The following is a 72,089-nucleotide window of genomic DNA, read 5'->3' on the forward strand; positions in this document are numbered from 1 at the left end:
AGTTTAGAAACCTTATATATTTTCCAAGATTTACTTAGGTAAAGTCATTTTTTTCGATTTTCTTATCTGACTTCATTAACTTTGCATTGAGCCTGCTGATCTTTTTTCAGTACACAGTGACAAAATTGTGTAAAATAAGTTTTATGTTAAAAGTTTAAGGAATATTTAAAATAATTTCAAGGCGAGATAGATTATCGATAGCTCGCGTTATTTTGTTGCAATCAAAGAGAAATTGAGAAAACATATCACTGTATTACATACATACTTTTATGCATTTATAAATGTTTACTTTCTACATTATTGTTAAAACGCAAATTTGATATATCTTGTCTGTTCAAATGCTTAAATAATTTTGGCATTTATAAATCGAATCTCTGATTCCTGATAATGCACGACTAAACTATTATTTTTTAAGAAAAAAAAAATTACCTCAGTCATTTATTCATGGACTTGTTTAAATACAAAGCCTTGAAAATATATCCCGCTGCTTTTTTATAGCTTAATTCATTGATTTAATTTCATTCCAATAGTTAAAAATTCCTGATGTTATAAAGTTTAAAGATGCAAATTAGAAAAACTGAAAATAACTTAAGTAGGGTTGAAATGCACATATTTTTTATTGATTTGCTACAAATCTTTTTCTTTAATCCCTGTAATTATCAGTCATCTTGAAACAAATGTTAGTCAAAGGAAGAAAAGACTCTATACTTCTACTTATCGGGCCAATGTTATGCTTAAATGGCTACAGGTCACATCTCCGACGGCAATCACCTATATTTCTATGCATAATATGACGTGAGTTTTCTTCCTCTAAATCTTAAGGACAAATACACATTGCATTTTATAGACATAATGATATCTACAGCCTATTTACTCATATTTGGTACGATCACCATATTCTTGGCTACCAATCGAACTTCATACTCTTTTGGAAGCCAATCTTGAAATGCACATGATTTTAACATATATGAATCATCCAAATGTATGTCGATGTTCTATATTCTACGAGCAAATCATTGGAAAATGGTATTGAGCCTCCATAAAAAATTTATGTATTGAAGAGAACTGGACAAATTGTATTTAAATGCCATTTAATATTCATTTTTGTTTACGTTAAAAAAGATATCATAAAATTATTATCTAAGATCATTAATTATCAATAACTGTCGCCGATGATTGCATAAAGAAGAAACATTTCACATTCAAAAGTATTGAAATTATTCATTGGCATAATCTTACGACAACTTTGTTATACATACTGTGTTTATCCATTCATTACATAAAATTATAATTAACAATCAACTCCATTTTTATAAAAATTAAATCAATTTGAGGTAATGTATATCAATTTTCCGTATAATCATCAAGACTTTATGATTTATAGCTTTATTATAAATGCATATAATATTGATAAAGACATATATAATTCTTTTCTATTGAATTAAAAAAATATATCGGAATCACTTTCATTCAGCTCTGATGTTATACACAATACTTCAAAGCATTAAACATATGTTTCACGTTACATAACAACAGCGTGTTGTTAATAGCATGACTTGACTGTTTAGGTCAAATAAATAAAAAAAATAACGTAAGGACAAAAACACAAACATTTGACAATTTACATGTGCCACCGTAATACCAGTATGACTTTTTGTTTAACTGGACTGCTGTTTCTCGTTATTAGAAAGTTGATATGGTATGGTATGGTATGGTATGGTATGGTTGGTATGGTATGGTATGGTATGGTATGGTATGGTATGGTATGGTATGGTATGGTATATTATGGTATGGTATGACAAGTATGGTATACATATATTTCCATAAATTTTGATCAATAAACTCTGAAATCTTTATACATAGGGTTTACCTTTTTGTGTTCTACAACATTGAATGTAAATATTGAACTTCATATTTACAAGAATATGTATGGAGAAAAAGAGACTGAAGATGTGGTTAAAGTGGTTAAATACAACCTTAAACATGGACTTTGGTTGTTGCTTACACAGAAATGTTGAAAACAATTCTTAATATCAATGCAATATGTTTACTCCTACATGTATACTATCATACTCATCATTCATATATTGTTTACAAATGCCATAATTATCATTGCACTTCAAATTTATGCAATTGTTTGAAATATGTTTCCGCTACATCTGTCACCAATTGGCATTACCAGGAAAACATTGCTCGTTAATTGAGGAATCATTTGCAAATGAAAATATCGCACATGTTACATTGCTATGATGTCAAAGTTTGTCATTTTCATTAAGTGAACTTCACGGAACATAAAAACATACTTATACAATGATAATTAGAAAAATGTGGCTGTCCTTGCATATTTATAACAATGCAGATGCAATGGACAATGCAATTACTTTTTGTTTCGCATTGTTGATTATGCTTCAAATGCTTGTACCTGTATCAATGAATATCTGTAAAGGGTAAGTATTAGAATATTATTTAGAATGAATGTTTCAGAAATGTTATTTATCTCAATCAATCGTGTGTCATGAATTTTTATTTATTTATTTTTTAGAATAGATGGACAATATTGCTGTGACGGGTACAGACGGGTTCAAGATAAATGTATAGGTATATATTGTCTTAGATATTTATTGAAAGAAAATTTTAACTTGTATGTGTTAATACATCAAACAGTAGTCACGCAAGTGTAAACATTTGATATTCATATTTATATGCATAGCCTGTGAAATTGGATTATATGGAAAAGATTGTGGCACCAAGTGTCGTTATCCCACGTTTGGACAGGACTGTCAATCTTTGTGTAACTGTACTGTCACTAACTGTGATTATGTTAAAGGATGTGAACAGTATATTGGGGGTATGTACACGTTTATTCATTAATTGTAAAATAAAACATAAAATATTTTTAAATTTCTAACTCATAAATTTTCTCTAGAATATCTCATTATATCTTTGCATTTGCATATTTAATGTGAAAATGATTGATAATATGCATAAAAGTTAGGGTTCTGTTACAGACTATCAGATTCATTCTACACTGCACTTGATTTACAACACTGTCACAGAGGAGCGAATAGGTGATGTTAATAATCAAATAACGTTAACAGAATACAGCTTAGATTTTAACGCATTTTTTTTATAAGCTAACAATCCGGTTTTTTTAATAATCATTATGATTTTTCGTAAATGGTATGTCTCAAAATCAATAGTAAGCACAAAATAGTTAACAAGTATATCCTTTCATTAAGTTCAGGACATTTTGTTGTTGTTTTTTTTCCACCTTGTGAAAGTATATCGAGAAAGTATTTATCTTATTATGAGAGATATATAAATAATGCTATTCAAGGGTATCACGGTAATTTTATTTTGCTCATGATGGGGGATTATATTTTTTTTATTTTTGATATAGTATGTTTTTTAGCAGAATTTATAGCAGAATCATATGACACAGATCGACGAATCATATGCTTTGGAGAAACACGATATTAAAATAAATGATACTACATATAATTATAGTTCAAGCTTTAGTAATGGTGAACAATGTGAATATACATTGTCAAGTTACAGTCGGGCGACAAAGTTGATTCGGAAATACTGTAACATAGTCCGGTGATATTTTCTATCATAAAGATTAGCTAGACGCAAATATCAGGGTTCACAAACTCGTTATGGAAAACAAGCACACGAAAAAGTGTGAATAGGGGTATTATAAACGTAATTTTATAAGACATTAAAAGTTCTAGCTAGATAGTTTGGCAGACATATATTCATTCTGACTACAGTAGCTATATATTAATGTAACAAAAGTATTGTTAAACAATTTTAAGAAACAATTGTATTTTTCAATTCTTACTTTTAACCAACAAATATATTTGTATACATGTTTCTGTAAAAAATTAATCGGATTGAATTGGATAAAGGAATGTCCTACAATCATATAATAATGTATTATAAATAGGCAATTCTTTTTTGATTGATAATAGCTTTAGTTCCGTTTCTTTTTTCTTTTTTTTTCTTTTTCTTTTTTTTTTTGTAAAATGCCTAAATATATGATTTTTCCATAATTTAAATGATACTAAATATAATATAGGACTAATGATGTTATAGATTTTATAAGTTGATAAAATTTAAATCGATCCAACAATTCAAATGATAGCCGGCCTTTTGGTAAAATATCAAAATTGTTAGACAGTTTTATCATAGCTTACTAATACATGTACGTACGAAAGCCGAGAAGGATCATTCGAGATACGAGATTCGAAATACGAGATTCGAAATACGAGATTCGAGATTCGAAATTCGAGATTCAATATCTAATTAACCAATCAAATCAAGGATCTGAAAACACGTATCCTAGCGACATCAAACTGTTCTAAATAAAGATTATTAGCACATGCTCTTATATACAAATAAATGCTATGTTCACTTCTCCCTAGCTAACTAAATAATTGTTTGTATTTATTTTTACACCGAATATTCAAGTAGAATAGTAATAATGCAGTGTGTTTCGCAGATCTATGTGATTTTGTTTGCCCTTGTGCATTTCCACCTGATGCGTTTGAACCCTGGGGTATTTCACCACCAGTAATAGTTTAAACCCCGGCTTTATTCACCCTTTTTGTGTACAAATGCGGTTATGGTAGAGAGTTTCATTTATAAGCGGAGCCAATTTTTTTTTGGTAGGGCGGTCCTAGGCCAATTTTCAATAATTTTACTATGTATATTAAGCTTCAATTTTCCCGAGGAAAGTCCAGACCCCCTGACCCCCTCCTTTATAGACCTCCTCCGCGCATGAAGATTAGTATCTAAAATACGTTTTAATCTAAATATAAATAATCAGTCCAGGTTTCACCAATAAATATAAGCATTGCTTATCGTTTTTTATGTATACAGGCATACACTAGTACTATGATTATAAACTAATCATTGAAATATTATCACATCATACGGAATTATTAATATATATACAATTTTTTTTCCCTTTTCTTGAGTAAACAACCTCTTATGAGTCTTACTTTTGGCATTGTTTTCAATATAGAAGGATACATATTCTGTACAATTAAAGGTAGGGATAATAGGGTGCCAATTTGTTCACATTGCCGATTTCTTGTGCAGAGAACAGTAAAATTTTAAAAATTTGATTGTGCATGAATTTTTCAAAATCTATTGTTGTAGTTTGTTATAATTCATTCATTGATATATCAACAAGAAAGAATAGAAGGTATAGACAGGCATATGTATCACACCCAAGTTGAGTGTCTCTGTAGTTTCCTACCCCCCCCCCCCCTCAACGCATCAAAATTGACAATAATTGCATATAAATCATACAAAAGTTTACTTTGTATGTAAGTAACTCTCTAAAGATGTAAATAAGCACTGCAAAGACGTGTGTACTTAATATACTACTACATTACACTTAGCCAGATAAAATGTAATCAGGGTGATAGCTACAAGGGGCGAGAAGTGCAAATTTACCAATTTGTCGCCATACACACAGAACACCAAATAAAGAAACTGTGTGTGGTGTGGGGAATGCATAGAAGATGGCGGCAAATTATCTCAAATAACCAGTGCGAAAATCAACAAATAGGCTGTTATTTGTTACCTATCCTGCAAATACATTGATAAAAAATGTTATCGTCACATAACATGGCCGATTAAGTTAATGTTTACATATTATGGTCAACGTACATGTAATTCTAATGTACATGGAGGCGGACGTATCAGGCGGGGATCCAGAATGTTTTTTTCCAAAAATGATCGGTTGAATTCCATTAAATGCTTTGAAAATTGTCTTATTAAAAGTATCGAGCGGGTCAAAATGCATGATAGAAGCTATGTACAGTGTAATTGGAAACTTTCATTTTATATCAATATGTAGTAATACCTATTATAACAAATGAGAGTATAGCCCAACTGCCACAAACAATACATGTCTTTTACCGGCACCACCCCCTCCCCATAAAAAAATGAAATAATTGTCGTTTTATTTGCTAAACATGTGTGTGGTTCAAGATTTTTCTAAAGGACATACCCGATTAGAATTGAAAAATGAGTCGTTTAAAACTAATTTTGAGAGAGAGAGAGAGAGAGAGAGAGAGAGAGAGAGAGAGAGAGAGAGAGAGAGAGAGAGAGAGAGAGTCGATGTAAATCACACGTGCGTTAACACCGTTCAAATTAAAGCTTGCTAGTTGGTCTGCCCTATCCTAGCTACCTCCTCTCTTTTCTCCTTTGAGTGGCTTAACTGTCTGTATATGCTTGTATCAAATCAAACAATTTCAAATTCTAAATCAAAATTGAATATGACACTACAAAACTCTCTCTCTCTCTCTCTCTCTCTCTCTCTCTCTCTCTCTCTCTCTCTCTCTCTCTCTCTCTCTCTCTCTCTCTCTCTCATATCGACAATGACATTGATACCCTACAATACACTATTCCTATCTGGATTGTTGTCGTTGAGGTTGTAAATCATTATATCTCCTATTGTTTAAAACGTTATCATAACCTTTATTTTGACATGTCGATTATTTCATTGAATTTCGTTTCATAGCTAAAACCACACTCAATTTTAATTATTTAGATCAACCAGATCTTTTTTCGCGAGCCGATTTTTACACAGTTGGGGCGAATACACTACGGGTTAAAATGGTTCGGGGGGAAAATACATACAGGAAAAACAAAATCACATAGATTCGCAAAGCCAACAGTGTTATCACTCATTTAATTGTTTATATTGTGTGGGGTTAATTCATTAATGTTAATTTAACCATTTTATAACCATTACATAAGAGCTATTAAGACAGTTATTTGTAGGAAAGATCATGTACGAATGATCTTTATTTAAAACAGTTTGATGTTGCTAGGATACAGGTTTCAGATCCATGATTTGATTGGTTAATTTAGATATTGAATCTCGAATTTCGAATCTCGAATCTCGTATTTCGAATCTCGTATTTTGAATCTCGAATCTCGAATGATCCTTCTCGGCTTTCGTATGTACGTGTCTAATTCCGCCGGGATATAAATAACCAAATGGTTATGCGACATGAATTTCTGACCTATACAGGAAGTAATATTTGCGATTTAAAAAGCATTAATTCGCAATTAACATGTATCTGCCTTTGGGTCCAATATGCTGCCATCATTTCAATCAACAACTTTATACTATAAAGAATATTCAATATGTAACTAGGCACTGACAAAAAAGATTGTGAACAAATATGTGAACTATTTTTCAAGTGTTTTTACCTTACATGGTATGTAACATAAGCGTATATTAAAATATTCTTAGTTGTGATTAATTTTATTTACACGACGTGATTATAGATCTAAATGAAAATGTACATAACCATTATTATAGATATATTTCGCACAAAATATATAAATAATGTTTGGTGTCTTATTACTCTTTTACACTTTTTATATGTACTGATATTTTGGTTATCTTAGAATGCTTATTCAAACATTTTTTTTAATGTTTGGTTACAGGTCCTTCCAATCTTTCTGAAGAATCTACAACGCATTCCAATACTTCTAAATGTGATGCAAAGAAAACATCTAATAAAAGTATCAATTATCTACTGTATCCAATATCAGGACTAACAGCAGTATCTTTCATCATATATATGGTTTATCTTAACACACGATCTTTAGAAAAACGTCTAGTGAAAACAAACACAGTATAACAAATTATATTTTATGTAATATTGTTGATCTGGCTGGGATTGATAGCAAAACATAAAACATCGTTGTGTGTATATACTGCCATTTATTTTTGCTAATAAGAAAAATTAGGAAATAAGGGGAGGTCTTCAAACAGTCATAATATCAATTGCCAGACATTGAATATAAGTTATAAAAGGTGAGCAAATGACATCCCCCATATTAAACAAATATATAAATATCAACATGTACCAAATATACATGCAACAAAAATATTGTTGAACAAAAACAGCATTTCGCACAACAACAGCAACATACAAGTGTAATACAGTGCAAAATAAATCCCCAACTATAAAGGTGATGAAGGGGAAGGAAGGTGGGTTGATTGCGGTATTTACAAACTTGTTGCTAGCTGACAGTTAAAATGCGGGACAAAACGCCGCACTCTGATTGGCTAATGTGGACAATTAAAGAAGATCAGCTAAATACTCAAAAATACTCAAAAAATTTAAATTACAATTATATTATGACTAGACTATTATTTTTGGCACTGGCATAAAAATAACATATCACAATTCACATAAATGCTATTATTTACAATAATGCTGTATATAAAACACACATTATTGAATCTAATAAAATAAAATTATTTTCAAATCAACATCTAAATTGGATTAGTGTGAAGTATTCAAAATAGATTAGACTTTGACCCGTGCGTGCAGGGGTTGACATTGCATACGGACATTTACGATATAGATACATTGACACACCGTTTTGTTGACATTTACATAACAAAGCTATAAGCATACATAAATGCTATTTAATTCACTACACTTTGCTTAGTTAGAATGATCTAACAGTGTCTCAGGAAAGATCCCCACCACAGTTAGAATGCTTCCCATATACCCGTAATGCAGCAGAAAATTGCAGAATCGCTCCGAAACGATTTTAGAGAAAATTAATGAAGTTGCGTTTAAGATAACAGTCACAATTATCAAAGAAAACCTTTCATTCTTTCGTTAAACCAGGTCCTTAGACATTTATCATTTTAACAATAAAACATTCTATCTTTACTCTCCTAACAAATATAATGTGAATTTTTTGCATGAAAGCAAATTTAATTTTTTTTGTTTGCCATCACGAAGACAAAAGTAAGTTTATGTACTAAGTCGATATGTATATTTGTTATTTCATAATTTATGTCATAAGAAATCATAACTATATAGTATAGGAACAGAATGTATAGAAAATTTCTAATGAAAATATACACTTATTTGTATTATCGTTTCTGAGTTTATTCATACAAATTTAATATTGTGGAAACCGTTAGCGTGAATGTAAAGCGCACGCGCAAGATTGTAAAATCCAAAAAATCCAGATGAGTTCTAGGATTTTTTAAGGAGTTTTCGTTGATTATTAATTAGCGAAGCTTAGTTGAGAAAAAAAATGGTAATCTTCAAGTACCAATGATGTTTAAATTATATAAAACAAAAGACAGTGCTTTTCCGAAATTCTCGGTATTAAAGCCCAAAAATTCGAGTCTATTATTTTAATATAGTAGTATAGATTTAAAACTGGATTTTTATTCCTACATTCACCAAAGTGAAAAAAAAATATTGATATGTTTATGGTGTAATCTTATTTTCACTATGAATTACTGTATTTTACTTTGATAAACTTTAAAACTATGCTGCTTTGTTTCTTGTGACGATTTAGTTACCAAACTGTTGGCAAGAGTCGTTTTGTTTTTGTTAAACGGTTTACAAACTAATGTGTTTTAAATCATGGATACTGTGAAACTAACGGTAAATAAAACACAATATTTAGCTCAGTAACAAAATGGTGTTATTTATGGAAAATCTTATAAAAACTAATAGCAGTTGAAAATAAAATCGGAAATATAAATTCACGCGAAAAACATCACCTTTGAAACCATTTGAAAAGAATAAAGTCACGTCCAACACAACTCGATATCAAATGTCAAACTTTGAGTTGTTTACGGTCTGGTGAATGTTTTTCCAACTGATATTTTTTTTCATACTTAATACAAACTTTTTTCATACTTAAAACATACTCTTTTGAAAATTGGTACTATTTTAAACTGCAGTATCCTTTAGACCTTGGTGGTATTGTACGTTCTTTAATTTTCCTGAGGTTATACTAGTGGTACATGTGTTACATTAAAAGTTTAAAATTTATCAATTTAAACTTAACTATAACAGTTTATAGTTAAGTTTAAATTGATAAATTTTAAACTTTTAATGTAACACATGTAACTTTTAGTGAAAGTAATAGGGAAAAAAATAGTGTGTTTTAAATGAAGCATGAACGGTTTGGACAAGTATTTGATAACCGTGTGAGGCTGAATGAGAACTTTTTCGCACAAGAGAAAGTATTTTGACTCACATGAACCATGATATAAGAGGATGATAATTAGATTACACATGATGCAGTTACCATCCAACTCATGGTGGCCCATCCTAAACCGGGAAGCATGATTTGAACAAACTTAATTCTCCACTACCTTACGTTGCTTGCACACATTCGATGTTTTTAAAAAAGAATTTTTAAGAATATTCCGTCTTTTTTTATGTAAAAATTGAACCACCGTTTCGAATTCACTATACCTTTAGAGATGTTTTTACATGGTAAGTTTCAGATTTATTCGTGAATTTGTTTTTCATAAAGTTTTTTTTTTAACTAAACATACAGTACCGTCAACGCGGATCCCGTATTTTCCGCGCACCCCCGCGGTCCAAATTGCAACGCGGTTTAAACACCTGTCTCAGGTAAAAACCGCGTGCCCCCGCGGTGCAATCACCCATAATGACAACACCCCCGCGGTTTGAACGATCGATTACAGGTGTTAAAAAGTATCAAAAAGGAACACGAGTTATCTCCCGCGATTAAAAAAAAATATAACATGCATTAAACGTAAATGTAAGTTAACAAATGCATAAAGATAATCATGATCCTTTTATAGAAAATCACATATTTTGAAGGTAAATATTTTTTTTTATATTTGCTGTTTATTTCGTAATACTGGGGTAATACTGGGGTAATATTTGAATTCTTAAGCTGTTATCTTTACAATCCAAGGTGAAATGAGCCATGCCCGCAGGTGGTTGAAAAATCATGCTTTACTAACTTATTGATATATCGATATACGATTAAATTAAATTTTAAAATCTAACAAAAAAATGTAAAATTAATAAGACTTATTTACTTAAATTAAATATTTTACTTTATTCAGGTATGTTTATTTTTATTTTCAATATCATTTTATCTTTTTATCCTATGAAACCGTTATTAAAAATTCATTCAAATTTTAAAAGTGGCTTAATTGCTCATATTACGGAAAATCACGACTTTATAATTGCTGTAACAAGCGTCATTGTTTTGATAAGAATTTTATAATTTGTTCGATAAATTGATTTCAACCAGCTCTGTAGACCGACTAGTTGTAGCCTTATAAAAACACATGCTCACAGTTAAATGTTCAAAGAAAAATCAGTTCTCCTAATTAAAACACAAAGGAAAAAGGTACTCATAATTAAAATTGTATGATTCTTCACATCGCACGGGTTTTATTCAGTTTTAAACTAAGTGTTGCCCTGAAAAGATACACTATATATACACGTATATTTTGTGATTCTCATAAAACAATGGCTAGGCGTTCTGGTGTGCGTGAAGATAGACATTTCTTTACAAGAAATGGAATAAGGTTGTTACATCACAAAACAATATGGGACGTTGTACATGTTATTAAATGCATACATCTCGAGTTACTTTTTAAAAAATTCAAATGCCAACTATTTTCCTTCATTGTGTATATTAATTATAAGTCGCGATCATTTCCTGTGTATAGTGATTAACAAACCTAGGGTAGAAAACGACATGCTCTAGGGGTTTTCACAACTATTCAAGACAAAAGAAAACCTCCAAATTGCGTACGGCTTCGTCTAACCGTACACCTATCTTACAGAGGAGGCTTCTTGGTTGAGTGTCGCCGATCTTGATTTTATCTACGATCTTTATGTGTGAGAGAGAGAGAGAGAGAGGGTAATGCTCTTTAGCCCCCCTCCCTCCAACGACGCCACTACATTCAATTGAAAATTACTTATATTAAAATTTCCTAAGTTTAGTATTCATAAAAGACATTGTGATTGAATCCAATATGCAGTTTCAGTCTGAGTCCACGTGCTTCACCTGTCAATCAAATCAGCCCGCGAGCTGCACCACGTGCTTCTTCTTTGATAAAGGAAAACAGTTTCGTTCTATTAGTCTTCAGGTAAAGGAAAAAAAGAAGTTTGTCTTACAATAAAGAATTTAACACTGTTTATGATGTTTTATTTAATGCTTGACACTGTGTTTGTGAAGTTTAGTTCGTATACAACGTTATTATTTCTCTCTCAGTCTCTTTTTTTCGGGGGAAGAGACATGTTAAACACCTTTTACAGTTTAAGAAGGCAGTAAAATGAAACAATTATTTTTTGTTACTGTTAGATTAATTGTTTGATATACGGGTAGAATTCCTGGTTGTCACTTGTTGCAAGGAATATCCACCTGCCTCATATCCGTGAATTCAGTGCGATGTTTTCACACCTTTGTGTAAAACAATTGAGACAAATACAGTTAACTTTGACAGTCATTAAAACGTTAGAAAGGGGGTAAAAAAACCCGTTATAATTTGCTACTGATACGACATATGTGTAGTAGCTTCATATTCAACACAGATAAAATGATATCAATATCTTTTTATATTTTAAGGGTAAAGTAAAATTTTCATATTTTGCCGTTAATCGTATGGTATACGTACACCGCGTAGCGTGTGCTTGTCACGAACTAGGTTAATTGTCTTGAGTATCAACAGTCTCTCTTTCTCTCTCTCTCTCTCTCTTGAAGGTGTTAGGTTTTTTGCGGATGGGGTGCATCTGAAACACGTTTAACAGTTAAACAGATAACAGTAAAATGAATAACTATTTATTGTTATTGCTGTTAGTAAAATTGTTTGAAAAACAAATGAAATTCGGATTTCCTGATGGCCACTCGTTACACGGATTATCCACCTGTCTCATATACATGTACCAGTGTATTCTGTGCATTCAAGCGTAGAGTGATTTCCCGTCAATGCGATGGTTTCACACCTTTGTGTTAAACAATTGGGACTAAAGTCAAGTACAATTTACATGTACTTTCACAGTCGTTAAAACGTTGAAGAGGTGGAGGGGGCGGTTACGAAAAACGGTATTCGCAGCTGATACTACATGTACATTTGTGTTGTAGCTTCATATTGAACTCATTAAAAAAGTGAAAAATAATATTGTATAGTTCTAACCCTCTCCGTCATGTAGATTACATTATAAAAATGATTAAATATTTTTGAAATAATAATTATATCAACAGTTACATGAAAATTATTACGGGAGCAGATGATTCTTTAATTAAAATATCTCTAAAATAATCGATAAGGAGTTTTGAAAACGTGCATTAAAAATACGTAATCATTTAAATATGTGAAATGAAAACAATAGATCAGGCATGGCTAGCATAGAATGACTCTCAGTGTTAGGTGGCCGTCTTATTGTCTAATAGCATACAGGTAAAAATTTCCGATCACCTTGTTCAACGGTAGGTCACACCGCCGCGGTTAAAACATGGCTGCAGCGAGGACCGCGATGAATTAACCGCGATGGTGTAACGCGGAAAGGATTAAATAACCGCGGGGGGAGCGCGGTCAAATACGGGATCCGCGTTGACGGTACTGTATGATAATAATTCTTTTACATCTTTAATAAACTTATATTTTTCTTATTAGGAGGCTTTGTGCCAAGTTTGAATAAATTGACTGAGAAGTTTCTGACAAAGAAGTTGAAAATATAAATAGGTATACAGACGGAAAGACAGATGGAAAGACAGACAAACAAATGGTGGCCGGACAAAATATGATCAGAAAAGCTCAACTGAGCTTTCAGCTCAGATGAGCTAAAGGTTGAAATTTGGAAATACGGCTTACAATATATTTGTGTAAATGAGGTGGATACAATGTATTGTAGGATTTTCTATCAAACATGGCATTAGCTAGGATACAAAAAATCTATAAACAGAAGTACACATATATTTGATAAATACGTATTAGCTTACGGTTTTACCCAAAGCAGTTCTCATCCTCTACACAACACGTTATGTTATTTAAAGTTTGTTTATATGCGTTTTAATTATGCAGTGTAATTTTTTATTAGGAAAATTGTTAAAATACTTCCTTGACAATTTCCAAAGATGACTAACACAGAAAAAAATTCAATCACAATAATACTACAAGTGATTGCTAGCCAATTTAATGGATTTAAGGATACTTTGCCTAAATTGCATTCATTTTTTATATCAAGTCTCTCTAGAAGAGCCACTATAACTAATTGAGTCAATATCATATTTTGTTCACAAATAGATATGACTACCGATCATGGTAGTAAAAACACACCAATTAATTTATAAACCTTGTAATCCGTCTATGAATATTGTTCCTTTGTTACATTAATGTACGTTTATTTCATTAAGTATTTAGGCATCTTAATAAAAATTATCTTGTAGTCATAACAATGAAATTGCTCAGAGCATATGTTTATCCCTTTTAGATGTGATTTTGCTTTTTTCACCAGTATTTTTCCTCCTTTTATATCTCCTTATAGTTAAAATTTAATACGCTGAATTCAACTCTATGGCTTAATCAGACAACATGAAATGTGTTTGATGATATTATGTAACCATTTTTTTTTTAGATTCAGTTTTTAAATATAACCAATTCATGATATAATTTTTTTAACATTATTAAAATTATTATTTCGTTAAATGTATTAATATCAAATTTAAAATTATGGAGAAGTTCAATAAAATTGCAGTCTTTGCAGAAATATGAAGTTGATAATGATTTCACAATATCATGTAGTATTTATTTATGTTTTATTTTGTTATATAATGCGTTACATGTTTAATGTAATGTAATAATGAAAGTCACGCTGATGGCAAAGAGCAGCATATTTCATGTCTTGTTTTGTTTATTTACTATGCATTCATAGGTGGAGGTGATAGTTGTATGATAAGCAAATTCCAGAAGTAAGAGCTCTTTCATAAGAAAATTAGTAATTGATTTAATAGTTTATGACCAAAACTTTTAAGTATCAGAGTTAAGGACAATTCTTCTATGTCATTTGTTGACCACCGAGCCTCTTTAAAATTGTTTTCTATAATGCACATTCATGGGAAAAGAATACGACCAAAATTCACATACATGACTCCACAATTTTTTGACGCGATTCTATGTTATACTCATTGATAAATCTTGTTTTCAATTAGTGCTAATGGCCTAAATTAATTTATAAATCTCCTCAGCTTGATTCGGGTTCACTTAATCGTAGACAATCTTTACGCCTTAGACAAATAGATCAGGACCACATATAGACGACACATCAACATGTGAAAGAAACACTAGAAGAACTTTATCAACAATCTATGGTAAGACATCCTTTATGTTTGTTAAGTAGGGAATACCGTCCTTTATGTTTCGTAATTACATGGTAGCAAGATTTATTTTCTCTTAAACATTATATTTCATTAAAATATCAATATAGGTCAATTAAACAAAACATACATGCACTATTTGCTTTACGGAAATAACATAATGCAATTTTTGCAAGATGTTGTATCTACAAATTAAACGTTTTGCATAGACTAATCAACGTAATATTTTGTGTATGATTAAATACGTTCAATTTAATGCTTAATTTTACAGATGTGATGTATTCGATAGTATCGATTGAAAGTAATTCCAGAACATGTGTCACCTGACTGGCTGTTGCATAACCGAATATTGTTTTTTTAAATTATTGCATAATCAAGTATCACGGCAAAGTTTGTTTTATTGTTAGTTAGCATCTGCCGTTGAACTATATAAAAGACTTGGTTTCTTTAGCATAAATATCGCAATTCACATCAACAGAAGAACATGGTAAACGTGTGCATTGCTTTTGATACATTGCTTCTAATGTTTGCACCTGTCTCCACGAAAATTTGTCATAGGTGAGTATACATAATGGTCTAAAGACTTTTAAGAGCTATTTCTGATACGTTGATATATATATTAGGGATGTCAACGAGTACTCGAGTTCTCGACTATCGCCCGATCACGCCGATGATCGACTAATTTTTTTTTAATAGATCATTTCTTATAAAGTGAAGAAAGAAATTCAAAACATTTTTTTTCTTTATAACGCGGCAGTTTTGGGACTTCGAAAAAAAAGGTGTTTTTTTCTCGGTAAGTTACACGGGGTCCCTAGTATAGTTTAAAGCAGCTACAAATTGATCTCTGTTGAATTTGTATGTCAAATTATTGTATTCAATAGAAGTACTTATGTAAACATGTCCTTACAGAGATCAATCTGTGGTTCTATTTTCTAATTTTATGTATGTATTAATCAAAAATATAATCATATCAACTGAAGGCGTTTGTTTTTATATAACTATTAACTTTAATGCTGTTTTGGCACGACCCAGCACAGTGAATTAACATGAAACAGGTCATATTTTGTTTGCTTAAGACGATATGGAGCTCAATTATGTGTAAGCGTCAAGGGAAAAGGGAAAAGCTAAGACATTAGCGAGTGGATATCTATAGATAAAAGGTTTAATTTGTTTGAAATCAAATACAGCTGCGGTGCGTATTATCACAAGTTTTTAAATGGGTTTTAAAGTGTTGTTATGGTCAAGTTACGGTGTATGTGTCGGTAGAATAAGGCACACAGTTTCAAGTAATATAAATGAGCGAGTACCGACTATCGCTCGACTAAAGGCTCCGATTAATCGACTAAGCTAACCGAGTCAGGTTGACATTCCCAATATATATATACATACACACACACACTTTATTTGTAGATCATGATATGGAACATTGTCATGCTGTGAATGGGATCGTGTACAAAACAAATGTTTAGGTACATTCATTTCTTTCTAATATCTGCTATAACTGAGAACACTTTAACAATTTAAAAAAAAGATCCATATATTTGCATCAATGTCTTATTTGAACTACTAGAATAGCAAAAGCGGTAGTTTCTGTGTTAACATTATTGTTAACTTAATAACAATACCATGTGTGGTTCTGATTGATTTGGGTTTTTTTCACATACTTGAATATATGTAACAAAGAACAATAGTAAAAGGATCACCGCGATATAAACTTGGTTTGTACGTGATCAAGTCTTCTGAGAAGACCTCTGGCTTCTCAGTGTTTAATCACGTGAATAATCAAGATTATATCCTGATTAGCTTTTCATGTTTATTTCTTTATTTCTTTTTTTTATACATAGCTTGTGACAAGGGATTCTTTGGAGTAAATTGTGACATCAAATGTCGATTACCTTGGTATGGACAGGATTGTCAGTCTTTATGTTGGTGTAAACCTAACTATTGTGATAATGTCAACGAGTGTATGCAGTCTTCATTAGGTACGAATTTTTATAAACCCAATAAGGCATTTGAAAGGACCATCTTATTTAAACTAAACAGATGTGTTTTTCATATCATCTAATTATTTTATATACCATTTTATCATTAAACAAAAGGGATCGATAAACAAATAGTAAAAATGTCCATTTATATCGTTCAGATTATTGTTTAATAATCCAGTAATGATAAAATGGATCAGTGCTTTATAGGGTTGTGAGAAAAATAGTTCAATGTAAAATGATGCGTTCTTTCAGAATTTCAGATTTATTCTACAATTCAGTTCAACTACAAGACTGTTACGGCAGAAGTAATTGAAAAACCAAGCAGTACTGAAAGTAAATTATATTCTAATTCCTTGCATCAAGAATAAAGTTGTGTAATGAGTTTGATTTTTAATCCGTCTGACCTTGTCTGTTTTTATTTGATTATGTTATTGATTTCGAATAATGATTTTTTAACGTGATAAAGGAAATATATCATAGCATAACATAACATTGAATCTAACCTGTCATACACAGAATTTGATAATTTCCTGCCGTGTTTTTTTTCGTAAACTGATGTATAGTGAGTGTTGTTATCACAAAAAACTAACTTCCTATATCTAGGTTTTTTAGGTGTCGCTATTTCTTCAAACGTATTACATGTAGTTATATCGGAAATTTCGTTCTAAACCACGACATTCTCAAACAATAACGGGTTTTTATGCTTCATGTGGGTAAAAAAAATATCTTTCATAACATCGAAAAATACATAAATCGCATGAACTGCTTATGCTTTGTGTTATCGAAACTATGTGATTTCTTTATGCGAAGCAAGCTTTCTTCTTAAATTAATTAGGAACAAAAAAGAGGCAGCCATTTTTATATATGTTAAAGTTATTACAAAAAGCTATTACAATTCATTTTCAGATGTATCATCTTTTTAAGCCGTTAAGCATTTTTGAAATTGTAGCGTTTTATCTGAGCGCGATTTTTACACACAGAATATTATCCGATTCTAGTTTTATTTTTGAGACTAATTTTTTAGAGGGTTTTCATGTGAGATCTTTGATAGTCTTGTAACTTCATTTCCTTGGAATTTTTATATTGTCAACATTTCAACATGGTAATATTTTTTGTTACATGTTCTTATGACGCTTAAACAACATTTTATTGATCTTATCGAAACTTGTTATTTGCCACTTATACATGTACGAGTTTTTGTGCTTTTTCAATGTGAAATCAAAATTTGAAAAGTGTGTTTCGGGCGATTCTCATCCCATCTTCAATTTCTGGATGGCCACTTCCAAGCATTGAATATTACAACGGTAATATATATCTGGTATCAAAGAAGAAGAGGTGATCGGGGGTAACAAGGTTTGAAACCGTTTGATTAAAACGTATCAATCATATTCATAGTTGCTTGTTATACATTGATTTGTAATATTTAGGCAATTTAATATTTAATTTTGTTTATTTACAATTAGTTGATTGTGAAACTTTTATAGATAGAATAAAGCAAAATCGTTTGATATATATCTGTTCACATGTTGTATGTTTTGTTTTGTTTTATTACAGGAACTTGATACTTGATCATCATGCATATACGTTATTTCACTCAACTGAATCATTGATCAAGTAATATTGCATGTATTTTTAAACGCAAGCATTATCGCTTAAGTCAATTGATTCATTCAACTTCAGAATAAATTCACAACAAAAAATTGTTCAGATCAGTGAGTAGATTATGAAAGAAAAAACAATTTATGGATAAAAAAGAAAAAAAATATTATAACTGCTCATACTACAATATTTAAGTGACATAAACACTTTTGTTATTTTTTATGCTTTTTGTTTTAAGTAGTAACTATAAACATGTACTGAGTAAGTAGCAAACATCTGCTCTCAAACTCCGTTTTAGATACACGCAATATTTTTTTACCAAAGCACACATGTATTTTTGGAAAGTTTCATATTTCACAACTGATGATAATATTTGTTGTTAGTAAACCTCTTCATTAAAGGGCTCACTGATGTAGAAAAAATGAAGGAGAATATGTAAATTGTTTCAAGTAGAAAGAATAATTTCATGAACAACAAATGAAATACCTGACGATAGTATTAAGCTTCAAAGAGAGGTGGTTCTTTAACATGTAACATATGAAATAAAAAAGACAATAAGTTCTTGATTGCATTTGTATTTAAAGATGGTATAGAAATTAAATGTCAGATACCACGTACAACAAAATATTGTTGTTTATTTTTTAATGTATTTGATGTATCACAAGACCTGCATGTAATTACTCGTTTTTTTGTATTAATTTCAATACGATGGGGTTAACCGTTTTTATGGGTTTTTTTTTTTGGGGGGGGGGGGGGTTGGGGGGGTTGGGGGGTGTATTAATTAATCAAGTTTCAGGAAAATGATGATTAACACCTATATTTCTGTACCTCCTTAGAAAAGGTTGTTTGATACATATTTAGTTTCAATTCACACAACAAATATATATTGTTTTAACAGAAGCGTTATTTGGGAATACCTGTGCAAAAACGTCACTACAGATACCTCTTGAAGACTCAGATAAAATTGAAATGAATACAAGTACAATGCTGTATCTGTAGTTTAAAAATGTTTATACAAAACATTGTCCAACTCCCCCAAGAACATACCACACAACAAGTAATCTTCTAGCTGGATCTGGGGGAGAAGGAAAGGACTTTTGAAACGCATGTGACCTTATGAAATGTCAGTTTGCTGAACACAGGGATGAATATTACAGGTACCGAAAGGACTTGCATAATTTTTATAATGATTCGATTGCATGTCCAAGCATCATTATTAAATACTTCCTTATTTACTTCTAAAAAATAGCGATTTATTTTTTTCAACATTGTATACAGGGAACAAGGATGCAGAGAGTGCAAATTAAACTGCAATGATCCATTTGATAGTTTTAGAAACGTACATGTACAAGTGTTCCTTACACATTAATCAAAATAGTTTTAGAATAGAGGCAGATACAATGGATAAGTCAGTGATGATTTGCTTTGCATTTGTGATGCTATTCCAACCAGTTGTACTTAAATCTATGCGGTTTTGTAATGAGTAAGTTAAACTCACTTTCTTCTTCTTACTGTTTTAGATGATATGTAGTTTTACCAAATAAGCAATGTACATATATCTTGAAACAATTTATAGAATAGATGGAACATTAGCATGCTGTACAGGATACAAGTTGAACCCTGAACGAAATGAATGTATACGTATGTTAATTTCCATTTTTACCTGCCGTAATTAAAGCATTGTCATATTTGCATAATTAAATAACTACGTTTCATATAGCTACGTTTCTCCTGGGTTTTTTTTTAAATTATTTCGTTTTTAGTTTGTGACAGTGGATTTCGGGGGAATAACTGTGATGCCAAGTGTCCTTATCCTACGTATGGAGAAGATTGTCAGTCTGAGTGTAACTGTAACATAACTTACTGTGATCATGTCAACGGCTGTACAGTGTCTTCAGAAGGTACGACACAGTAGAAATAAGTACAATCTATCTTTGAGTTACAGTTGAAATATATTATAAATAATGTGTTAAGATATATAAATATATTTAGATTGAGAAGATATGAGAAAAACAAGTGATTCTGAACTGTGAATAAGATGAGACAACTTTATCTGCAAGATTCGTAAAGCATTGTTTTATAATTTAAAACATCAGTTGTATATCTTTTAAAGAGAGTTTTTCAAAAGAGTTTATCTACAAGACTGTCACAAAAGACCTTATCAATAAGGTCAACATTAATGAAAGTAAGTAACCTTTAAGTTATTTTCCCTTCCAATTTAATGATTCTTATTGGACCGTTTGTTTAAGAAAATAAGTCATTTTGTAAAAAAAAAAAAAGATATTACCTTTGTCTTTCTTGGCGTTAACCCTTAAAGGAGCAGGCGACAGATTAATTTAATTTATTTTAAATTAACCACTATTATAATACTTTTGCTTCATTTGGTTTTGATATATTTAAAGCCCTTGTGTACGAAAGCCCAAATTAAATTTAATTCGAAATACGAGATTCGAGATACACAAATCATAATTCGAAACTTGAGAGTCAATATTTGAATAAACAAATTCAATCATAATTATGAAAAACTGTTTCCCCGCAACACCAAACTGTTTTGAAAAAAATGTACATTCTCCTACTTTCAAATATACTTAATAAAACGTCACTCTGATAATAGAATAACCTTAAAGTCTCTAAAAAAAAATGAAAATTTCAACATTTCACGACCGATATGTGTTAAAAAATAGCACACATAAAAAATACTGCTTGAAATTAAATTAACAAGTCGAAACCTGAAAGGACTTGTTTTGTTTTAATAGCAACTTTTGTTGCAAATATCATATGATTTGTCTTTATTTAAAAACAATTAAAAAGTGTAAAAAAAAAAAAAAAAAATAAAATAAAGATTAAAGAAAGATCAAGAGCCGTTTGAATGTTTGTGTCTAAATATTTCAAACGACAGGTTTTTTCTCACTTTCAATCTTGTGTTAAATTAGGCCTCGATATTGTTTAAAAATATTATCTATCTGAAAGAACCGTTATTTTAAATTATTTTAGAATAATTATTTAATGTTATAAGTGTATTGTCCTTTCCGTAAACAATCAATAAGAATTCGAAAGCTGTAGGAGAGGTTCAACCAAACCGGAAGTGTTCAATATATTCAGCAAATCATCAGGTCTTAGGTCGCAACTAGAGGTCAAGACTGTTTCATCGTTCTTAACCACTTGAGAGTTGGATGGAAATTAGTCACTCCAACGGCAAGACAAACGAATATGTTTATATTTCATTTTACCGAAACATTGTATAAGTCGAACACTTATATGTTTGTGTCGGTGTATATGTCGTATTTTCTTTAATGTTACAGTAAAACTTCCCTCAATTATGATGAATTATTTACATTGTATAAATTATTTAATGTGCGATAACACCGTGTGTTTCGCTACTTGGAAGTGATTCTCTTCGCCCTGTATGTATTTTCCTCCGATAACTTTTTAACCAAGAGTTAATATTCTAGAAATATTAACAATATAAATACAAGAATGTTCTGTCCTTTACATGCTTTATAAATTTCAAATACTCATATTTCGAGATTCAAATTTTAAAAATCTCAATTAACTCATTCAAAACAACCATATTGATTTTTATTCATTCATTACAGGTTCTTCCAGTGCCACAGTAGAAAATACGACAAATGTCTACTACCCGGCGAAGACACAATCTAAAAGGAATACCACTTTATTGTTAGCTGTAATCGGACTAACAGGCGTATTTGTAATCGTTATTATGATGTACATTCTCACAGGGTTGTTAGAAAATTTCTTGTAAACATAAACACAGTTTGAAAAAAAACAATTACTTATTCATTTGCATTTTGAAGTCAAAATTGTAAATATATTGAATAACCAGATTGTGTTTATATTTAAAGATAATATACAAGTGATTTTTTTTCAATAAAACATTAATCAACATAAATAGGCACTGATATGATATTTTCACACATGTGTATTTAGTTTAAAAAGAAATCCCAATTATTTCCTATAATTCAACAAGTTTAAGAAATAGAGTTTTTCTCCTTACAGAAGCATTGTAAGAAATACAATTGAAATCGATTAAAGGGAATATATCCAAGATATCTTCAATGAACAATTATCCCTTTTCACTCATAAAATTTCAAAGGAACGAAAACAATTTTCTTACGGAGATTTGTAATGGGAAATGTGTACATCTTTTCTCCATTCGGAATACACTCGGAATACATCGCGCAATTTTTGAACATTATCATCCGGACTTGTTAATGGCTGATGCAATGCAAAATCTCCGTAGACTTTCAATTTTGGGATGTGTATTGAAACCTGAAGCAGCAGAGGGGGCGTTTCAAAACAGACAATCATATTAGTTGATGAACTTAGTTTGAGCACAAAGGTAATTACTATTATTGAAATATCAAGCAAAAAGTGGTGGAAGCAAAAACTCGGGACAGAGTATAGTGCGTGCATAATACTTGAGATTCAGTTTTTGTAAAAGAAAAAAAAATAAGGTGTAAGAAAAGATTGAGGAAAACCATGCTGTAAACTGTCAATAACTTTATTGATTGAAAAAAGCGTGGAATTCTTTTCAAGTTATGACAGTATGTCAATTGTTCCTATAAAAGCGGCAAAATTGTTTTCCTCTATCTCTTTAAGGCCTGGTACATGTAATGATCTGTTTTGCTAGATGTTGCAAATGTCGAACTTTACTAATGTATTATAATGCGGCATTTTTAATAAAATACTTTCCGGTTCATCTTCCTCATGAATAGCTTTTGCAAAAACGGAAATTGTATTGTATATCATTGAAAAAATTCTATGTTCATATATTACGGACAGTATTTCATTCCTTGCTACACTTTCTTTACACTTTCGTTACAATATCATTGATTAAGTCATTAAAAACAGTAAAGTTAATAATCAATTTACAAAGAACAACGGTTTTGTTTAAGCTCATATACAACAGATCACATTCACTGGAGAATGCAACTTGTAGCATTGTTTTTGTGATATTGCTTCGAATGTTTTGGCAATTGTATCTGTGTAAACCTGTGATTGATAGGCATCAAACATTATTTTTTAATTACCGTTTCAGATGTTCATTCACCCAATTATATAATTTCAATGTTGTGTAGAACAGATGGAAAAAGGTATGCTTCTCTGGGTACAATTGGAACCCAGTTTAAAATAAATGTCTAGGTATGTTCAAAGTTTTTTGGATGTAGGCAATGATTATAATTTATAATAAATTAATTGTGTTTAAAAGAGCATTCTCACATTATTAAATATTTAATAAGACAATAATCAATATATTTATAGCGTATGAAAATGGATATCATGGACAATATTGTAAATCGACGCGTCCAATTTCTGGTTATTGATATGACTTGCTGTGTATGATTGTAATGTTACATACTGTCATCATATCAATGGCTGTAAACAATATCTGGGAGGTCATGGCCCTTTTTGGGAGTTGATTTTAATCAACTCTCCTATGCAGTTACTCAGACAAACCGAAAGTGAAACAGTATTTGGACCTCAGCACAAATCATCGCTGCTGACAAGACTTAGTTCTTGAAAATGATTGATGAATTCGATGTAATGTATGCTAAAGCATTGTTTTTCAAGGAAACATATTTATAAATACCTTGAAAATAGTCAGATTTTAAATGGTACGAACAATTATTTAAATAGTTTTGAAGTCGTATGTATTCCTACGCCAGAGTTCAATATAGTCTCGTTCAACTCGACGTTCGGCTGTCTCCGTAAATGCTTGTCGGAGATTTACAGTGTCAGCCGAGCGTTTGGTTGAACAAGACTAGGGTTCAGTATTGCTTGGATCCATACAAATTTCGAGATATATTTTGTATTACTGATACATAGTTTGATTGAAATAATTTAACTCTAAATATTATTTAACATGATTCATATGGGGGTTTCTCGACATTCTTGTCGAAAAAGTCCAAAAATTCATTATAAACAAAGTACTGAAGTACTGAAAGCCGGGCTCTTTTGGTGTGTCTGTCAGCATATTGTGTAGTAAAGACTGAAAATATCTCTCTCTCTCTCTCTCTCTCTCTCTCTCTCTCTCTCTCTCTATCTCTCTCTCGCTCTCTCTCTCTCATGCTTTTAATGTCGGCAAAGCATCAGAGAGCGACCAAATTTTGTAAGCGGCTATAAACAAAAAAATGTCTGTCTAGTAGAAGTTAAACACAGAAACAGTTTAACAGTTGCTGCCTTGAATTTTGCAACAAGCATTATATATTCAATCTCCGTTTCTTCGTCGCGCAGCAAAGTAGTTCATGGAAATTCATGCGCATTGTATGTGTCCAAAATGCATAGTAATGTTTAAAAAACACGTTATTGATAAGAAAACTAAAAAGATAGACAATTCATTCGAAATATAAAAAAAGAAACAAAATGCCAACACTTTTGAAAAAAAAACGTGGCTCTTTGTGTAACTATTTGGTATAGCGGAAGCTTTACCTTGACGCTGTTTGGTTTTTTGTTTATTTGTGCTATTTATAGTAACATTGGCGATTTGCCTGCCTATAGCCAGGACTCTGCTTTCAGTAGAGCCCGGCTAAAAATGTGCGAAATTCAAATACAAATTAGAAACTACATGTACTTGTCATGCAAAATAACATATAATTGATTTTAAGATAAACAAACATCGACAAAATCCACTCCCGTCAGTTCTTCAGTACTTTGATTTAATAAACACAAGAGGTTTTTAGATGGCAAATTCTATGTGCAAGACGATTTGAGGAGAGAACGAAAGAGATTGTCCGAAACGTCATTGAGAAAGACTTGCATCAAACGATATCGGAGATATTTGCAATTTTCGGGTTAAGCACTGGGACTATTCACACACTGACTGATCATATAAACACGGGCAGAGTCTCGGCATTTTAGATTGCTGTATCAAAATGACAACATCGAGGGGATTCAACTTTCAATAATATTTCTTAGATGCCAACCACGTGATATATATGCTTTTAATCAATAGGATCATCACTGATGAAACGTGTCTTTTTTCATTGCGATCATCAAACAGCAATCGTCAGCGTGGAAAAGACAATCATCTCCTTCTCTACTATAAGCAAATCTACCAGTCGTCTAGGACGAAAATAATATGTGTTGGGGTTTTTGTCGAAAACATGCCGCTAGTTTATACTGTTCCACCCCCTCAAACAGTCAACGAAGATTTCTATTCGTATGAAAGAAATGTAAGCAAGATAAAAATATATGTGTGGTAATTTTTAATTAATTATAGTAATGTCTGTTTTAAGAATGAACAACGCGAGTCTGACGTTGCTATTGTTTAGGTTATCAGACGAAAAATTGAACAAGCTGTGCATATAAAAAAATCCGGTCACTTACAGACACAGGTATGGACACATAGGTCTCCAACTAAAACTAGTTATATGATGAACATACTTACATTGTCCATGATAAAGTTGCATATATACACGTATGATAAGATATAAAAGCATATACAAATCAACATAAATCTCTTGATTCGGACCATTCATCCATTAATCTTAGTATATTTAGTCCCTTAACGTTTATAGAGTTTAATTTTAATTTTTAAATATCTTTACCTTAACAAAAATCCTTAAATAAAAAAAATTAAAGCAATGTCGTAGATATGAATTTTTTAATATTCAAGTATATAAGTACATGCACCAGGAACTGAGATTGGAGGATATGTTTTCTGTTACAATGCATAACATGGTTCATGTCTCATTTTCAATGAATCTACACAAGGTGCTTTTTTAATGATTTTTGTATTATTTCCCAGTACATCTGTCACTTAAATAAGTCCAACAGGAAATAACTTTTTTTTTTCAAATGTCATAGGACGAGAAAGCAATCATATTGAATTCTTTTTGGCTTTCATTGCGTAAATCTCCAATAAAGCCGGGAACATATATTATAACAAGGGACAAGGATATCGAGCATGTTGAATTGAGAACTAATACATGTATATGTCTTCAAAACTGATATATCATTGAACCTATATTACAATTCAGATGGATTGGAAATTATGATGACTTTGTTTATAACTATTTTTATGCTGGTTCAATTGTCTGTGAATGTATCAATGCAAAACTGTACTGGGTGAGTAAAATAATTTTCTTAAAATGATTGTTTTGAAAATAATTTTTGCCAGCACTCATGTTTTGTTTAAATCATATTTCATGTAGAAAAGATGGAACATATTGCTGTTATGGATTCAAGTGGAATCTTGCACATAATAAATGTATACGTATGTATGATTTAATCATATACCTGCAGTGACTGGAGGACATTAGATTTTATTATAATTTGATAAACGTATTTTATAGAGCAATTTGAAGATTATCTTAAATTCGTTAGATTTTTTAAAAAATTATCTAGCATGTGAAGATGGATTTTTTGGAAAAAAAACTGTGCATTCAAATGTCCATATCCCAGGTTTGGAAAGGAGTGTCTGTCTTTGTGCCTCTGTGAATTTCAAAACTGTGACCATGCCAATGGATGTATACAGCACTCAAAAAGTAAGATCCCTTAGTTATATATTATCAGTAAAAACGACAAGCTATCGTTGAAGTTCATTTCTATTCCTTTACAAATAAGGTCGATCAATATTCGAAGAAAAGAGAGTAAAAATATATTTTTTTTTATTTACAAATGAGACTTTTGTTAAGGAATATAAGATTCAATCTACAATACAAATAATTTCATAACAAGATTGTCAAAATGAAAAACGTTAGCATTGATAAAAATAAATGTGATTTTCTTTATATCAATCAGAAATTTATTTTCAATGTTTCTACATTGTGTTGGTTTATGTACATTACGTTTTATTAAAGAAGATGTTGTTAAAAAATATCAATATTTGTGATAAACAATTTGTGTTTTAATATTCAACCCTAAAACAGAAAAGGATTTCACGGTTAAAGTAATCAGAGAAATTGAATTTTGTTGTAAGGGTTTTAAGTTCGTTCATGGTTCAAATGATAATCGTTAGAGGCCTGTTTGAGGCGCATTTTTATGTCTGTGACTCTTATGAAACATAAATCTAAATTTCAAAGATGTAAAATAACAGAAAAAATTGTGAAAACGATATGGAAAAATAGAAAACAGCAAATATCGGACATGTAAATGTGCATATTGTAAGGGTCAACTCTGCAAACATTTCGATGGCGGACATTCAAATGGTTAAACAAGCATTCCTTTTAAAGGAATGATAGGCATTTGATATCGTTTGTCAGCTCTGTAACAATTATGTAACACGGAAGCATTTACGCTACATGCAATAAACTATATATAGCACCGTTTTGTTGATTTCCGAAATAGCAAAGCATGAATAAGCTTCACCTTTAGTAGGCGAATTATACTTCCGATAAATATTCTTACGCAACGTGGTTTCAATCATTTTACAATGTATATGTAACTGTATAATTGTCCTTTTTTTAAGCAAACATATTAGATAACGTTTTTAGTAATTAACGTGTTATTAAAGATATAGATGAGGTTGTCATTGCATAGTGAAAAAATAAGTGCAAAATGCAATGCGTGCGCATTTTTATAAAATTTTCCGGATGCCTCATATGGACAGAACTGTGATCGGCCGAAGCCGAAAATGGTGTTTCAGGGGTGTTAAGTGCCGAATGAGAGCAGAGGAACTTCGGGGGGGGGGGGGGGGATCCGCACACATTGATTAGTTGCAGGGACATGTCCAAAGCACAGTTTTAATAAATCTTTGAATCAATAAATAGATAAATGTCTTACACATATGTTATAACATATGCATACAAATACTCATTGAGTACATAATAATTTTTTAGTTTCGTTTTTGTTTTTTCTTGTTCTATTACATGAATATACAAGACGAAATACGAGCTTGAGCGGGGCCTCTGAAAAAAATCTTAAATACCAATTTTGTTCAATAGGGACGCAATGATTTGCTACCACATTTTTAGTTAAATGCTGATGTATATTACGTTTTTTACAAGACCATTTTACATAAACACATTTTTACCAATTTTATTTAAAAGGTACAAAACACATGATGTTCTATACACTGGGTATAGAAAATAATTGTATCTAACAAAAATTATTTACAAAAATATTACAATAGCTTTTGGTCCCTTTTACCCATTACTTTTTCCTATATTCTTTAAACGATGTGTTAAAGTATTGTAATCTCAATTAAACGTAATATTACATTTATTGTTGTTTAATTACAGGTATTTCCAATGTAACGGAATCAGACACAACAATGAATTTAACAAATCTCCTTCGTGAAACAAAGGAAACAAAACATGAAATGATTAACTCTATAATGTTTGGTATGATCGGACTAGCGGCAGTATCCTTCATCATATATATGATATACATTTACACTATAGCATTAAAAAAAGGTATTGTATACGCAGCCCCTATTTAGCAAAAATTATATGAAAAGGCAAACCTCGTCCGCTTCAAAAGAATAAATTATATCTACAGAGTACGATTTCCTCTTTTTTGCGTATTCTTATAGTTAATTCATAGGTCTATACAAACAGCAAAACTGAACCCTATACGCTCTGTCTATCGATTGGTCGAAACCTACAGCGACTGAAACTGACAGGATTACAATCTACAAGACCCGATTATCGATTAGTCGAAATCTACAGCGACCTAAGAAAAATCATGGACTGCACGAAATAATTAAGATGATGTCAGACTCAAATTCTCATAGGGGACGATTTGGCTGTTTCCTTAGCTAAAGTGCTGATGTACATTGACGACAATTCAGTGACTATTATTACTTACTTTTTACAATCAATTTATTAAGTTACTATAATAAAATGTAAACATAAACAAAAGAATGATTTCTTTGGTATTTCATGATGGGTATTAAGATAGCGACATTTCAGTAAAATTACATAACACGCTAACGCATGAATCACCAAAGAAAGCATTTTATTGTTTGAATAAACTAACTTAATTGAGAGGTCAAAATTCTAATTTTTGTTTAACCATATTTCAAATACATCTTATCTTGTTTCAATATTGCTTTGATGAATTTCAGATTGAGATTATTCTTCTAGAATTCATACAGGATAATAAAGTGTTGTTAGGAGAATATTATAATCCTTTGCTTTGCCTCGTGAAATAGTACATAGTAATAAAATATTGTTAAGAGAATATTATAATTGTTTCCTTCGCCTCGTGAAATAGTTGCTGTATTGGGGGTTAAGTAACTAGAACACAAACTACACTGAATAATCAAAGGGGGGCAATGTTTGAAAAAATAATACAAAGGATATCATTTTCCACACTTTCCTCTTTAGTTAAGATAAAGGAAGTATTAATCCTTAATCTGGTGAATAAACTTCCTTTATTTCATTTACTGTGACAAACATTTAAGCTAAAAAAAAACTTATAAATACCTCTATTGCACTTAATAAATATGGTGTTATTTTTTGTTTTGGGTCATAAGAATAACTTTCTGCTCAAATTTTGATCAAGCACATCGTACATATGTGTTTTCAGTTTTAAAATGTGTTCTCTATCATCATTACAATTTTTTATATTAGTTTGGTATTTTTTATGTTTAATTTATCCAAAGAATGATTTCTTTTCCCTATTCAGAATAAGAGCTAAATTCTAGTTTTTTCTATCGTTCTGAAAAAAAATGGAATATGAACATCATGTAAAATTAGTCTTTGCCTGAAAAACATAATCTTATATTAGGAAAAATGTTTACATGTATAATTGCATTTGCAAAAAAAAATTTCATTTGACGGTTTTGATAAAGATTTCACAATATTAATAGTTATGTAATTTTTAATTACATAGATGATATATTTAGCTATAAGCTATAAGCTATTATCTATTATGGAAAAATCCGAACATTTCAGCTTTAAATGTTTAACTATAAATTTCGTCAGGAATTCTCATCTTAATGAGATAAATACAAAAAATGGCCACATCCATCGAGCCCCGGTAAGATGGGAGCAGATTTCAATCAATGTTTTGCAAAAGTTCTAAAATAAAAACTTAAATAATACCTTGACTCATTTTATTTTACTTTTATACTACTCAAATGATTACCTATAGCTTTTTTATACATGTGAGTGCTTTACTTAGTACGTTAAAGGTCAATGTTTTAAAATGTATTAAGTATCTTCCGGTTTATCTGTTACAGGAATGGCTCTAACGGAAAGGAAATACTTGTTCATTGCATGTACTTGTCAGATAAAGCATCACGGCATTTATTTGCAATTGAATGTTTATGTCTGCATTAAAACCGTGTACGCATTGCAGGACAAGGAACAAGGATAACGAACGCGTTGATTGAGGAAAACCAGTCCAATCATATTTATAAATTTAGTGAGATCATTGCATTTTTTTTTCATCACTATTCAGATAAAGTTCAAAATATGGTGACTTTGTTTATTACTCTTTTGATACTCCTTCAGTTGTCGGTAAAAGTTTCTATGCACATCTGTTATGGGTGAGTGAAATTGATTCTCTGTCAACGAATGCTTCAGAAAAGTTTTAACGCAAACATTTATAAATGTTTATTATTCATATTTTTTCAGAGTAGATGGAACATATTGTTGTCATGGGTATAAGTGGGATCATTCACATAATATGTGTATACGTATGTATACTTTTATAAAATACCTGCAATTATTGAAAGAAATTTTATATTAAGTTTGTATATTTTGATAAATGTATTTTTAGGTAATAATTATCATTATAATGATTATTTTAAGATAATAACAAATTTATCACATTTTTTAAATCATAAAATTTCTAAGCCTGTGAAAAGGGATTTCATGGATTAAATTGTGACACCATGTGTCAATATCCTACGTATGGAAAGGACTGTCAGTCTAAGTGTAAATGTGATGTCACAAACTGCAATCATGTTAACGGTTGTATACAGCCTACAAGAAGTAAGATACATTTTCATTTATTTATGATTAGTTATCGTTGAAGTACATTTTATATGGACTTTGTTATTTCATAAAAAATATGGATCAATAATTTAAGTTAAAGGCGTACGATGCAGCTTCCTGTCTTTAAACACGAGGGTTTTTTTTTTTTACAGAATATATGGTTCAATCTACAATACACACAAACGACAAGACCGTTACAGCCAGCAGTCATAGAGGTAATTAGAAATAAGTTCCTGCTTGGATCAATAGTTATTTCATTTTAGTGATTTTTAGATGTGTCAGCTGTGTCCGTGTATGTAGATTGTTTTCTTCAAAAAATATATTGTTAACTAATGTGTTAATGTTGCGTCAATCGATTAGTATCTTTAATTAATATTAAACCTTGAGATAAAAAGGGACAATAGTCATTATTATTTCTTTTTTCAAATCATTTGAGGCAGGGGTGAAATTTGCTTCATTTGAGGATTACACGTGTTGCTTATGTTCGTGTATGATTATAATGATTACGTTAACGTATGTTATATAATAATAAATAAGACTGTGGTAATAAAAATATCAAACAATAGCAATCTTAAAGTTACAGACGGGGGTATATTAACAGGAAAAAAATTATCTTGATATAAGTAACACATTTATTGTTGTTTTATTTCAGATATTTATAATGTTACGACAGACACTACTACGAATTCAACTTACCCTGTTTATGAAACAAAGAAAACAGAACCTAAAAAGATCAACACTCTCATATTTGGTATAATAGGACTAATGACACTTTCATTTATCATATACATGATGTATCTTTACACACGAGTATTAGAGAAACGCTTAGTCAAATCAATCTTTCAGTTTAGGTGAAATAATAAAAAAACAAAACTCAACCATTTTATAACCATAATCTCTTTTAAGGACAATATCTAAAAAATAAAAGTTGCGTACAGGTGAATGAAATTCCAGATTTAAATTTTTTCGATGATGCTCCAAATCAAATTCGTCAAATCAAAAATGACGTCATAATGGTTCTAGCATCATCAAAAAGACACTCTGGAATCAAATGTTAGATCTAGACCTAAATTTCGAGCTGCAAGTCGTTATTTGTTGTTGACAAGATTATTTCAAATACAAACCCAACATCAATAATATTTTAATAAACAAAAGGTGGATGTTTGATTTTATCATTAGGATAGAAACGGATTTTTAATTCATTGTACTTTGACATCCAAATATGCCTTTACATCTGGTAAATTGATAACGTTCACACGAGTTTAGGAAAGTCAAATTGGTGATTTCGGCTTCTTCTCAAGATATTTGATAAGTTATTTATAAATAACAGACACTTCATTTATCTCAATAATAAATTACCCTTTAAATTGTAATGTCATAATGAAAAGTATAGCAATAGCAATATGTTCACTTAAATTAACCAAACATCTTTTGTATCCCTAACATTGTTTCATGAACGAAAGATCGAACCTTCACTTTTAAAATTTGGTACTTTTTGAGAATTCTGAAATTCTTTCGACGGTGTCACCACTTAACTTTGCATAAGTTTTCCACAGAGCCGTAATAATATTATCTGATAGAGACAGTGTTGCTCAGTCCTCGAAAATCAGAGACATAAATAATAGAGATTGTCAACTCCGCCATTAGCGTGTAAATGTTACAGGACCAGCCTTACTTTGAGAACTACAAGTGCAACAGCAATCTTGTATGAGTCATTAAATTTGAACCTGATAGTGAACATGAACCTGTAAATATTTTAAGCATGTTTTAATTATGAAATATTTACAAAAACTCTTTATTTAGTTTTTAAATTACTTTTTTAAACGTATTGACTTTTCACAAAGTAATGGTAATGCATTACTTTACTCATGTAATGGTAATGTAATGCATTACTTTAAGAAAATTAAGTAATGGTTATTTAATGCCCTAATTCATGACGTAATGGTAATGTAATGCATTATTTTACAATGTAATTCACCCCGAGCCTGATTCCAACTAAGCCGGAAAACATTAACATGTATCTTTGTTCTTCAATCGATAAGATTGTATATTATATGATGTATAACTCTTCCAAAATGTATAATCTATTATAGATTTTGCAAACAATGCATTGTTTAAAATTTTAATTCAGTTTAATCAACTAAAGAGCCAACGAACGAAAAGGCAAAGTCAGACTTGTTTTTATTTTCCTTGTACAAAATTCCTTTAGAGACGAACAGCAGTCATACCGCAAGTAGACTGGAAGCCAATGAAACACCTATTTAATTTGAAAAAAACATCTGTGTATAACCCGACCCGATTTTAACTTCGGCTTGCACATGAAGTTTGGTAGTATTAAGGTGAAAGATTGTCAAAATAAAATTCACAACTTTTCAAAAATGGCACATTGCGTTTGGGAACTTTAATTTCGATTCCACCATCATCTCGTTCTATTGATTAATGAGCTCGTACACCAACTGAGTCGTCAACGGCGCTGTGCATTCAGTGACGTAACTCATTCCACATTTTAACCCGAGCAAAAATATTTTGATCAATAACACTATTTGTTTATTTTCTAAATAGAATTTTGTTTATACACAGAGGACTTAAAAAGATTTAATGCGTGTTTTTATAATACATATTTACTGAAATGCATGAAAACTTTCTGCACTATTTTCTTACGCGTAGACTCAATTCATGTGTTCTACGGGTGCCTTCCGGTTTGAGACTTCGGCTGACAGTAAACCGATAGACGGGGTCACGTGACCCCGTCTAAAAATGACAGACAAAATGTGCGGTAACGGTGATAGTGTGTAGATGGGAGATAAAAAAAACTATAGACCGCAATATTTCCAATACAACCACGCAACATGCATATAGCACGGGTTATCAACTCTTTGGTACATTTAACTGGCTCGCGGAAATTTAAAGAGTTGGAAAAAAAGAGTTAGTCAGAGGTACACATACTGATTGAAAACAAACCAAATTCAAGGACAGAGTTGCAAAATAACAATCATACTAGTGAAAGTAACTTTTACCAAACGACATGTTAAATTATATCATGGCAGTTTTGTATTACCCGGTATTTAATATCAATTCTACTATACCACGAAGACAAATTATTTTTAATATAGATAAAACTATTTGATTAAATTAGTCTATAACACACATATATGTTGTATTTCAAATGCATTACTCTTAAGATTGGCAAAAGAAAAATTTAGTTTGGTATTTCGTACTTCTTTTAAATTTTAAATAAATGTTTGAAATACAATATTTTAATGACATCCCTTTCCATACTTTCCTCATTAGTTCAAATACAGGAAGCACAAATCCTCACTCTGTTGATTAAACTTTCTTTATTTCATTTACTTCACAATCGCTGTTACAGGAAAACAACTTTAAATAACCTTTATTGCACCTATTAAAAATGGCTTTTAGATCATTATTGAATCAAGATTATAAAGACTGGAGGAAATAACTTTTCGTTGAGAGATTTTCAAACAATCACATCGTACATCCGTGTTTTAAGTTTTCAGTTCTATGCTTTACTTTCTATCTCTCTTATTCGTTTGGTATAAATATTTCATTATTACCATATTTACAATGTATATGGATATTAAAATGGCCATATATTCTAACTAAACACATTTTTATATACATTTACGTACATGTATATTAATCAAATTTATTTATAGCTTGTTTATAAGTCATTTATTTGTACATAGAAGTTCAATTTTGTAAAAATGTTTGAATTATCTCTCAGTTCATCTGTCACAGGAATGGCTTTAACGGAAAAAATACTTGATTATTGCATGCAATAGTAAGATAAAGTATCATTGCATCATTGCATTGGCATTGGTTGAACTTTCAGTTTGATTGCTTACATCACAACGTACGTATTTCATTACAAGGAACGGGATATCGAACGTGTTGTTTAATGAAAACTAATCTATTTGCTAATTTCATAATTTAGTGTTATCTTTGCACTTTTACCATGATTCAAATGCAGTTGAAAAAAAATGTGACTTTGTGTCTTACTTTGTTGACACTGCTCCAATTGTCTGCAATTGTATGTATGAATATGTGCAATGGGTGAGTAAAATTGATTTCTCTTTCAACTGTTTTAGAGATATTTTTAACGTAAACATTTCTACATGTATATTATTTGTTATTTGATTTGTGCAGACTACAAGGAGCAAACTGCTGTTCTGGTTTCAAGTGGAATCTTGCACATAATATATGTATACGTATGTATACTTTAATCAGATACTTGCAATCATTGGGAAAAAAAATGATATTTGTATAATTTGAAGTATCTAATAACGAAATTGTATGATAATTACGAATTCACTAGGTTTTCGAAATTCATTTAATTAGCCTGTGAATATGGATTTGGAGGAGAAAACTGCAAATTGAAGTGTCAGTACCCTTGGTATGGAAAGAACTGCCAGTTATTTTGTTTTTGTGATTATCAAAACTGTGATAATGTCAATGGTTGTATACAGCGTACGAAAAGTAAGATACATTATTATTAATAATAATATGAATGATATATTGTTAAAGTCTGTTTGACATAAATTCTCTATGTAGAAATGGGGGGGGGGGATCGGATAAGGTATTTGTCAGTAATTTTTTGAATTTTTTCTTTCTTTTTTTTCTCCTTATTTTACGATTTCGTTAGTTTACTATATGCTTGAATACACATCAAAAAATGACAGGCAATGTATGTTAACAGTGATTGTGTGTAGATGGGAGATAATAAACTACAGACCGCAATATTTTTAATATAACCACGCAACATCCATATAGCATGGGTCATCAACTCTATGGTACATTTGACTGTCTCGCGGAAATTTAATTAGTTGGAAAAAGGAGTTAGTCAGAGGTACAGGTACTGATTGAATACACACCAAATTCAAGGACAGAGTTGCAAAATAACAATCATACTAGTGAAATTAACTTTTACAAAAAAATGTTAATTTATATCATGGCAGCTTTGTATCATTTAATATCAGTTCTAGTATACCATGAAGACAAATTATTTTAAATATAAATTTTAAAACTATTTTAATGCATTTCTCCTGAAATTGGTAAAAGAAAAATTAAGTTTGGTATTTCGAACTTCTTTTTATATAGCATGAACACGTCTCTAGGACTTGGTTTCTGAAAACGACGTGTTTGAAACACCAATTATATATATAATTATATATACTAGACTTTGACCCGGGCGTGCACGGGTTGACATTGAATATAATATCGAACATTTACGAAATAGATACATGGACACACCGTATTGTTGCCATTTACATATTTAATAATGTTTTATGCCTAAAATAATGCTATTAATTTTACTACACTCTGCTTATTTTGGAGAAAATTAATGAAGCTGCATTGAAAATATAACAGTCATATTATTCATAATAAACCATTTTGAGGCTGTAAATACCTTTCATCTAAAACTTTAATTAATATTAATGAAGTTCTCAACACTTTCTCCAGCAATGTTTTTCACTTGCTTCAAGTTGACATTCGGAACTATCGGGATTTTTTAATATTAATTGCACTGAGTTAGAGTTATCTCCCGAATCCTTTGATGAACAGAACATATATGTGACACATTTTCAATGAAAATTTTCACATTTTTGTAAAATACCGTTTCTGAGTTTATCCATTTAAATGTGAAATTGTGGAAACAAAAACTAAAGAGCCTCCCCTGATTTAACGTGAATAAAATGCGCATGCGAAAAATCCATATGATTTCAGGATTTTTTAAAAGAATTTTCGTTGATTATTAATTAGCGAAGTTTAATTGAGAAAAAATAAAAACAAATTGGTAATCTTCAAGTACCAATAATGTTTAAAATATATAAAACAAATGACAGTACTCTTCCGATTTCTCGGTGTTAAAGCCCAAAAATTCGAGTATATTAAATATAGTAGCATAGATGTAAAAAAGAAATCGCTAATGACTCGTTTATTAGTATTGTAAATAATAGCATGTATTATTTCGTTACGTTAAAACCCAAACGCTTTTTTTTACCTAAAACGTATGAAAAAGTATGGTTTTTGCACCAAATGTATGGTGAAAGAATCATAACGTACCGTTAAAAAAGGAACCGGTATGTTACATGCAACAAAGTCATCGTATTGTGCAAGAAACGTATACTACTGTATAAATAGCGCACTGCATTGTATATTGAAGAAAATATTGCATATAGATGATGGTATTGTTATACTGAATTACATTTAAATTGTAATATATTCCATTAGCACAATTTATGATATTCTTAGAGTAAAAAAAAATCAAAAAGAAACACCTTTTTGTTCGCAGACCTAGAAAATGAACACATCTATAAAAATATCAATAAAAAAATATATGAAGAGCATTGTTATGGTCTTTCCTTTTTTGTTGGGGGGGGGGGTTATTGTGTTTTCAGTTGTTGATTGAAACCTAAGTTATCTCAATTTAACACAATAACACAGGTATAGTTGTTTAATTACAGACATTTCCAACGATACAACAAGAGATATGTCCAATGAAACGACAAACCCTTCAACGAATCAAACTAATCATGTTTATGAGACAAAGAAAACATCTAAAAGGATCAACACTTTATTGTTTGGTGTAGTCGGACTAGCAGGATTGTCATTAATCATATTCATACTGTATTTTTATACACGAGTACTAGAGAAACGTCTTTTGAACAGAGCAACAGTTTAGAGAATTTGTAGTTGACCAGACACGAATTTGCTATAAGTAGACAAATAAAAACTACAGCAATAGCAATTAAATGTATAACTATTTCCTTTTCTTTTTCAGTCAAAGGTTTCAAAGTATTTTTTTTTATTAAGTTAATAACTCGTTTCATAAATCAGCTTCTTTGAATTGCCAATTAAAAGATACAATCATGTGTTGAAATTGTTTACCTAGTTATTTTAATAAATGTTATTTAAGGATGTTTAATTTGCGATAAGTCGATATAATCTGAAGTGTTTGCAATAGATTTTTCAGATTGTGTGATACGATATCGACCTGATTCTTTTTGTGTTATATTGTCACAGGCTAAAATAAACTTAACTATATCATAAATTAATACAGGACATCAATATGAACACATTATACGAATAGTTTTTATTCTGCATTTTCGACAGAAAACAAAATAACACGCATATATTGCATGTACATGTATCAGGGTGATTTTTTTTCTTGTGTTGCTTAATAAGTTTGACTGTGATTAATAATAGTTGCCTGTCATGACATCTTAAACATGTTTGTAAGTAGAGAAGATTTTTTTTTTAATTTCGCCTTTCCGCCTATATGATCCCCCATCAGGTCCCGGAGATGGTTAGATCATATAATTTACAATTTAAATTGATCAAAGAATTTACAATTTAAATTCCTCTTATCCCAGAGATGTTTCAAATCTACAATGGGAACAATTGGCTTTGGAGTGTCCAAGAAGAACTTAAAGGGTAAAATTCTTAACCTGAGTGATTCTAGTGATCTAACAGGACTAGTCATTTATTGAAGAGAAAAAAACATAAATATAAAAGTTAAACTTAACAAAGTGCCATAGTCAAATTAAAGTCACAACAAAATATTAACAAAATATTATATTTTTTATTGATATTAGTGATCATTGAATTTAAAAATGTAAATATGTAAACTTATTAAGTGACTAAGACGACCTAATAAGACTAGTCATACATTGAATTGAACAAAACACGATGCACGGCAGTGTTTTACATTTCTGTGATTGTTATTAGCCTTTAGTAGCTGTCTAATATGCAAAACAATTATTTTTGGCATAATGACCAAAATGGAAAGAGCCAGAGCCCTAAAAATGTTGGTGTCTTGGTTGTTCTTCCGACAGGATTTTCTCACTTTTAATTTACTGTTTATTTCGTCCTGGACATTGTTCCAAATTTATGGCAATCTGAAAAAAAAAAAGTTATTTTAAGATAACTTTCATCTGCTGAAAGTTCCTTGTTTCTTCCATCGGCAACCCAGAACAACCCAGAGGATTTTTACGAAATTTGACTAAACCGGAAGTGATATCCAGCAAAGGACCAGGTTTCGTTTTGCAACCGGTCAAGATCGCTAAATTGTTCTTATCCAGGTAATAAATAAGCATTCTCAACGAAAAGACATATAAATGCATTGCTACCTAACCCTTGTGTCACTTCTTTGATTCTCATAAAAAATAAGATAGCTAAGGCTATAGGACAATTCCTTTATAAACTCAGCCAAGGACTACCTTTTGATAAAATTGGCGATGTTTGCTGTTGATGCCTCGCCGAATTAATTAAAATTTGTTGATAAATGTACAATAAACCAAAGTTCTAAGTCTTTACCCAGTAATTTTTTGACAATATGAAATAATGTTTTGATTCATAGAGTATGATCTATGTTTCTATTGTTAAACTTGTGGATGTTGTGTATAAAATCGAATGTGCTTCATTTGACTATAATGAGGTTGGATCCTGCTCTCAAAAATCTTTAAGTTTTTTTTTCGAATTATTTTTAAAAATTGTACACTCACAGGTTAACCAAAATTCATAACAAAAAATGGGCGTCTGTATGCTTCTTTCGGCGATACGGTGCATTTAACTTAACCTTTCTGCACTGAAATAATTTTGCCTAAATTTTTGTAAAAATGAATGACTGTATTTTAAAAAAAAATATTTATACAATATATGATCGTTAGTGAAATAATTTACGGTGAAGTAAGATTACATGCTGTAGGGAGTCAGTTCAGATTTAGTTTAACCAGAAAATTGAAATCTTAATCGCCCTGATTAAAAAACAATTTTTTCTCAGCACAACGGTGCGATAAAACAGGGGGTGTCCCCTTTTAAATACTTCTCATCAAATAAATGTTCCCTGTTATCTAAAAGCTATAAGACGTTCAATGTTGATGAATCAATAATACAGTTAGTCCTTGATTTCTAAATGATCCAGACGCAGCTAAAATTGTGAAATGGGAACCACTTTTTTCCAGGTACTTAACCATTTTGTATTTCATATCTGATAATTAATTGTGTGGCTATTTTATAATACATTACCTTGATTTTTTTTTATTATAGTATCTCCGGTTAAGTCATTTTAAATTGGTCAGATCATTTTTATAACAAGGAACAAGGATAACAGCTGCATAATTTTTTAGGAACCAATTTATTAATAAATTTCAGAAAAAAATGGTTTTTATGTATCCTTGCAGATAAAACCAAAATCCAGATACAATATATATGATGAAAAGTATGGTTAGAGTCTGTTTAGCGTTATTGCTATTGCTTCAAAAGTTTGTGCCTGTGTCTACAAATACCTGTTCTGGGTGAGAAAATTAATTTTGTTTTCATACCTGTATCAGAAATGTTGATTTATTATCCACTTGTGTGTATTTTTTTGTAGAATGGATGGAAAATATTGCTGTCAGGGATACAAATTGGATCTTGCACAGAATAAATGTATACGTATGTGGGTTTCATTTTTAAATACCTTTAATAATTTTGAACAACATGATATTTCTTTTTCAATAATTGTATAAAATGTATCTAATTGTATGTCAAATTTATTTTACTTTAATAATCATATTTATCAATAGCATGTGGCAAGGGGTTTAAGGAAATAAACTGTGTTTCCAAGTGTCCGTACCCGATGTATGGACAGGGATGTCAGTCTGTTTGTAGCTGTAATGTAACAGAGTGTGATCATGTCAAAGGCTGTATACAGTCTTCAGGAGGTAAGAATTCGCTTCCATTAAATCTATTTTACACAATCTATTCATAAACATGTTTTGATATGTATTTTATTTCCTTATACAATGTACTCTACGGGTATACAATATTTTCTCAATATTTTCTCTTCAACTATCCTCACAAAATGGCAATATATCATAGGGATATTTTCATGGAATTAAACTGTTTCAAGGTTTTTTTTTTCTTTTTGATATCCATTAGATTAGTTTATATTTTATTTTACAAGGCAACTTTTTGTTTCTTTAAATAGTTCTTCTTCATTTAATATTTGGTTAATTCTACAATATATTTACCTGCAAGATTTGAAAGAAATATTGATTAGGCTAGTATTGATTAATGTTATAATTTGCAAGTGTATGTCACTATGATTTTCATCTTTATAATACCTTGATGATTTTCATTTTTGTTGAAGTTTAAATCTACATGCATGTACATAAAAATAATTATACGATAAGTTTGAATGCCACTCTCAAAAGATATCAAACTTAAACCTTATAAAACAAACATGATAGAATACATGTGCACGTGTCAAAGACAATTAATCTCTTTATTTTCGATGGAGGGTGTTTGTTTGGTTTTTTGTTGTTGGGTTTTTTATCTTGGGGTTGTTTTTTTTTTTTTTTTTTTTGGGGGGGGGGGGGGGTGGGGGGGGTTGTTGGTTGTGTTTTGTTTTGATTTTCTTGTCGGTCACTTTTTGAACTTTAATTTGACAAATCATTTAACTAGGTATAAAAATTTGACGACTAATTAAACGTTTATCCTTCTATATCTACCTAACAGCTCTACAAAGGATCTTTGCTCTAAAAATATGGTTTCCTAAATATAGCAAAATAGTTGCAGATCTATTGTGGTATTCAATAATATTACTGGTAAATTTTTTAATATAACAATGATAAAAATCAGGAATGAATAATTCATAGGATTATAAAACTACATATAATTGAGAGACAAGTGCTGTAAATATGTTTCTGCATTAAAAAATTGAAAAACATTCAAATTTGTCATAGATCTCAAAACAATATTTGTCAAAGCATTTTTATGCATTTATCCTTTTTAATTCCCCATTTTGCCATGTGAAAAATTAAGTTAACAGTCAATTCTTTTATTATAGGGACTTCCAATAAAACTACAGACAATACAACAAATTATCACACGGCAGTTTGTGAAACCAAGATAACAAAACAGGAAAAGCTTCATTCTTTAATGGCTGCAGTAATTGCACTTACAGCAGTATCTTTTATCATTTGTATGATATATATTTATACACGTGTGCTAGAGAAACATGTTGACAGCTTAACATTGGCACCTCTTGGCGAAACAAACTTTTAAAACTGAATCTGGTTCGATATACATGCTGGTTTTTGTCTAAAATTATTAGTTAAGTTTTGAGTTCTTTTCATTGATTTTAACACCAGAATCAATTTTTTGGAAGCATGTATGAGCTCAACTAGATTAAATACATTCCAAAAGACAATGTTGTTAATCAATTAAAAGCAACTAGGTGTCCTAGATGTGTTATTACGTGATTTACAAATAATGCCAGGGGATAATTCATTCATTTCTTTCGTAGAATTACCTGTGTAACAATGGTTTTGTCGATATAAACTGTGAGAAATACAAATTATTGTAAACCATCATAGATTTTGATTGCTTATCTATGGAATTTTTCAGAGATCAGAAAGACTGCATTATTACATCCCTTTAAAATAATCAATTAGGTACGGAAGGCTTAATGGACAATGTAACTCATTTGATGCATCATTTTCCCGTATATCATAGTGTAAAGATTAGCTAGAAAATGCGGTATAACACATTTCAGTTGAAATTTTGTGAAACGTAATCCGAATATTTATATTTACTTTCATTGTGTTTTTTAAGTGGTCAAACATATTTGATAACTTTTTTTAGGAAAACGTCAAAAATTCACGGGTTTGCTTAAATTGTATATGCTCTAATGTTTACTAGTCTTCATTGTTTCGGAATAAACTGAGACAATTATCTGCCGAACTTTCCATAGAAAATATCTGTAAATGACTTTCTAAAGCATTCATTTGACCATATACAAATTTGGTTTGTTTGACAAAGGAAGTCATTGAAGGCACTGAAAGGGAAAGGCTTTCCTAACACATAATATAAATTGATGGGTCGTTTAAGTATCACTGCTTTAAAGATGTCAGTTTACAAAGTTAGTAATGCATGTTTAAAGATGGAAAATTAGCATGATGTACAGGATATAAGTTGAATCCTGAACGAAATAAATTTATGTTTATTTCCATTTTTATCGGCCATAGTTAAGCGCATTGACATATTTACATATTACAATGACTGTGTTTCGTATAGCTACGTATCACCTGTCTTTACTTTTTCAATTATATATAATTATAGTTTATGCCAGAGGGTTTCTTGGGGAGAACTGTTATAATAAGTGTCCTTATCCTACGTCTGTCTAATGTTACGGACTACACGAAATAAGAATCATAATAATGTAAGATTCGAATTCTCATAGGATACAATTTGGATGTTTCTTTAAGCTAAGCACCGATGTACAATAACAGTAATGTAGTTAATTTAACTTATATTTTAAAATCAATTTATCATTTTGTTAAGAAAAAGATGTAAATATAAACAATAACATGCTTGCTTTGACGATTCATGCGGGTTATGATGGCAGCGATCATTGCAGAAAATGCAATACCGGCATTATGGACGTCACTTTGGATTGCTAGATATTAGGTAGTAAATATGTTTTTATTAAACATTCCATATGCATAAAACAGGAACGTAGTATTAGGGGCAGGGTAAATCCTCAATATTAACACAACTTTTAGTGGGACTTTGATAAGGTGTACATGTAAGTAAGAAAAATAAAAGACACAATATACGGAATATCTTAAATATCCTTAAGCAGAGGTACAATATTGAAGTTATCAGCTATCGGTATTTTAAAACTTGTGGAAATTCATTTTTTGAATCTATTGTACATCTATAACAATTATGAGATATTTTCAAATCTGTATTATCCTTTTCTATCAGCAGCCTTTATAGCATTTTTTCATATCCAGGAAAGAATAAATACCAGGGATTCAATCTAACATTGGATTATTGCCCTTGGTTTTTAAAGTTATATGTACATGTTTTAGAAAAATATATTCATGTTTATTGTTCGGAGAAACAGAGAAAGAAAAACTCAGAAATTTAAACCTAGTGATACTCATACAAGTATAAAGCAATGCATGTGCCAAAATGATAATCCTGATTCTAATTGTATGACTAAATTCTTTGTTCTTAAATTTGAAATACTTAAAACTTAAAAAGTCCTAAATCAAAACCAAAAAAATTGTAGGCAACCTAAGGAAAAACAAATGAAGAGAATGGCTAAACCATGTAGTCTGCATCTACCAGTGTCTGTCAAAAATTTTATTACTGGTCACGAAAGAGGTCATTCACACTGCAGAACCATGTTCACATTATAGCTGTTTTCCTTGTCTGGTTCAACACAACTTGCTGATCCGTGTGCAATGGCTATTCTAAACAAAAAATGATAAATTGGTATTTCATAATAATTAATTATATCAAAAAAAAGAAGAAAGATAATAATCATCATCACACCTCTCACGTTCAAAAGTTTCAGTTATTTTATTTAAATTCATGAAATAGAGAAAAGGGACAAGATCTGATATACACACAGTGAAGTACAACTCTTTTAGTACGAACACAGATACAGCAAAATCTCGAACATAGCTAATTTGAGTACCGTATAGAAGATTTTCAAAATGTTTTTCTTATACAATAACTTGTGAAAATAAATTACAGTAAACAATTTGAAGGGCCTAACTGAATGTACCGAGCAATATTTTAATTAATTCATTGCATTTATTTACTTGTGCTTTTTACAAGTATGTTTGAGAAAATTCGGAAGACACACTTAGATGTAGAACGTACAGTTCAACTGTTAGCTTGGATTAATTTCGTATAAAGTCGCTTTATATAACTATTTAGAACAATAAGGTATTCCAACTGGGTGTAGTTTACTAAAGTGTTTTTCATAGGCGGTAATGTTAACCTTAGGGTTCATAGCTCCGACCATAATCTTCGTTCGGCAAGTTAAAACTACACATACACAATTTTGTAGTTTATCAATTGAGATTTCTTAACTTCAAGGACATAAACGTGGTCGTAAATTGACAGTTTAGTGACATGAATTTATTTAATTCCAAATATATGGTGAATTTCTTATCAATTTTAATCCAAATGAAGTTCAAAAGTCTATATAATGTTTCACAAGAATATATTCACTCATAAATAAGACTGTATTTGTCCTGAAAAGCTACACGTTTATACTTACGTGTAGACGACATTCTACAAGTTTAGAGAACGTGTAGAAACCACATCGTCACTAAAACTGATGACGTATTACGCGAAGAATTTACGTGATTCCCCTAGTACATGTACACGTACCCGAGCGCGTTTGAAATCTCAACCATTCTAATACTGATAATTTTTCATTGCTAGCTACATTGTAATATATTTATTCAAGGCATTAAAATCAATCAAGTTAATTATTCATTTACAAGGAAGAACGGTTTTGTTCATGCACATATAAAGCAATTCACATTCACTGTAGAATATAAACTGTAGCATTGTTATTTGTGATATTGCTTCAATTATTTGCAACTGTAACTGTGAAAACCTGTGATGGATAAACATCAAACATTATTTTTCAATTACCGTTTCGGATGTTGATTCATCGTATCATATAATTTAATGTTGTGTAGAACATATGGAAAATTAGTATGCTTCTCTGGGCACAAGTGGGATCCTGTTCAAATTAAATGTATAGGTATGTTCATTTTTTTTGTCGGCAATAATTATAATCATTATGTATAATTAATTGTGTTTGAAAGAGCAATTATTACATTTATTAAAAAATTGATAAAACAATAAACATTATATTTATAGCGTATGAAAATGAATATCATGGACAAAACTGTAAATCCACGTCTCCAATACCTAGTTATTGCTGTGTATGATTGTAATGTTACATACTGTCATCATACCAATGGCTGTAAACAATATTCGGAAGGTCATGGCCCCTTTTTAATATACACGAGAGGTTTTCAGATGACAGAACCTCTGTGCAAGACGATTCGAGGAGAGAACGATAGAGATTTCCAAAACGTCATTGAGAGAGACTCGCGTCAAACAATATCGGAGATATTTGCAATTTTCGGGTTAAGCACTGGGACTATTCATACAATTTTGACAGATCATATAAACAGGGACTGAGTAGATTTCTAGATTGCTGTATTAAATGATAACGTCAAGCGTATTCTACTTAAAATGATATTTCTTAGATGCAAAAGCACGTGATGTATACGTTTTTATCAACAAGATCATTACGACAGATGAAACGTGTCTTTTCCATTTCGACAGCATTAAACATTAAATAACAATCGTCAGCGTGGATAAGACAATCATCTCCTCCTTCGCTATAAGCCAAATCTACCGGTCTCCTAGGAAGAAAAAAACATTCAGAGTATTCTGCTATTTCATACTGTTTCACCCCGTCAAGCAGTCAACGAGGATTATTCATACACATGTACAATTAATAATGAATGGTTAGGTAAGCAATATAAAAATATATGTGTAGTAATTTTTAAGTTATTATAGTAATGACTGTTAAATGTTCCACGTGAGTCTGATGTGTAACAAGCTGTGCAAAAAACAAGCCGGCCACTTACAGACACATGTAAGGCCACATAGGATTCCAGTTAAAACCAGTCATATGATGCGCATACATATATTGTCTATGATGAAGATGCTCATATGCATTTCAGTATTAAAAAGAGCATGAAATCAACATAAATCATGGTCAAAGTTAAATTTTAGAATTTTTATATTATAAATCTTTTTCTTAACATAAATTCTTAAAATTAAAAAAAAGCATTTTCGTAGATATGAATTATAACTCAAATGTTTAAATATATAAGTACAAAAGGAACTTGAGATTGGGGGATATGTTTTCTGTTAAAATACACAACATGGTTCATGATATATTTTTAATGAATCAACACAGTGTGCTTTTTTAATTATGTTTGCATAATTTTCCGGTACATTGTCACGTTAATAGATTTAACAGAAACGATAAATTATGTGTATTTAAATAGCACGGGAACTGGAAACAATACAGTACTGCAATTAATTTGGATATAAGCTAAGAGCAATGAAAGCATTACAAGGATCAAGGATATTGAGCGTGTTAATTTGAGAACTTATACATTTATATATCTTAGAGAACTAATACCGGTATATCATTTAATTTATATTGATTCAGATAGATATGAAATTATGGTGATTTTCTTTATTGCCATTATTATTATGTTCCGATTGTCTATGGGTGTATCTATGCATATCTGTTCAGAGTGAGTATAAAAATTATTTTCTAAAAATGATTCTTTTGAAAATGTTATTCTTTGCATGCACTCATTTATTGTTTAAATTAAATTTTGTAGAAAAGATGGAACATGTTGTTATGGACACAAGTGGGATCTTGCACATAATATATGTATACGTATGTAAAATTTAATTATATACCCACAATTACTGGAGGAAATTTGATATTTTTATTATAAATATATTTTACTGAGCAATATTAAAATGACGTTGAATTCATTAGATTGTAGAATATAAAAATTTATTTAGCTTGTGAAGATGGATATTTTGGATCTAACTGTGCATTGAAGTGTCGATATCCTACGTTTGGAAAACAGTGTCAGTCGTTGTGCAACTGTGATATTCTGAACTGTGATTATGCCAACGGTTGTATACAGCCTACAAAAAGTAAAATTCCTCAACAATAATCTATAAAACGTACAATCTATTGATGAAGTCGATAACTGTTCTTTTATATTATAAATAAGGTGGATCAATATTTAGAGTAAAGAACGTAAAAATACACTTTTTTCGTATTTACAATATATGTTTCGTTTTAGAATATAAGAACCAATCTACAATGCACAAAATCTCCTTAACAATCACAAAAAGATCTATTGAACTTGATAACGTCACCAGTTATAAAGGTAAATAAGGTTTTCTTTCACCGCATTTTAGTTAAATATTGTTGGGGTTTTTTTTGGAAATAATAACACTAAATATTAATAATGTAAGATACATACCCTGAAAACCATGACTGCTTTACTGACCCTCACACCTTAAAGCAGCGTATGAAAAGCGTTCATCATAATTTCTTACCGCATAAGAAGCATATCGTATCGTGCAAAAAGCGTAACGAACGTCAACTTACCGTACGAGTTACGGAGTGTATTGTATGTTATACAAATCATTTTCCATATTGCGGAAACATATTGCATGGGTGTGGGGTTTTTGGGGTTTTTTTCATGTCGATGTACATAACGTTTCCATATGTACTTTTTGATTTTCTATACACTGAATACAGAAAATGAGTACATTAAAAAAAATAACTATTAATATATCAATAGCCTTTGGTCCTGAATACCCTTCATTTATACATTTGTACATTATAATTTTTTATTATGTACTGACAGTAATTGTATCTCATTAAAACGTCATATGACTTTCTTTACAGGTTTTTCCAATGTTACGACAGTCGCAACGAATTTTACTTATCCTGTTCGTGAATCAAAACATGAAATGATTAACACTATACTGTTTGGTATGATCGGACTAGCAGCAGTGTCGTTTATCATATATATGATATACATTTACACTATATCATTAGAAAAACGTCTTGTATACACAGCCCCTATTTAGCAAAACTGATATAATAGCAAACCTACCCATCTTCAAAAGATAATATAACATCCACAGAATACGATTTCCTCTATTTCCTACAGAGATTTATAATTTATTCATAGCTGTATAGAAACAGCAAGACTGAAACCTACCCGCCATGTCTATCGATTGCTCGAAACCTACAGCGACTGAAACTGAGAGGACTTAAATCTACAAGACACGTTTATAGATTGGTCCAAATCTACAGCGACCTAAAATAAATCACGGACAGAACAAAAAAATTATGATGATCTCAGACTCAGTTCCCATAGGAGACGGTTTGGCTGTTTCCTTACCTAAAGTATTAATGTATATTAGCAGCAATTTAGTGGATTTAAATGACTTTATCCAAACAATTTATCACGTTATTAAAATAAAGATGTTAACATAAACCAAAAAAAATTCTTTCTTTGAAGATTATTCGGGTTTTGAAGGTAGCGAAATTGCAGAAAAAATACATGCAGGTTATGTATTTTTTCTGCAATGTCGCCTCCTTCATATCCTAAATGAATCACCAAAGAAAGCATTTCATTGTTTAGATAAACTAACTTAATTGAAAGATTAAAACTCAAATTTGTGTTTGAACAGATTATTTCAAATACATCTTATCTTTTTTTCTATATTGTGTTGATGGATTTCAAATTGAGAATATTCTTCGAGAATTCATAAATGATAATAAAATGTTGTTAGGAGAGTATTTTAATTGTTTGTGTTTTCAAAAAATCTAGTTTTTTAATGAAACTCACAAGAGTTTTAAAAAGCAAATTGGGTATTTCGGTGTTTCCTCAAATTACTCGATTATTTATTACTAGTTGATTGCCCTTAATTTTGTAACATCATATTCAAACGTATTGCAACATAATTATTTGACTTTCAAAAACATCGTCTTAAATGGATGTGTGATAAAGTTATTTAACAACGTTCTTCAAATTGATTGTTCGTATCATCATAGCATTATGTGAAGTCTGGTATAGTTATATGTTGTTGGGGTTTTTTTTAACTAAACATATCGTATCTTTGGAACAATTCTTCCAGTTTTTAACGAACATGTAATACTCCTGTAAAAATTGGTATCATTTTATGATGATATATTTCTTTTTTTTTACCTTGTGGCCATTGTACTTTGCATAACTTTTCTTCAAGGAATGAGTAGTGTTTGCTGATTGCGAAAGGGTTGCGTGTTGATAAGTCGTCAAAGAAGAATTTAAGTGGTTTGTATTTTAAAAAGTTATGTCATATCAACTGAGTTTATACAATTTGGCTGTCGAATGTTGACACTGTTATAGCCTATAAAGGATTTTTCAAAAACGCGTTTTAATCAGAAAACCACATTGGGTCGTGTGAATATTGTCCATATCAAGTAAAGGAGGTACTACATGCATTTTTTGTTTAATAATATTAAATCTAGCATCCTATATGGCCACTTACAAACAGATCTTCACTTATCGTAAGTATATTGGAAGTAAAGCATACATGTTTTTGCTATCATCATAATTACGTATTACACAATGAAATGCAATTTATAGTCATTTTAAACTTCACTTATTTTGTAAATAGATGTTGTTAAGTATTTTTAATTGTGTTTTTTCATCACTTATGGGATTGACGAACGTCGTATTTTGGGTTTGTTGAGTAATGTGGAAGGAGGCACCGTTTAAGTTAAATGGGGCTAGATCAGGCAGGAATATCTGTTGATTTCATATTTACTTTCTAGCAAAAAAGATATAACATATGCACATATCGTAATCTTTTGTTACTTGTTAATAATATATGATATAGTATCTCTGTGAATATTTTCTATGAAAAATTATAATAAATAAAAACACCCCTGCGATTGTTATTGTCATTTTAAATTTAGACCACGTGGTTTTATTTGACCCTTTCAGATTCGCAGTAAAAAATCCTGCATCGTGTTTATTATATATTTCCTAGAATCTACGCACTTGTAGTCATATATAAAATCTAGAAATTAATTGATTTTAAACTTTATCTTCATTAATTGGTGGATAAAATGAGTTCTAGAAATGAATGTGACAATAGAAAATATAGTTTTTTCCTGCTGTTGCAACAGTTAACATGCTTAGTAACGATCCCTCCTCCAAAGGATTAATTTCCGATCCGCGCCTGACCTAGTAATAGCATCAACATTGAAACAGACTATACTATCTTATGCAGAATGTTCCTTGAAAATGGCTCAATAAACGAAATTTTAATACAAAAAAGACACCCGTTTATTTTTAAAAACCATGGTATTGCAAACCAAAAGCATTAAACATGGCAATGATTTTATCAAGCAACCCAATGTTTATATTTTTTACCACCTGTAGAGAGGTTAAACACGAACAATAACTCTGTTTTGAATAATATCGTTAAGTATAAATAACCACTAGATGATGAATTAAGACATATATCTAAATAGATTTTCATGTTATATCATAAATCAAAATAGATGTGATATGAAAAACGACCAGTACTTACGTATTTTGAGAATATTATCCGAACACTTGTACTTCCGCTTTAAATGTCATAGGAACTGAACAAATCTCGGGGAAGTCTCCCCGAGCACCTCTATATTTGATTTTTTTATCATTAAGAAATTCTGCATCGCCGACAAAGTTTTCTTCGATTTAATAAAATACCTATTTACTGACTATTCATACGATAGCAAGTTTATTGTTCCCCTCGACAACAACTTTTTCCCCCGGCTTCGCCTCCTGAAATAGTTGTTGTCTTGGAAAAACATCAAATTGCTATCGTCCTTATAGCTAGGAAATATGTATATCATATATATTAGGTAACGTTTATTGTTGAAAAAAGATAGAACATATACTATAATAATAAGGGGACAATGTGCGAAAAAATCATTCAAAGGATATCATTTACCATTTCCTCTCTAGTTACGATAAATGAAGTATTAATCCCTAATCTGGTAAATAAACTTTCTTTATTTCATTAACTTTCAAAAAAACGCTTAAGCCTAAAAAAACTTATAAATACCTCTATTGCACATAACAAATATGGATTTTATGTTTGGATCATTATATAATCAAAATTTTGAAGACGGAAGGAAATAACTTTCTGTTCAAATTTTTAATCAAGCACATCGTACACCCGTGTTATTAGATTTAATTATGTTGTTAATGATCAGTTCTCTCTCTCTCTCTCTCTCTCTCTCTCTCTCTCTCTCTCTCTCTCTCTCTCTCTCACACACACACACACACACACACACACACACACACACACACACACACACACACAGGTTTGGTATTAAAATGTCACCATTACAATCTTTTATTGATTTTCAAGTAAATGGTATTTTCAATATTCAATTTATACTAAGATTATTTCTTTTCCATATAAAGAATAAAAGCGAAATACTAGTCTTTTCTATTTTTCTGAAAAAAACATTATGTAAAATTAGTCTTTGCATGAAGATCATTATCTTACATATTATGAAAAACGTGTTCATTTGTGATTGCATTTAAGTCAAGTTGAATTATAAAAAAATATTTATCATCTAATTATTTTGATCAAAATTTCACAGTACATTAGTTATGTAATTTATAATTACGTACATGTATATGATTATTTTGGCTATAATCTATTATCTATCATGAAAAAATCCGAATATTTCAGCTATAAATGTTTTGCTATATATCTCTACAGAACTTATCTTAATGAGATAAATACAGCCCAAATTGGTCCCTCTTGAGATGGGAGAAAATTTCAATCAATGCTTTGCAAAATTTCTAAATAAAAATTTAAATAATACTTTAAAACACATTTAATTTTTACTTTTATACTACTCAAATGAGTATTTATAGCTTGTTTATACAGGTGGGTGCTTTATTTTAGTACGTTAAAATTCAATGTTTTAAAAATGTATAAACTTTCTTCCGGTATATCTGTCACAAAATTGAATTTAACAGAAAGGAAATATGTGTTTTTGCATATACTAGTCAGATAAAGCACCATTGCATTCATTTTCAATTTGATTGTTTTATGTCTGCAATAAAACCGTAAACGCATTGCACGAAAAAAGACAAGGCTATCAAGTGCGTCAATTGAGGAAAACCACTCCTATCATGATTAATAATTTAGCGAGATCATTGCATATTTTTTTATCACAATTCAGATAAAGTTCAAAATATGGTGACATTGTTTATTACTCTTTTGATACTCCTCCAGTTATCAGTAAAAGTTTCTTTGCAAATATGTTATAGGTTAGTGACATTGATTCACTTTCAACGAATGCTTTAGAAACGTTTTAACGCAAACATATACATGTTTATTTTTCATATTTCTGCAGCATGCATGGGTCATATTGTTGTCATGGATACAAGTGGGATCTTTCATGAAATAATTGTATACGTATGTATGCCCTTATGTTTTGAATAATTTGATAAACGTATATTTTAGAGCAATTGTAAGATAATAACAATTCATCACACTACTGGTATCATTTATTGAGCCTGTGACAAGGGATTTAATGGATTAAATTGTGACACCATGTGTCAATACCCTGCTTTGGACAGGACTGTGAGTCTGTCTGTAAATGTGATGCCCCAAACTGTCATTTTTTCAACGGTTATATACATCCTACAACTAGTAAGATATATATATTATCATTTATTTATGATTAGCATAAGTTTTTGTTGATATCCATTTTATATAGACTTTATTATTTCATAGAAAATATGGATCAATAATTTGAGTAAAAAGCGCTCGATGCAATTTCCTGTATTTAAACCTGAGGCTTTTTTTACAGAATAAATGGTTCAATCTAAAATACACACAAACGACAAGACCAATACAGTTGACATTGATAAAGGTAATCAGAAATAAGTTCCTGCTTTAATCAATAGTTAATTGATTTTAGTTAGATGTGTCAGCTTTATCCGTTTATGTAGATTGTTTTGTTAAAAAAATATTGTTAAATAATTTGTTTATATTCTGTTTATTGATTAGTGTCTTTAATTAATATTAAACCTTAAGATAGAAAGGGACAATCTGTTTTATGTATCTTCATTATTATTTTTTAATTTGTTTTTTATCATATTTTTTAGGGGAGGGGTGAAATTTGTTTCATTTGAATGATTACCTGTGTTGCGTATATTCGTGTATAATAATAATGATTACCGTTAATTTATGTTATAGAATAATAAAAAGATCGTGGTAATAAAACTATGAAACAATAGCAATCTTAAAGTTACAGACGGAGGTATATTAATCGAAAAAGTTATATTGATATAACGTAATAACACACGTATTGTTGTTTAATTTCAGATATTTCTAATGTTACGACAGACACTACAGCGTATTTAACCAACCCTATTTATAAAACAATGGAAACAGAGCCTAAAAAGATCAACACACGCAGTTTCATTTATCATATACATGATATATCTTTACACACGAGTATTAGAGAAACGTATTGGGAATTCAGTCTCACAGTGAAATGCTTAGTAACAAACCTCAACCACTTTATTACCATATAATCTCTTAGATAATCTCTTAGATAATATCTAGAAATGAGAGTTGCATATAGGTATATGCAATTCTAGATTAACATTCTTTCAATGGTGCTTCATATCAATAGCTTTGATTATTATTGTGTTCCGGACTTAAATATTTGATATTTTTCAAAATAAGAAGAAATGGCAGATACGTAGACTGCCTACAGTCTCTCCAACTCTATAAAACAAGCTCTTGACCTTCTGTTTAAAAAGATGTGAAATTAGAAGATTGTTTAATGCATTTGCAACTAAAACGCATTTAATCGATTTCCGAAAAACACGAGGGGTGTAGGCTTTGACACGTTAACCCAATTGTAATGTCAGACATGCAGAGACATTATTTATCATTGTAAGATTATATATATTTATATTTTTATACCTGCACTTTCTAAAGAAAGTTCGGGTATATTGTTGTTACCCTGTTCTGACCGTCTGTCCGTCTGTTACGTTTTACTTTCTCAAACTGCTCCTACATCTTGATTGTTACATGCTTGTCTGACATTTGTCATTAAAACAATTATTGAAGCTGTGGTCTATGTCATCCAAAAAAATAGTTTGTTATTTTTTCGGAAACGATTTCATTAAATAGGTATCAGGATTACTTTTCCAATGACTTGATAAAGTATGTCAAGAATATGTTTCATTTTTGCACAATTCCTTTAAAGCCGGAAAATACGGGGAAAAGATTCATCAAATCAGTTTTGATGTCATAATGGTTCGGGCGCTAAAAAGACACTCTGAAATTATGTACTAGATATTAACTTTAATTTCGAGGTGAAAACCGTTATTTGTTGTTGACAAATTCATTGTTTCAAATACAAACCCGACATTAATACTATTTTATTCAAAAACATACATGTGTTCCCAAATGGTTGATGCTTGATTTAATCAATAAGTTAGAAATAGATTTCTTATTTGTTCTTCTTAGATATCTAAATATACCTTTTAAATATCTAGTAAATTAATAACATTTACACGAGTTTATGAAGGTAAAACATGTTATTTTGGCTTCTGCTTAAGGTATTGGATAAGTTATTAGTCAACAACAAACATTTCATTAATCTCAGTAATAAATTATTCATTAAAATGTAACAAAAGTATAGCAACACCAATATAATCATTGAAACTTTCCAAACATCCGTGACGGATGTGAGATAAAGTTATTTTAAAAAAAAGTTCTAAGATTTATTTTCTCTTCAGTTTTAACGTCCAGTTAAAATCAGTTGTTGTGTGAGGCCTGATGCTTACTTTGTCAGCATAGCCTTTTGTATATCTCTAACATTATTTCATAAACTATAGCTATTATATACACACTCAATTTCAGTTAAACACATTTTATGATTAAACATCACGGTCAAATGCCCTAAGAGAATGGCACAGGTGTCGAGTGACGAGGTATTAAGGGAATATGTAAATGTCTGTGCTAAACATATGGCAATTTCACAGCTTACACAAAAATTGGATTATATAAAAATGTTATAAATCCACGGACTTTTTATATCGGCTACTGGGGATATTTCTTGCTCACATTGCATTTGAACAATTCGTCTTTATATCTTACTACACCACCAAACAAGGATCGGAAGTAAATTTCATAAATTGATTACTTCCTCCCGTGTTCTCATGACGAATGAGCTTCAGTGTATTTTTTAGCATGAAATGTGGCGATATCGAACAGTGTTCTTATCCAAATTCCAAAAGAAAAAGAAAAAAATCACACAAAATCATTTTTATTTTATTCGAATATTTCTATTCAAGAAAAGAAATTGATTCTACTGTAACAATCAGGTAAACACATATAACAAAATAAAATGGTTTGTATGGAAATGATATTGATACTTTTACCGGCAAAAAATTTGACAATCAGCATTCAAAATCTATTTCTTCCTATAGCCTCAACTCTGTTGCATATGAATATACTAGCCAGTACATTTTTAGGGGTCAAGGAAACAATACTTTTGTACAGTGATTTTAAGATAATTTATGTAAGATTGAATTTTTTTGAATTTTTTTTTAACATAATAAAATACGCTCGATAAACAAATGTACCCATTGTGCCAAGAAACGAATTGTTAATGCTTGTATTCTGAACATTGCTTTTATATCTTTCTTAAGTTTCTTGATCTGTGTACAGTGTATACATGTAAATGGGTTGACAGCTGAGCTTGAAGCAGAAAAGCAAATAATCAAGAACTTATGTAACCGCGAGGAGACCCCTTGGACCCAATCCGAGTTCGAGTTAACGCCAATAATTATCATTTCATGCAATTTTAATATCTTCCATATAGTGAAAAAAATGAAGAAAAATGTTAAACTTAGAACTAGGGTTTGGAATGACCCAAACACAACTGCGTATATGGTTTTTCGCAATAGATAGTTCAAATCACATCCTTGCATTAAAAAATGATTTAAAAAAAGCACGTTCAAAACAATAGAGACAATTTGCGTGACACAGACAATGTACTTCCTTTCCCCATCTCATAAAAGTTGGTTTAACCTATTTTCAGTTATCGCAAGATACTGATGAAAATAGTTTGCACTATTGACATTTGATAGGTTGCACCACTGACAGTATTCAATATAGTGCACGATAAATGAAGGCTTCCATCGTTTGAGTCATTGTTCGGCATCGGCACTGTTCAATACATTATGAGGATGATTCCAAATATGAAATCACACAGTGATAACAAAATTACAAAATTGTAATGTGTGTTGTCTCGGAGACTTTTGTTTCGAATAGCTACTAGTACAACCCTTATGTTCTCTATATTAACCAAAACTCCTAGTTTAGTTGAATGAATTGTTCTTCTATCTGCATTTAGGTGCTTCCACTGTTTAAAGTCAGTAGTTTTCAATAAACAAATTTAATATCAATGACTAGATGTGCATGCATGCATTCATTATCATTTGTATGTTGATGTACATATAAACCAATTTTTAAATACCATTTCAATGGCCATAATGTATCAATTAATTAAGGTATCAATTAAAGTATCAATTAATTTTTCAAAATTTGGTTTATAAAATGTCTTAATGTATTTTAAAACAATAATATTTGATAACTTTAGGTAATGCAATAAATGTAAATTTTTGTGAAGTCACATTTAATGATTCTACAATAATGAGGTTACACAAAATCACTACACTTGCAGAGAATGTCTTTCTTTGACAAAGACATTTTAATCCAAATTTGAAACTTAATGCTAAGAAAGAAAAAAATAGTAAGATACTAAATATTTTTTTTAATTTACCCACTTTCACTCTAATTATAGTCATAACCAAAACCAATATTTTGTCTCTGTTAATTTGAAATTTGACGAAGTTAAGAGAACTATTTGAATTTTTCAAAACATAAAGAGTCTCTCATTTCACAGGTACCAACCTAATTTTTGTGAATCAGAGAGCAGTCATTATTTGATACAGCATAACCTACAGGAATGATGATATTCAGATTCAACCCTAATTAAAATTGTATTAAAATTCAAACAAGTTAATAAAAAAAAATCTAAAAACTTATCCAATGTATTAAATTTAATTTATTTGATGTATTTATACATTTTATAGATGACATGTTTTGTGATTGTGTTACCTATATGACAAATGAAATCAGTCTCTTTACTTTTCTGTATTTTGAAGTCCAACTTTTTGACCCAATAACAACCGTTGTATAGAGGTTCATTTTAATTTTTAGGATATCTGTAGGCAGTTGGTTTTTCTGATTATTTTAGCATAAATTTGGCGAAGTTATTAACTAATACCAACTAATTTTTATATCAACACAAAAAGTAATAAACATCGGTTGTAATTTTCAATGCACAGAAGGCTATATGTTGCTTCACTCTTATTTATACCCATAAGAAATAAGACAATCGATTAATCACGACAGTGGTTAACTGAGGCTGTGGAAACGTCTTTTGAAATAAATGTGTATTATTTTAATGTCTCTAGGGTTAATTTACACGATCGTGAACTCAAAATACAGGGCGAGTTCAACTTATTGTATGGAGGAAATTCCGGCGAAGTTACTGATCATAAAGCGAGTATTTCGCCCATGTTGATGATCGAGGCTATCAAAATGACTGTAAAACGAAAAAGATGTGTTGTCTTTTAAAAACGAATTTGGGTAAAATAAGGTTTCTCTTTTTTTTTAATGTCTTTTCAAAGTGGTAAAAAAATCAATTCAGTCGGCGGGATTAACTTGGGTCGGTTGCGTTAGCGGAAACATATATATTTTAATTTTGGCCTACGTTAAAAAATAATGATCTATTATCTTATTTTACTTATCTGCATTTTTAAAATTCTCTTCACCGGATTGACAACATTTAAAAAAAACACATCACTGAAGTTCAAAGGGTTAATAAATCATAACCTACACTATATAGCGCCACAGTACAAAACATGATATTCTCAATAGCCTGAGCATGTAAGTACAAGGCAGTCTTACAGTAATGCCTTTAAAAACAATTCCTATTAGCACAGTGGTTCATTTAAAGGTGTAAGTTAACTTAAAAAGCATAAACTACACAGATCTATAAGAAGTATTTATGATATGTGTGACAATAAACCTGTTACGATGCTGAGTTGGTGATTTCTCAAACGTATAAAACAGAACAAATCTGCTTACAAAAAAACAACGGGTGATGAATAATAAACAGCGAAGTGCAAAGGTATATGCGTGTGAAAATAGTTATAATTGATGGATCATTTGAATTAAAGCAATTGGGACTCTACTGAAATCGATAAAAAAAAATAGGCTTTTATGTGTGCCCCCACTTCCTATTTGTAACTCAAACTCATAGGTTTTATCCTATTTGATATGTTTTTTACATTCGATTGCTAGTGAATAATCGAAGGAAATTTGATGTGTATGCTTTTATTAAGTCGACAACAGTTAAATAATTTATTCTCGGAAGTTACATGTGCCTTGTAATTTAGTGTTGGAAAATTTGTTTAAACTATCACCAGTACCTCTGACAGGGTGATTTTAATAATGGATATCTAAGGGCTTACATAATAAGTGTAATACATCAATTTTACGATTAGATACCATCAATTCTATTTCCTTCGTTTATTTATCTCCAATACAGCAATCATGTCAATCACTATTACATGAAAGGATCAATGAAACAGAGCGTTTACTTTAAACCGCACTAGGATATGTGAAAATTGTCGAAAACTGCGTTACACATGGAATAAAGATTATTTTTAAGATTTGAACGTAATGGAAAATAATATGAAGTTTTGCATTGTTTTTTGCATACTTCTTCAAATCGTTGTACATTCATTTAGCTCTCTTTGTACTGGGTAAGTTATAGTTATTTTCTCTTAATGCCTGCTCAAAATATCGTGTTTGATCAACCATTTTTCATTGTATATTTTGTAGATGGGATGGAATTCAAAGATGTTGTGCAGGATATAAGCTGGATTACGTAAAGAATACATGTATACGTAGGTTGATTTATTTTCTGAAATCCTTAAGAGTGAAATGATATTTAAATACTTTGGACAATATATGTGATAGTATTTAGGAGACTTTGGATATCGTTTAGCTTGTGAAAAGGGATTCTATGGAACAAACTGTGGCATGAAGTGTCCATTTCCTACATATGGACAGATCTGTCAGTCTCTCTGTAACTGTAATGTTACATACTGTCATCATGTCAAAGGCTGTATACAGTCTTTAGGTAAGACACTAGTGGTAACAGAATTGTGTTACGTGTTATTTCTTGTTTATATTTATGAATTCATAATTTAAAAAAATCACAACAAATACACTAAGAATCTTACTTCATATCGTAAATAAAGTAAAGCTTAAAAATCATGAATTTAACAGTATTATCCATCATATCATTGTATGACATTTTCTGAAATGTGAAATAGAAAGATTGTTGTAATGTATCGTATAAAACGGGTGAAATACAATTTTCTATTTCTGTTCAGAATACCATATTCAAACTACAAATAACATGAACTACAACACTTTCACAAATTATTTGGAAATTAAGACCAGCAACTATGAGAGTAAGTACGATTTTACGTAATCAATTAACATTTTGTATCAAAGACCATGTTTGACATAGTAAACTAATTAGATAACATCATTCTTAAACTAAGTTGTGTTCTACAAAATGTGACACAACAAAGCGCAAAAAACCAAAAACATGTCTTGACAGACATCTTTGTTCAAGAATATGTCGTTAAATATTTTATCGGATAATTATATAAAAACGGCATAGTAGATATATGTACTATGCTGTTATATACGAGGGTCAATCAAAAAATACGAAGACTTTTGTCATAGCTATGTTACTTAACGTCATATCATTACTAAATTTGGTAGACGTAATTTAACAACAGTTTCAAACAATGTGCAAAAAAAAGTTATTCAATTCCTTTATTTCTAAGAATTATTTAGAATCTAATCCTGCAAAAATGAGGTCACGGCGCACGGTCAAAATTTGTGTTATGTCAACAATAAACCATATAATGTTGAAAGTAATATCTCTATAAAATGGGCTTAAAAGCAAATAATATTGAGACCTCAAATTAAGTTTTGTCTTGGTATTATATGCTCCAAATAAAGACGGGATATATTGTTTTGTCGAACAGATATTAGTAACTAAAGACAGATAGTCCTCTTTAGAATTGACTTAAAACATCGTCGTCGCCGGACGTCACGGCGCAACGAGAGGTACAAACAAAATGGATTTAACCCAGGAAAAAGCCGACACAAGCTGTGAAAATGCTCAGTGGTGCAAAAAATAAGTCAACAATTATTTGCAAGTTTGTGTTTAACTGTAAAATATTTTGTGGGAGTGGTGGTAATTATATTTTGAATATAAAACAGTCCGAAAGAGAGTAGAATATCTGTAAATATTTGGTAAAAAAATAAGTAACGTCAACCGACGTTCAGGGTTATCGTTACAGTAAACCAAGAGACAGACGGTTAGAAAATGAAAACTTTGAAGAACTAACTTATGATTCTCGAACAAATATGTGTAAATAAGATGTTAAGTGGTTCAGTGTCATTTTAAATTGTAAGGTTAAAGACACAAGAGACTTAGCGTGATATAAAGATGGGGTTTATCTATAAACTGTGCGTGTTTAATATTGACGTCATGTTTTGAACGTTACCGTGCGCCGTGGTGACAAAACATGTTGTTTTTAAAAAGAGGTAACAAAAATACCGTTTCATCAAATGGACTAAAACTTCGTATATCAATAACATAAGTGTTGGTGCACAGATTAATCTGTTAAATATGACTTTCATGAAAAATATATGATAGACAGCCACATTGTCTTCGTATTTTTTGATTGACCCTCGTACATGATGTACTTTCACGGTTTAACAGAAAACCAGATTTTTTCCCGTGATCCATTGCTTATCTAACGTATGTGTACATGTACCTTCGCAACCGTTCACCTACATTGTATACTAAATCCCATTCATTTTTTCCCGTAAGCCATTAGTCTTTTAAACCGGCACGACATTTTGTAAATTTTATCTGGTATGATTTTATTTTCTACGTGTCTTTCTTTGAAGGTTGCTTCAAATTTAAAAACGGTAAGTTTTGTTAAATGAGGTCGATCATTTTTTCCAAGCGTTATCAAAAGCAATCGCTACTGAAGTACAGGAAATTGATATATGTAACAAATATATCAAAATCTTTTGCAAACATTTTAGAAATGTTTTGATAAAAATATTAGCAGTGATACAGTGTATATATATATTTCGGTGTTGTGATTTTTTTCATATATACTTTTCTTCACATATATATATTTTTCATATATATATATATATATATATATATATATATATATATATATATATATATATATATATATATATATATATATATATATATACATATATATATATGCTTTCCGATCGAGGCATTCAGGTTGCACGGACTTCTAAATGCAGAAATTACACATTGTAGTAAAATGTTTGTAGCAAAGAATAAAGAAAACAACAATCAATGAAATACAAAAGATGTTTATTTTGCGAATGGATTTCCCAGATATCTTTATTATTTTGCGCAGACAGTGCTGCCTTACTTCGCATTCACATCGAATACGTGTGTCGTTAATACAGAGTGAATAACGTCTGCGTCTTTTTGAAAACCCCGGCGGCACTACATCCAACACAGTCAATAAATGATAGTAAATCCAAAAAAATAACAACGTAACATCGTTTCTATCCGTTCCTAAAAAAAACGGTCCGTTTCTAAAACCCATGCGATTATTGACATTGCTCGATCTGCCACAGTGTGTTGTTTACGCATGTGCGATGTTATAACATACACAGGAAAACAGTCCACAATTATCGAGGAATTTTATGAGTATCTGCGCCTGGATATCAGTACAACTGCATTTTAATCGTTTACTATGACACGTATAGTTTAATACATGTAAGTTAAAAGAATGGTGATCTATCATCTTTTTTTACTTATCTGCATTTGTTTTAAATTTTCTTCAACAGATTGACAACATTTTAAATCAAAGTACTGAAGTACTGACGGGAGTTGATTTTATCGATTTTTAAAAAAAATAAACGATATGTTTTTGTTGTTGTTTTTGGGGGGGTTTTTTGTTTTTGTTTTTTGTTTTTTTGCATGGTAAGTATTTTCCATTATTATATTAATTACGCATATTTATATTATATAAATTCTCCGACAGGACTCTCCTGAAAACCCCATATGAATCTTGTTGCGTAATATTCAAACAATTAATTCCATCAAACTACGTATCAGTAAGTTCTGAGAAATTGCATGGATTCAGGCAATATTGAATTTTAGTCTCGTTCATCTAGATCGACATTCGGCTATCTCCGTTAATATCCGACAAGCGTGAGAGACTCTGCTTGTCGGAGATTTACGTAGACAGTCGAGCGTCTGGTTGAACAAGACTATATTGAACTCTGGCATAGGAATACATACAATGTCCGACTACAATTAATATTCAAATTGTTCGTACCATTTAAAATCTGACAATTTACAAGGTATCTATGGATAAGTTTCCTTGAAACAAGTCTTTAGAATGCACTATCGAGTATATCGATTAGAATTATATGTTGTCAGCGATGCTGATTTGTGCTTTGGCCCAAACACTGTTTCACTTTCGGTTTGCCAGAGTAACTGCATAGGAGAGTTGATTAAAATCAACTCCCAAAAACAAAATATTTAAAACACATCATCGAAGTGCAAAAGGTTAATAAAGCATAACTTACATTGTACAGCGCCACAGTCCAAAATATGATATGCTCAATAGCTGGAGCATTTAAATACAAAGGTAGTACTTACAGTAATGTCATTAAAGAACGATTCCTCTTAACACAGTGATTCATTCGAAGGTGTAAGTTAACTTAAAAAGGATAAACTACATTGATAAAAAGTATTATTGATATGTGTGACAATTAAACAACGCGTTATGATGCTAAGTTGGTGATTTCTCCAACGTATATCACAACAAACAATAGGTGAGCAATAATAAACTCTATTGAAATCGAAAAAAAAAAATGGTCTTTTATGTGTGCCCCCACTTCCTATTTGTAACTCAAACTCATATGTTTTATCCTTTTTGATATTATTTTACATTCGATTGCTAATGAATAATCGAAGGAAACTTGATGTGTATGCTTTTATTAAGTCGACCACAGTTAAATATTTTATTCTCGGAGGTTACATGTGCCTTGTAATTTAGTGTTGGAAAATTTGTTTAAACTATCACCAGTACCTCTGACAGGGTGATTTTAATAATGGATATCTAAGGGCTTACATAATAAGTGTAATACATCAATTTTACGATTAGATACCATCAATTATATTTCCTTCGTTTATTTATCTCCAATACAGCAATCATGCAAATCACAATAAAGCATAAATAATCAATAAACAGAGCGTTTACTGTAAACCGCACTAGGATATGTGAAAATTGTCGAAAACTGCGTTGCACATGGAATAAAGATTATTTTTAAGATTTGAATGTAATGGAAAATAATATAAAGTTTTGCATTGTTTTTTGCATACTTCTTCAAATCGTTGTACATCCATTTAGCTCTCTTTGTACTGGGTAAGTTATAGTTATTTTCTCTTAATGCCTGCTCAAAATATCGTGTTTGATCAACCATTTTTCATTGAATATTTTGTAGATGGGATGGAATTCAAAGATGTTGTGCAGGATATAAGCTGGATTATGTAAAAAATATATGTATACGTAGGTTGATATATTTTCTGAAATCCTAAATAGCGAAATGATATTTAAATACTTTGGACAATATATGTGATAGTATTTAGGAGACTTTGGATATCGTTTAGCTTGTGAAGAGGGATTCTATGGAACAAACTGTGGCATGAAGTGTCCATTTCCTACATATGGACAGACCTGTCAATCTCTCTGTAACTGTAATGTTACATACTGTCATTATGTCAACGGCTGTATACAGTCTTTAGGTAAGACACTAGTGGGAATAAAATAGTGTTAAGTTTTATTTCTTGTTTATTTATGAATTTGTAATAAAACATTAGAATAAATACATCAAAAATCTTACTTCATATCGTACACAAAGTTAAGCTTAAAACTCGTGAATTTTCCAGTAATATCCCTGCATATCATTGCGTAATATTGTCTGAAATGTGAAATTAAGAGATTGTTGTTATGTATCGTTTAAAATGTGTGAACTACAATGTTCTATTTTCCGTTCAGAATACCTTATTCAATCTACAAATAACTTGAACTACAACACTTTTACAAATTATTTGGAAATTAAGACCAGCAACTATGAGAGTAAGTACGATTCTACTTAACCAAGACCATGTTTGACAAAGCAAACTATTTTAATAACATCATTCTTAAACTAAGATGTGTTCTACAAAATGGCTTGACAGACATCTTTGTTCGAGAATGTGTCGTTAAATGTTTTATTGGATAATTATATAATAACGGCGTAGTACATATATGCACTATGCCGTTATACAATGTATACATGATGTACTTTCACGGTTGTACAGGAAACCACAGACTTTTTTCCATGATCCAAGGCTTATCTAACATACATGTACCTTCGCAACTTTTCAGCTACATTGTATATAAAATCTCATTACTTTTTTTCTCCCATTAACCATTGTTTAGTCTTTTCAACCGGCAGGACATTTTGTAAAGTTTAGCAGGTACGTTTTTTTTTCTACGTTTCTTTCCTGGAAGGCTGCTTAAAATTTAAAAATGGTATTTGTTGATAAATGAAGTCAAACATTTTTTTAGCGTAATTTAAAGCAATTGCTAATTAAGTATAGGATATTAATATATGTCACAAATATTTCACAACGTTTTGAAAACATTTTTGTTGTTTTGATCAAAATATCAGCAGTGATACAGTATCTATATCAAATTATATTGTATGAGAAAATGTTGTTAGGACAACAAACAACATAAGTTGTTATAAGTTACAACATACAGTCATAAAATTGTATAGGAGCAAACTGTTGATACGCGGGTAGATTAAGGCAACTCCGAGTTTAATGACCGTCAAAACTATGATGAATTTAAAAATTGTTCATTTTTATAAAAACAGTGCTGAATATGAATACCAAGTGAATGTGTTCCCAAAGACATCATTTTTCTACTTCGGAATCGACTCGATCTTTGAAGCTGCCGAGCCATGGTATCACGTGACAGTTAAAAATAGATCACTGTTTTACCTTAACAAAAAATGAAAAAGTGTAACACTACCCCGAAGTTTTTTTTTATGTTTGCTACTATAGTTCGATCGGCAATTAGTTCATGTTTATTGGTATTGCTGCTAGAATCCTATTGTTAATCGCATAAAAAAGATATTGTAAATATTTATCGGAAACCCTCTCAACTTCTATAATTTCATTAAAAATACTACGTATTTTTCAATTAAAACAACGAAGCACAGGATTCTAGCAGCACTTTTCAAGTAGTTTAGGTCATATACCGTTGATATTTACCAAAGTCATCTTTCATAATATCCGGGGTAGTGTTACACTTTTGCCTTTCTTTGTACACATCGACAGAGGAAAGGATGGTCAAGCCATATAAATGTCGATCTGCTTACCTTAAAACACTCGCTGATAAAACAAAATATCCAAGCATGTATTATCCTGATTATATCCTAACTGACACTCATCTAAATCTTAGGTATCTGTATTAAATAGGTCTTATTTCGGCATTGTTTACACTGCATTCCGATGATTTGTCTCCCGACATGATCTTCTCTATTAAACATGCTTGTGACGTCATCAATGATAATTATACGCAATAGAGAGAAATCGAAGCTATATTCAGTTAGAAGAGTTTCTAGTGATATTTTATGCCTGTAATTGTTATAATTTAAACCAGAGATAAAGTTAAAATCGACATGTTTCTGAGTAAAATATGACATCATGCTGCTTATTGTGACGTCATATCGATCAGAGGAATTTGATCGCTGACAGTTGCCTTATCATACCCGCGTATTTTATATTTATTTATTTCATGTCTACTTCAATCTACATGCAAATATTAATGCTCTCATATATTTCATACATTTGACTATTTCGTATATGTATGTTCACGAAAACGAAACAGAGCTGTTCATCGGTATTAAAGTATTCAAAGTATTCAGGCCTGGTCGAATAAATATATAATGCAGTCTCATGGCTCTCAGGAGTATACGAATGAAAAACAAGCATGGTTAAAAGAAAAAAATATATCACTTCAAGTCATGGTGAAAATGTGCAGAACAAGTAACACAGGTAAACATATATGGATATACTTTAATTATTCAAGAAAAACGATTTCTTTTATATTGATGAACGCATAGAAGGTAACTGGTATTTCTTTTTTCAATGTACATAGATATAATTTATATAGCTATTTAATTAGTTATTAAGAAATGCATTCAAATTTAACAAAAGTGATATTGAAAACAATGATTAACACATGTGGTAATGGCTACTATGCCTTTTTTTAACTCATTGAAATATATTTCGATTTTAAGGGTTATTTCTGCTCCTCGAAATATATATTTTAAAATGAGATATTTGCTAGTTATGAATTTCGAGGAAGTTCGATTAAACGATGATTATTATTATCTTCATAAAAACATATGTTGTAATAACATGCAATCTATATCCAAATATTTCAGCACTATTTGTGTTTTCACACTCAAGTGACACTTTACTATTTTTATTCAGATACTTTAAGATGTCGTGTTTGTTTTAATTTTGAATTTTCTGTAAGCGAAATCCACCTGATATAAAGTAACAAGAAATATCGTAGCATTATGTATGGTTATAGTCTGAATTTTGATGAATAAGATTGTCAAAATATGAAATTACATATACTTGTGCTTACAATTTAATCGGGAGAAAGATTTGAAGACTAATTTAACGATTTCCTACTCAAAATTGTTACATCTAGTTTATCATTTAGCTTTTATGGGGTGAGGAGACAAATAACAGATGCATTGATGTCAAGCGCAATTTCAATTAAATTAGCATAATTGTAAATTGCATTATATCTTTACGATGGTGAAACAAAGGAACATGAATGTTTGATATTATTTTCTACGTCATTTAAAACGCAGTTTTATTTTCAAATGTAACCTTAATGATGCTATAAACATATCCCTCGGTTACTAAAATTTGCTACAGATTGGATTTCAATTAAAATCTATCACATTATGAATGAACTTGTTTTTGATCAAGTTGCGCAGATATATGATACATGCATCAAAGATTTTAAATTGAATAGCCTTTTCTGTCAATACAGAGCATGAATTGGTTACATTTTTGTAATTGAATAATGTGTTTTTAATAATGTTCGCATTATTTCCCGGTACATCTGTCGCATTTATAGCTTCAACAGGAAAGAAAAGTACTTGTTTAGTTTATCAAATGTTAAACAAAGAGAAAACAGCATTGCATTTATTTTCTATTTTAAAGCTTATATCTCCAATAAAACCAGGAACATAAATCAATCCTGCGAACAAGGATATTAGGCGTTTAAATTAAAGAACCAACTCATTTATAGATTTTAGAAAACTAATCAATTCATTATTGCATTTATATCACAATTTAGATGGATTTTCAAGAATGGTGACTTTGTTTTTAACTATTTTTTTACTGTTCCAATTGTCTGTGAATGTATCTATGCAAATCTGTACTAGGTGAGTAAAAATAATTTTCTTTAAATGATTGATTTGAAAATGTTAATTTTTGCCAGGAAAAATGTGTTGTTTAAATCTTATTTTATGTAGTAAAGATGTTACATTTTGCTGTTATGGATACAAGTGGGATCTTGCACATAATAAATGTATACGTATGTATCATTTAATCATATACGCGCAATTACTGAAGATAAGTCATTATTCGTATAATTTGATAAATATATTTTATAGAGCAATTTTATGATAATCTTTTATTCATTAAAAAATTATCTAGCATGTGAAGATGGGTTTTTTGGAAACAACTGTGCATTCAAGTGTCCATATCCTACGTTTGGAAAGGATTGCCTGTCTTTGTGCCTCTGTAAATTTCAAAACTGTGACCATGCCAATGGTTGTATACAGCTTTCAAAAAGTAAGATTCCTCAACAATTATCAATAAAAATGACTATCTTTTGTTGAAGTTCATATTCATTCTATCACAAATGAGTCTAATCAATATTCTAAAAGAAAGAGCATAATACTACATTTTTTTATTAACAAATGAGACTTCTGTTAAAGAATAAAGGATTCAATATAAATTACCCATCATTTCATAACAATATTGTGAAAATGGAAAACGTCAGCAGTGATAAAAGTAAATAAGATTTTCTTTACATCAATCAAAAATTTTATTCTGTATTGTGTCTGTTTATGTACTTTACGTTTTATTGAAAAAGATATTGTTTTAAAAATTATCAATATTTGTGATAAACAGAAAAGGGTTTCCCGGGTAAAGTAAATAGAAGTTTTTTAAGAAATTGATTTTTTGTTTTTAATGGTTTTAAGATCGTCCATGGTTCATATAATAACCTTTAGAGGCATGTTTAATACTCATATTTTATGTCTGTGATTGTTAAAAAATATATATCTAAATTCGAAGAGTATCATAACAGAAAAAAATTATGACAGCGAGATGGTAAAAACGAAAAGGAAAATTTCGGACACGTCAGCATATTGCAAGGATTGCTGATATATACTACGTTTTATACAAGACTATATTACATTAACACATTTTTAGCTTCTTGTTTTAAAAGATGTACAAGACTCATGATGTTCTATACACTGGATAAAGAAAATTATTGTATCTATAAAAAATATTATTTACAAAAATATGGCAATAGCTTTTGGTTCTTCATTACTCTTTACTTTTTCCTTATATTCTTTTAACGATGTATTAACGGTATTGTAATTTCAATAAAACGTAATATTACAAATATTGTTGTTTAATTACAGGTATTTCCAATGTTACGGCAGCAGACACAAAAATGAATTTTACAAATCTCCTTCGTGAAACAAAGGAAACAAAACATGAAATGATTGACACTATAATGTTTGTTATGATCGGACTAGCGGTAGTGTCGTTTATCATATATATGATATACATTTACAGTATAGCATTGGAAAAACGTTTTGTATACACAGCCCCTATTTAGCAAAAATGACATGAAAAAGCTAACCTCGTCCGCCTCAAAAGAATAAATTACATCTACAGACTGCCATTTCCTCTTTTTCTTGTGGATATTTATAGTTAATTCATAGGTCTATACAAACAGCAAAACTGAACCCTACACGTTCTGTTTATCGATTGGTCGAAACTTTCAGCGACTAAAAATGACAGGATTTAAATCTACACGACCCGTGTATCGATTGGTCGAAATCTACAGCTACCTAAGAAAAATCACGGACAGCACAAAATAATTATGATGATTTCAGACACAGTTCCCATAGGAGATGGTTTGGCTGTTTCTTTAGCAAAAGCATTGATGTACATTAGCAGCAACTTAGTGTATTTAAATTACTTAATACAATCAATTTATCACGTTATTAAAATAAAGATGTAAACATAAACAAAAATATTCTTTCTTTGAAGATAAATGCGGGTTAGGAAGCTAGCGAAATTGCAGAAAAAATACATGCGAGTTATATATTTTTACTGCAATGTCGCCACCTTTATATCCCACATAAATCATCAAAGAAAATATTTTTCATTGTTTAAATAAGTTAAACTTAAATAAGTTAATATTAATAGAGAGGTCAAAGCTCTAGTTTGTGTTTGACCAGATTATTTCAAATACATTTTATCTTGTTTGAATATTGTTTTGATGAATTTCGAATTGAGAATATTCTTCGAGAATTCTTATATGGTAATAAAATGATGTTATGAAAACATTATAATTGTTTTTGTTTTCAAAAAACCTAGTATTTTGATAAAATTCACAGGAGTTTTAAAACACAAATTAGGTATTTCGGGGTTTTCTCAAAATACTGGATTATTTATAAATTAAAAACTATTGCAACATTTATTTCACTAATTAATTGCCCTTATTTTTGTAACATCATATTAAAAAAAATTCGCAACAAAATTTAACTAATTAACTTTCACAACATCGTCTTAAACGGATGTGTGATAAAAAAAAATTAACAACGTTCTTCAAATTGATTGTTCGTATTGTCCTAGAATTATGTAAAAGCTTGTCTAGTTGTATGTTGTTGTGTTTTTCAACTGAACATATCGAATCTTTGGAACAATTCTTCCAGTTTTTAACATTTATTTTACATTTTATACTCTTTTAAAAATTGGTATCAAGAATTTTGTCGCCATTGTACTTTGCATAACTTTTCCTTAAGGCCTGAGTAGTGTTTTCTGATGGTGAAAGGGTTGCATGTTGATAAGTCATCAATGAAGAAATGGTTTGTATTTCAAACAACTATGTCGTAGCAAAGGGAATGGAGTGCTTTGCACACAATATACATTTTCTTAAGTTATCTAATGCGCGGTTTTATAAAATTTATGTACAATTCATACATATAAGCTGTCGAATGTATACATGTACACTGATGTAGCCTAAAAAGAATTTTTGAAAAATTTATTTAATTAAAAAAACCGCATTAAGTCGTATGGACGTTTTCCATATCAAGTAAAGGAAGTACTACATACATTTTGTGTTGAATTATATTACATCTAGCATCCTTAATTGCAACTTACTTACAGATATTTACTAACCGTGAGTATACAGGAAGTAAAGCATACATGTTTTGCCATAATCATGATTACGTATTACACAATGAAATGGCACTTATAGTCATTTTAAACTTCACTTATTTTGCAAATACATGTACGGGTTATTAAGTATTTTTAATTGGGTTTTTT

General features: G+C 30.4%; 4 protein-coding genes and 2 long non-coding RNA genes across 6 annotated transcripts; all 6 read left to right on the forward strand.

The window, feature by feature from the left end:
- The first annotated feature begins 2,085 nt into the window (after positions 1-2,085).
- On the forward strand, positions 2,086-7,673 carry LOC128162259 (uncharacterized). Its single transcript, XM_052825425.1, has 5 exons — positions 2,086-2,447; positions 2,543-2,598; positions 2,711-2,848; positions 3,009-3,068; positions 7,477-7,673. Exons 1-5 carry the CDS (start codon positions 2,311-2,313, stop codon positions 7,671-7,673), a joined length of 588 nt encoding a protein of 195 aa, XP_052681385.1. The 5' UTR covers positions 2,086-2,310.
- Positions 7,674-20,103: 12,430 nt separating this feature from the next.
- On the forward strand, positions 20,104-22,643 carry LOC128162880 (uncharacterized). Its single transcript, XM_052826297.1, has 5 exons — positions 20,104-20,235; positions 20,329-20,393; positions 20,516-20,653; positions 20,866-20,937; positions 22,349-22,643. Exons 1-5 carry the CDS (start codon positions 20,153-20,155, stop codon positions 22,513-22,515), a joined length of 525 nt encoding a protein of 174 aa, XP_052682257.1. The 5' UTR covers positions 20,104-20,152; the 3' UTR covers positions 22,516-22,643.
- An 8,615-nt stretch (positions 22,644-31,258) lies between these two features.
- LOC128162885 (uncharacterized) lies at positions 31,259-32,749 on the forward strand. The gene is made up of 4 exons (XM_052826301.1): positions 31,259-31,359; positions 31,520-31,657; positions 31,813-31,875; positions 32,313-32,749. The coding sequence occupies exons 1-4, from the start codon at positions 31,350-31,352 to the stop codon at positions 32,513-32,515; spliced, it is 414 nt and encodes a 137-aa protein (XP_052682261.1). The 5' UTR covers positions 31,259-31,349; the 3' UTR covers positions 32,516-32,749.
- A 2,797-nt stretch (positions 32,750-35,546) lies between these two features.
- LOC128162889 (uncharacterized) lies at positions 35,547-38,833 on the forward strand. Its single transcript, XR_008240726.1, has 4 exons — positions 35,547-35,734; positions 35,828-35,889; positions 36,020-36,157; positions 38,146-38,833. It is a non-coding gene; the product is annotated as an uncharacterized LOC128162889 (long non-coding RNA).
- Positions 38,834-40,882: 2,049 nt separating this feature from the next.
- LOC128162260 (multiple epidermal growth factor-like domains protein 10) lies at positions 40,883-43,111 on the forward strand. The gene is made up of 4 exons (XM_052825426.1): positions 40,883-41,116; positions 41,248-41,385; positions 42,513-42,613; positions 43,073-43,111. The coding sequence occupies exons 1-4, from the start codon at positions 41,056-41,058 to the stop codon at positions 43,109-43,111; spliced, it is 339 nt and encodes a 112-aa protein (XP_052681386.1). The 5' UTR covers positions 40,883-41,055.
- Positions 43,112-48,106: 4,995 nt separating this feature from the next.
- Positions 48,107-49,192, forward strand: LOC128162894 (uncharacterized). The gene is made up of 3 exons (XR_008240730.1): positions 48,107-48,241; positions 48,394-48,480; positions 49,008-49,192. It is a non-coding gene; the product is annotated as an uncharacterized LOC128162894 (long non-coding RNA).
- The last annotated feature ends 22,897 nt before the right edge of the window (positions 49,193-72,089 follow it).

The sequence above is a fragment of the Crassostrea angulata genome, chromosome 9 (assembly GCF_025612915.1).
Source record: "Crassostrea angulata isolate pt1a10 chromosome 9, ASM2561291v2, whole genome shotgun sequence".
NCBI classification, from domain to species: domain Eukaryota; kingdom Metazoa; phylum Mollusca; class Bivalvia; order Ostreida; family Ostreidae; genus Magallana; species Magallana angulata.

What these genes read in the sequence shown, in the direction of transcription:
- LOC128162259 (XM_052825425.1), top strand. Translation starts at nt 2,311, where the DNA reads ATGATAATTAGAAAAATGTGGCTGTCCTTGCATATTTATAACAATGCA. An exon ending in ATGTGAACAGTATATTGGGG is followed by an intron (nt 2,849 to 3,008) that starts GTATGTACACGT and finishes GTTCTGTTACAG; the next exon opens with ACTATCAGATTCATTCTACA. An exon ending in TGTCACAGAGGAGCGAATAG is followed by an intron (nt 3,069 to 7,476) that starts GTGATGTTAATA and finishes GTTTGGTTACAG; the next exon opens with GTCCTTCCAATCTTTCTGAA.
- LOC128162880 (XM_052826297.1), top strand. Translation starts at nt 20,153, where the DNA reads ATGGATAAGTCAGTGATGATTTGCTTTGCATTTGTGATGCTATTCCAA. An exon ending in TCTATGCGGTTTTGTAATGA is followed by an intron (nt 20,236 to 20,328) that starts GTAAGTTAAACT and finishes AACAATTTATAG; the next exon opens with AATAGATGGAACATTAGCAT. An exon ending in TGAACGAAATGAATGTATAC is followed by an intron (nt 20,394 to 20,515) that starts GTATGTTAATTT and finishes TTTCGTTTTTAG; the next exon opens with TTTGTGACAGTGGATTTCGG.
- LOC128162885 (XM_052826301.1), top strand. An exon ending in TTGTATACAGCCTACAAGAA is followed by an intron (nt 31,658 to 31,812) that starts GTAAGATACATT and finishes TTTTTTTTACAG; the next exon opens with AATATATGGTTCAATCTACA. An exon ending in TACAGCCAGCAGTCATAGAG is followed by an intron (nt 31,876 to 32,312) that starts GTAATTAGAAAT and finishes GTTTTATTTCAG; the next exon opens with ATATTTATAATGTTACGACA.
- LOC128162260 (XM_052825426.1), top strand. Translation starts at nt 41,056, where the DNA reads ATGGATGGAAAATATTGCTGTCAGGGATACAAATTGGATCTTGCACAG. An exon ending in CTGTATACAGTCTTCAGGAG is followed by an intron (nt 41,386 to 42,512) that starts GTAAGAATTCGC and finishes CTTTTATTATAG; the next exon opens with GGACTTCCAATAAAACTACA. An exon ending in TTCATTCTTTAATGGCTGCA is followed by an intron (nt 42,614 to 43,072) that starts GTAATTGCACTT and finishes GGAATTTTTCAG; the next exon opens with AGATCAGAAAGACTGCATTA.